Source organism: Panthera onca, chromosome B3, assembly GCF_046562875.1.
Source record: "Panthera onca isolate mPanOnc1 chromosome B3, mPanOnc1 haplotype 2, whole genome shotgun sequence".
NCBI classification, from domain to species: Eukaryota; Metazoa; Chordata; class Mammalia; order Carnivora; family Felidae; genus Panthera; species Panthera onca.
The window spans coordinates 108,189,274-108,261,362 of NC_138344.1; the positions used below are offsets into that span (position 1 = coordinate 108,189,274).

The window sequence follows — 72,089 nt, forward strand, 5'->3', positions numbered from 1 at the left end:
TATGCCGACGTTTGTTTTGGAGGACACGTGGAGTAACAAGACGCTGAATCTTGGGTGCTTTGGTTCTAGGTTTTTTACTTTCAATTGATGCAAAGTTACTTTCGGATTTTTCCATCTCTCCCTCCTCCACCTTCTCTATTTTTCTTTATGTTTTCTATTTTTTGTGTGTGAAAACTTGCATCTTCTATTCTGGCACATACTATAATTGTAGAGATGTGATTTAAAAAATATCAGCTACCTCCAGTCTACCTCCAGATTGTGCGTGGGGATGTTCTCCTGCCTGTGGACATAGGAGCATCTTTGTCCCAGACCTTCAGCCATCAGAGCCCTTTTATTCTGGAGGAGTTGTAAAGAACATAGACTTTGTTCAAAAAAGAATATGGACATTTATTTTTACCCTGGAAGCGCTGTGACTTGCGCTCAGGCATAGCTACTCCAGTCAGGAAGGACGGGCAACAGCTGGGTCGGTGCTGAGTGGCCTGCAGCATTTGCTTGTAGTCGAGATAAATTTGCCCCTCAATCCCAAATTTTTCCTGAATGGATTAACAGGAAAGCCAGTGATGGTGAAACTCAAGTGGGGAATGGAGTACAAAAGCTATCTGGTATCTGCAGATGGCTATATGAACATGCAGCTTGCAAACAGAGAAGAATATACAGATGGAGCATTGTCTGGTCATTTGGGTGAAGTTTTAATAAGGTGTAATGTTCTTTAATTCAGGGGTGTTGAAGAGGAAGAAGATGGGGAAATGAGAGAATAGCATCTTATGTGGTGAATTTATATGTATGTCCAGACAATAAACATGTTTTAAAAAAAAAGAATATGGACTTTGAAGTCACCTAGGCATTATTGAAACTGTTTCTGAAGTAAATCAGCCAAATATCCTTAGAAAGCCTCTCAATCTATTGAACTCACTTATTTTAAAAACTGGGTTAATAATATGACCTTATATGGTTTTGTGAGGAGCTAAAAGGGTAATTCTCATGAACAACCCAGCACTGCACCCAGGCATATTATAGACAACCATGATGGTTTCCTTCATATCTTCTATGAAAAATGCCTCACTGTATGAAGTACCTATGCCTTCTAAAGCAGCCCATGCCCTGCTTATTAATTTGCTTGGGCTGCCATAAAAAAGCAGTGCAGACTGGGTAGCTTACATGACAGAATTTTTTTTTTTCAAGTTAGTTAACATACAGTGTAGTTTTTGCTTCAGGAGTAGAACCCAGTGATTCATCTCTTACATAGGACACCCAGAGCTCATCCTGAAAAATGCTCTCCTTAATGCCTCTCACTTATTTAACGCAGCCCCCACCCCCCAAACCTTCCCCACCCCACTCCCCAGCAACCCTCAGTTTGATCTCTGTATTTGAAAGTCTCTTAGTGGTATTATAAACATTGGGAGGCAAACCATATCAACAATAGCCAAATTATGGAAAGAGCCCAAATGTCCATCGACTGATAAATGGATAAAGATGATATAGTGTGTGTATATATGTATGTATATGTGTATATAGTGTATATAATGGATAAATATGATATAGTGTGTGTGTGTATATATATATGTATGTATATGTGTATACACACACACACACACACACACACACACACGCACACACAATGGAATACCACTCAGTGATGAAAATTGAGATCTTGCCATTTGCAACAACATGGATGGAACTGGAACGTATTATGCTAAGCAAAATAAGTTAGAGAAAGATATCACATGAAATCACTCATATGTGGAATTTGAGAAACTCAACAGATGAACATTAGGGGAAGGGAAGGAAAACAAATTTATTTACAATTTTGAAAGCCAGAAGTCCAAGGTGTCAGTTTGGTTCCTTCTGAGGCTTTTCTCCTTGGCTTGTATATGGCTGTCTTCACACAGTCTTAACTCTGCCTGTTATGTGTATCCAAATGTCCTCTTGTAAAGACAGTAGTCATATGGGATTAGGGCTTACTCTAATCACCTCATTTTAACTTAATTGCCTCTTTAAAGACCCTACCTCCAGATACAATTACATTCTAAAATACTGGAGGTTTGGATGAAGATATTAATTTTTGTTGGGACACAATTCAGTCCATGCCCTGCCCTCTTCACTTTGGATTTTTAAGGTTTATTTATTTTGAGAGAGAGAGCACATGTAAGAGAGTGCTAGTTGGGGAGGGGCAGAGGAGAGACAATATCCCAAGCTGTCACCATAGAGCTCATCGCGGGATCAATCTCACCAAATGTGAGATCATGACCTGAGCCGAAATTAAGAGTTGGATGCTTAACTGACTGAGTCACCCAGGTGCCCTCACTTTAGATTTTAGAGACGTGTTGCAAGGAGAAGCTCTGTTGAGATCCCAGCCAAGTTTACATGGACAATACTTCACCTTTACTATTATCTACATTGTTTCACCCTGTATGTTTGAAATGTATTGGCAGTAGTTGCAAATGCATACACATAGAAAAAAGGTAAAAGGGAGTTGACATGTTTGGTGAGTATGCTCTTGAATATGCTATTAATTCTTTCACTCACACATTGAATGGGTTTGTCCACACACATCAATTGAGCGTTCACCATATCCCAGGCATTGCTATAGGCCTTGGGAGGTGAGAAGAACACATTGTGTTTGCCTTTGGGAGCTTAAGAGAGGAAGGGAGGGAGTCAGAGAAACAGGAATTCTGAAAATTTCAAGACAATACAGTAGTGCCAAAGGTAGATAAGCATAGGATATTACATTAAATAACAACGGTATGATTCTAATATTAGAAATGCGATTGGAAATTTCCTATGTAGAGTGAGGCTGAGAGATAAGGGTTAGGGTTTTAGAACTACAGTTTAGCTACCTCTTACCTACATCCTAAAGTAGATCTGACCTAGAGTACTAGCTTGATTATTGGGAGAATAAAAGTCTGAAGTTTATCCACTCTGGAAATTGAACTAATCTTTCTGCTTAGGTATATAATTGACCCTATTTATAATGGCATGGTTCTCTTAGAACTTTAGATGCAGGATATTAAATTCATGAATTCGTGTATCAAATACTAAAGTATGAAAATACCCCAAAACACTAAATACAAATACTGAAAAAGTGGTAAGGATTTCAGGAGATAAGGAATAGCAAGAGTGCTGGAACCTGGGAATAATAAAGGCAGTATTGAATGTTGCATTCCAAATCATAGTTTTGATTTCATGAGTTTTAGGTGGGAGGAATAGTGAAAGGATCTGGTCGAGGGGTATCAGGTAGTAAAGCAATCATGGGTTGTCTTTGGGGGAGCACTAGGAAAGAGCAGCTCATATGAATGACCCAAAAGAGTGAACTACAGTGCTTTTATATCATAAGGGGGAGTATTGCAGAAACCAGGAACAAGGATGTGTGTGGATATTTGTAGGGGAAGGAGTAGGTGCTTTCCTATGGCCAGTGTCCTCAGTAGCTTCTATGAAGATGGTGGGTTAAGGATTAATTTTATTTATCTATGTATTTATTTATGTATTTATTTTAGTGAGCATTAGAGTTACATTTTATTTCTTATATGTAATTTATTGTCAAATTGGTTTCCATACAATACCCAGTGCTCATCCCAACAGGTGCCCTCCTCAATGCCCATCACCCACTTTCCCCTCTTCCCCACCCCCCATCAACCCTCAGTTTGTTCTCAGTATTTAAGAGTCTCTTATGGTTTGCCTCCTACCCTCTCTGTAACTTCCCCTTCCAATGCCCTCCCCCTTGGTCTTCTGGTGAGTTTCTCAGGATCCACATATGAATGAAAACATATGGTATCTGTCTTTCTCTGCCTGACTTATTTCACTTAGCATAACAGTCTCCAGTTTCATCCACATTGCTGCAAGTGGCCAGATTTCATTCTTTCTCATTGCCAAATAGTATTCCATTGTATATATAAGCCACATCTTCTTTATCCATTGGTCGGTTGATGGACATTTAGGCTCTTTCCATAATTTGGCTATTGTTGAAAGTGCTGCTATAAACATTGGGGTACAGGGGCGCCTGGGTGGTTCAATCGATTGAACTTCTGACTTCAGCTCAGGTCATGATCTCACGGTTAGTGGGTTTGAGCCCCGCATTGGGCCCTGTTCTGACAGCGCAGAGCCTGGAGTCTTCTTCCAATTCTGTGTCTCCCTCTCTCTCTGCCCCTCCCCCGCTCATGCTCTGTCTCTGTCTCTCAACAATTAAAAAAAAACCCAAAACATTGGGGTACAAAGGGCACCTGTCATCAGCACTCTTGTATCCCTTGGGTAAATTCCTAGCAGTGCTATTGCTGGGTCATAGGGTAGATCTATTTTTAACTTTTTGAGGAACCTCCACACTGTTTTCTAGAGTGGCTGCACCGGTTTGCATTCCCACCAACAGCGCAAGAGTGTTCCATTTTCTCCATATCCTCTCCAGCATCTATAGTCTCCTGATTTGTTCATTTTAGCCACTCTGACTGGTGTGAGGTGGTATCTCAGTGTGGTTTTGATTTGTATTTCCCTGAAGAGGAGTGACGTTGAGCATCTTGTCATGTGCCTGTTGGCCATCTGGATGTCTTCTTTAGAAAAGTGTCTATTCATGTCTTCTGTCCATTTCTTCACTGGATTATTTGTTTTTCAGGTGTGGAGTTTGGTAAGTTCTTTATAGATTTTGGATACTAGCCCTTTGTCCAATATGTCGTTTGCAAATATCTTTTCCCATTCCATGGGTTGCCTTTTAGTTTTGTTGATTGTTTCCTTTGCTGTGCAGAAGCTATGAAGCCAGCATTACTTTGATTCCCAAACCAGACAGAGATCCAGCAAAAAAGGGAACTACAGGCCAATATCCCTGATGAATATGGATGCAAAAATTCTCAACAAGATGCTAGCAAATCGAATTCAATAGCATATAAAAAGAATTATTCACCATGATCAAGTGGGATTCATTCCTGGGCTGCAGGGCTGGTTCGATATTCACAAATCAGTCTATGATACATCACATTAAGAAAAGAAAAGATAAGAACCATATGATCCTGTCAATTGATGCAGAAAAAGCATTTGATAAAATTCAGCATCCTTTCTTAATAAAAACCCTCAAGAAAGTCGGGATAGAAGGAACATACTTAAAGATCATAAAAGCCATTTATGAAAAGCCCACAGCTAACATCATCCTCAAGAGGGAAAAACTGAGAGCTTTCCCCCTGAGATCAGGAACACGACAGGGATGTCCACTCTCACCGCTGTTGTTTAACATAGTGTTGGAAGTTCTAGCATCAGCAATCAGACAACAAAAGTAAATCAAAGGCATCAAAATTGGCAAAGATAAAGTCAAGCTTTCACTTTTTGTAGATCACATGATATTATACATGGAAAACCGGATAGACTCCACCAAAAGTCTGCTAGAACTGATACATGAATTCAGCAGAGTCGCAGGGTACAAAATTAATGTACAGAAATCAGTTGCATTCTTATACACTAAGGAAAATTGGGAAGGTAAAGAAATTTCCTATACACTTCTTAGCCCCCAATATACATAGCCTCCCCCCATTATCAGCATCATTCACCGGAGTGTTATATTTGTCAACTGACAAAACCTACGTTGATGCATCATTATCACCCAGAATCCATACTTTATATTGGGGTTCGTTCCTGGTGGTGTATATTCTTTGTGTTTGGACAAATGTGTAATTATATGTATCCACCATTATAGTACCATACAGAGTAGTTTCAGTGCCCTAAAAATCCTCTGTGTTCCACCTATTCATCCTTTTCTCACTAACCCTTGCCAACCCTTGATCTTCTTACTGTCGTCATAGTTTTGCCTTTTCGAGGATGTCAGATAGTTGGAATCTTATGGTGTGTAACTTTTAAAGACTGTGTTCTATCAGTAATGTGCGTTTAAGATTTCTCTACCTTTTCATAGCTTGATAGCTCATTTCTTTTTAGCTGAATAACATTCTGTTTCCTGAATGTACCACAGATTATTCATTCACCTACTGAAAGATGCCTTGGTTGCTTCCAAGTTTTGGAAGTTATGAATAAAACTACAAACATCCATGTGCAGGTTTTCATGCAAACATTAAGTCTTTAGCTCTGTTGGGTAAATAACAAGGAGCATGATTACTGGATTATATGATAAAAATATGTTTAGTTTTGGGGTTCCTGGATGGCTCAGTCATAAGAGCGTGTGACTCTTGATCTCAGGGTCCTGAGTTCGAGCCCCATTTTGAGTGTAGAGATTAAACAAATAAAGAGAAACTTTGATAAAAGTATGTTTAGTTTTTAAGATGCTGTCAAACTTTCTTCCAAAGTGGCTGGACCATTGTGCATCCCGCCAACCGTATAGAGCATTCCTCTTGCTCCACACCCTCACCAGCCTTTGGTGGTGTCAGTGCTCTGGATTTTGGATGATAGGAGTATAGTATCTCATGGTTTTAATTTGCATTTCTCTGACAACATGTGATGTGTAGCATCTTTTTAGTTGCTTATTTGCCATCAGAAATCAATTTTGATTGAGTTTGTGAAAGCTCCGATTTGTCATGTTGTAGAAAAGAGGCTGCCAGTCATTTCTTCTGAGCCCCGGAAAGCTATGAGGAATTGTGGACGTCCCTGGAAGCAGTAGTAATTTTCAAACACCACAATTATCAGTGAGTAATTGTTATCTGTAAAGCCAGCTGTAGTTTTCTCCAGCTGAAAATGTCCTTAATCACCTTTTGAATCGATCTATTCCTGAGTGACAGCCAGACATGCCTAGGTTTGCTCTTTACCTTTTACAGAAAGTCCCAGATAGGAAAATCAGTTTCTATTTTAGTGCAGGATCTGGGAACAGGCAGACCTATAGGAGAATAGATGGGGGTGGTCAGGGGTGAGAAGGGATCTGACTGACTTTCTACATAATTCAGTTACTATGAGCATTGAGTTTTATTCCTGTGCAAAGGCATGAACACTGCTTTTGGTTTAATCATGATACTCTGAAGCTGACTGGTTGTTTGCAAAATATTTTGAGCACCTTGGAAAAGTGGCATCATTTGTATATAAAATATTACTAAATGTGCTTTTTGCCAAATAATTCAGAGAAAGGTTCAGCTGACTTTCTTTGCTTTTCTGATTTAGAAGCTTTTTCTTCAAAGTAGAAGTAATGATTCTTTTGCTTAAATGTAGCTCTGGGCACAGTTACAAATTTTCAGCATGTTTTTGGCTTCTAATAATTTACATCAACTATTCAGTAATTTGGCATTTTTGTTGATTCTTTTTCTAAGGCAAAATGTTACTTGTTAAATGTTGCTCCTGCTGGTAGTAAAATGTGGTTACTTTGAATAATGTTTCTGCTACTGTAGGTAAAAGGAAAATAATTTTGCTGATATCTAAGTAGATGGGGGAGGGGAGAAAGATGACATATATTTTAATAAATATCGAATATACACAGGAAACAAAGAGTTAGAATTATATTTCTTAACAGTGGAAATGTTGTGTATCCTGTTTGTACCTGTACCTGATAACAGTGCTTAATAGCATTAATATTCAGTTTATATTCTGCACCATAAGCTACAGGCCATAGCATCCTCTCCTTCCTCTTTCCCTCCCTCCACTTTCCCTCCCTCCTTTCCTTCCAGTGAGTGCCAGTTATGTGCCAGACTAATATTGGTATCCTTCAGGAAAATTCTTGCTGTTATTAAAAGCTACATATGATTTTCTGTTTTAAAAATAGGGCAACTCAGATTTCATAGTTTAATCATTTGACTGGGGTTAATAGTTATTGAACAGTTACTGTGCATCACTCTGAATATTCTAAAGAAATAAGATATTTCAGGGGCGCCTGGGTGGCTCAGTCGGTTGAGCGGCCGACTTCGGCTCAGGTCACGATCTCACGGTCCGTGAGTTCGAGCCCCGCGTCGGGCTCTGTGCTGACAGCCTGGAGCCTGTTTCGGATTCTGTGTCTCCCTCTCTCTGACCCTCCCCCGTTCATGCTCTGTCTCTCTCTGTCTCAAAAATAAATAAACGTTAAAAAAAAAAAATTTAAAAAAAAAAAAGAAATAAGATATTTCATAGACTGATATTAAGGAGATTTATAACCTTAATGGGGAGACATAAAAATGTCATAAATCTATAAAGAAATCCAGTGTTGGGTGGATAAGTACAGAAAAAGCAACAGAATATAGAAGACTTAACTCCTCTATTCCTATGATTCTGCAAAGGATAAAAATATTTGATTTCTTATTTCAGGATTCAGGTGGTAGTTCTTGCTTATTTCAAGATAATATATTTTTAAAAACATTTTTATTTCTGCACTCACACAAGCTTTCTGTGGTCTAATTTAGGAGAACCAGGATCTGTGCATTTTAGAAGGCAAGGCGTTCAGAATAAACACAACAACAAACAACTGTCCAGCTTTGAGACAAGAAGTGTCACAGGCAGGATGATTTGTTTGTCAAAAGAGTCATCCAGAGAGTGGAGATACTGTAAGAGCTCAGAGCGGAGCTGGACACAGCACTGCGACCTGTCAGTGGGAGATGAGAATTTTCGTGATCCTCAGAGAATAGCTATTGTAGGAACCAGTGCAAAGGAGTGGGGAAAACTTTCATGTACGATAAATGTTATCAGCAGAGTTGACCAAGGTTAGTACCTTAGCCATATGGGGGAAAATGATTTCTGGTAAAGGTGAGGTGGGAGAAGATGAAGTAGCAGGTGAGGGCCACATTGAGACGGGCCTTCAACTGAAGCAGGGAGTTTAGCAGTTTCTTAGCAAACAGTGGGAGTCTAGGGAGAGTCATCTTTCACTAGCTTGAGATCCCACCCAAACTTTTTCTCTTTTCGTTCTTGGATGAGATGCAAAGATGGAGGGATTGGGAGACACTGTGAACAGATCTGGAGATCAAGTCTAGGGTGCTTCTTCACTTGGTGATGGATGGATTGATTTATTTGATCAGTACCAGACAATCTGAATGATGATGATGAGAGGTGAGTGACCAGCCACAAAGTGCAGGGACTTCATAATAAGGATTTTGTTGTCATTGTTCATAGCAGGGTTAAAATAACAGCTACCTTTTCAATCTTACGTCTTCGTGGTTCAAAAGATGCCAGTACAGTGTATTTCTCAGACTGTGGCTATTTGTAGGCAACACACAGTTTTCATTGTTTTAGGATACTTCATGTTTTACTATGTCCTTTGACAGAGTAGCACAATGAGGCTAGGGAGAAGAGCCAAAGATTCTGTCTTTCTCTAAATCTGTGCACGAGGTTCATTGGCTCTAAGAAGATGGAATTCTCCACCAACCTCTCCCAGTTTATGGACAAGCCCACAATTCACCACTCTCTGACACTGAAGCCAAGAGGAGCCAACAAAGATAGGAGGAGCCATGTGTCTAGGAATTGATCTACCTCAAGATGATTCGTGACTATGTCAGTTTATTCACTCTACTTATTCATGTGTGGGCCATTGGTTTATGGCTAGGTTTCATATAAGTATGTCATGGCTAGGCTTTTTCCTAAATATTAATGGGGGACTTGTGATTCAGTACTTCAAAACAGTTATTTAAGATACAACTACTAAGTATAGACTCTATCGTTGGAAATTTTAATGTGCATTAAAATTCCCTCCCTAATGAAGTGGAGAAGAGACAGAAGATGAGAATGACTTATGAGAAATCTTGAAAAAGCACTGCAGAGAGAGAGACTTTTACAGTGTAGTTCCAGGGATGAGTGTTGGCTGGCTGTAAGCATTCCATGGTCTTATGGCATTCATCTTTGAATCCCTAGAATACAGCCCGGATATTTGGTAGAGTCACACTGGATGTCTGTTGAACTAAAGTAATATGACAGCTATGGGAGTTAGGCTAGCAAGGCTGAAAATTGTTGCTCAGGAGGCTCTCTGCACAGGGTAAGCACTGACGAATGCACAAAATATCCTAAATCAGGGTTCTAACTGAGAGGTAGAAATGTTGCCATAGTAATTGAATACTGGTGAGTGTTTGCTTCCCTTTAGCCTAAAAGCTAAAACATGGAGTGCACGTGATTTCTAAACGGATGAAATTTGTGCCCAACTAAGTATACTACCAAATAAAAGGCTATTTAATTCACTGCGTCTTTCATGCTTCCTGAATTATTCCTTCACCCTACTTTCCATATCTCCGCTTCTCCCTCAGAAGTAACAGCTGTGGAGACCAGCAGTTGTGATGCCAACCTCTGTAGTCCTGGCAGTTGGCTAGTGCATCATTGGGCTGGTGGGAGGTGGAAACCATGACCATGAACAACTCTGCGTTTGCGGGAGAGAATGCATCTGGAACCAGTCACTTCTCGTGACCATCAGTGTCCTCATTTACTTTAGGTTTGGAGGGCATTTTGAGTCTAAAGCACATCATTGCCTGAATATCTTTTTGACTTGACTTTGGAGTAAAACAGGAGAGTGGTAATTTAGAAAATTTCTGAATTAATACTTCAGAAGTATTGAGCTGATGAGAATTATGGAGAGACAATCATATGTGATCCAGTGAAAAGGTGGCTTATTGACAATATCTCTGTATAACCTAGGACTAAAATGCCCCAGATGGGAGGAGTGGTCCCTCTACACAAACTGGCAGAAATTAGAGATGATGGAGGTAGTTTCTAGGGTTTTTATGTTCACAAGTTCTCTCCATCTAGATTTTCAGTAGAGAAATAATGTGCTTGTATTCCCTTTACAATTTCCTCCATCTCCTTTACTGTTTCCTTTGTATTCCTGTCCTTTTTTTGTTAAACATTCTGTGACCTTTTCAGTTAAAGTCTCCATATAAGTATGATGTGCATCCTATCCATTCACTTTCTCTAGAATAACTGTAAAATGATGAACAACACAGCAACTCATGGGCTATTACCCTAAGTAGAGTATCTAAACAGCAACGTCTCTTGGCCCCACCTCCCCTTTTCTGCAAACCTTAGGGGCTTTACCAACTTTAGAATAACATCACACATTGAACTTTTTTATAAAGTGATTCCCAAGGTCAAAGTCGTTTAGGCTGCTCCTTTACCATAGCAATTGTCTAGACTCCATCCAAGAGATGCCAGGAAGAAGGAATCAGAAGAGAGGCTCTTGATCTTTGTCCTTACCTTTGAAGATAGATAAATTCATTTGTCTCTAACTTGGTATAAATTGATGGGGAATAGTGCAGAGGAAAGCCTATAGATTCTGAGTTGAGATGCCTTAGACAGAAAATTCCCCCAAATAAAATGATCTGAATTGATTTTAATTTCTCAGAATTGGTATATTGGTTTGCTAGGGTTGCCATAATGAAATACCAGACATGGGGTGGCTTAAACAGTGGAAATTTGTTTTCTCCTGGTTCTGGAGGCTGGAAGTCCAAGATCAAGATGTCAGAACATTTGGTTTCTATTGAGGCCTCTGTCCTTGTCTTGTAGACAGCTACTTTCTTGCTGTGTCCCTAAAAGGATACCAATCAGAATAAAGCCCAATCCTTGTGACTTCATTTAACCTTAATTACTACTCTAAAGGTCTGTATTTCAAGTACAGTCACATTCTAAGGTACTGGGGGATTAGGGCTTCAATTTGTGAATTTGGGGAGACACAATTCTTTAACAGTTGGCTATACACAATTTGCCATGCTCACAACTTAGAGTAAACAGTGAGGGAAACCATCAAACCACATTGTTTCCAGATATTGATACTTATTTACTATTGTTGTGTTTCTCCAAATAAAAGAGCCCTTACTCATTGTAAATTCATCCTGAACTGTAAATATATAGTTCATTAAAAAAAACCTCATTATAATTTTATAAAGAACCAGGCAATGTTTTTTTCTTACGTGCCATCCCACTTAAATTCTAAGTGCTTCTTGCAAACTGACCTCCTTTCACACTGATGTAAAATTCTCAGCTATGAAATGGGGCAGCTAAAAGCCTTTAACTTGTCCTAAGTCCCACAATGCCTAACCTGTAAGGAGATTGTCAAACAAATGAGCGTAGACCTAGAGGAAATTGACCCAACCCTAACAAAAACAAAAAACAAACCCCATTAGATCTTTCAATGAAATGGATGTATACGTTGTTTTTCTAAGCTATTAAAAATTATTGACATTAGGCATGCCAGATATTGGTAACTTTAGTCAAAAATAATGTCAGTCAGTTACTATTGAAGCTTTTATAGGTTGATAGAGAACATAAAATATATTTCTAAGTCTGAAGTACGTTTTTCAGTAAAATTATTTTTCACAGATTTCTTCTAACAAGGGTGGCCTTAACTACCAGGTAGTAATAGTTAAACACGTTTATGCTTCAGTGTATTTATTTGTTATCCATTAATTGTTATTTCCCAAGTCTGTTTACTTGGAATTTGTTCCTATTTGTACTGTGTATTTTTTGCCATATTTGAATACTGTTTATCATTCAAATAATGTTTCAAAACACTGAGCTGTGATACCTGGTTATTGAACACCTGTTTTCTGGAATGCAGCTGGTGATAGGAAGTGACAGCTCATTGTCTTTGCAGATAGTAGAGTCTCTTCATCTTTCCCATTCAGATGACTCAGTGTTCATTGTGAAAACAATGAAGAGGATACTAGACTTATTTCAGCAACTCTAGGGATATGGTCCTTTGAATTCTAGATTGTCAAGTCCCTTACTTGAATATGTATAATGAGATAATTCAAGCAATATATTCTAATTTAATTTTAACTCAGCATTCAGGGTTTGCTATTCATGAAATACATAACCTGATTTTTAAAAAAAAATCAATGAATTTGATGATATCTTGAAACCTTATTTCATTCTCTCTGGAGTTGTCATGGCAACAGAGAAACCAGGGTGCTATGGGGGAGATGTGATTTCAGACTTCTGCTGTAGTTATTCCTGTGTCTAGTCCAGAGAGGATAATGTGATGGCTGCTTTATTCAAAAAATTACATTTATTATGCATTATGCTAGTATAGCAGTCATGGAGAACTCAGATTCTATAAGATCACTGGCCTTGCCACTTTACCTAGTAAGGTGGGTTCAGGTTTTCTTTGTCCTATTTACATTTCTGTTTTGTGACTGGTAGGATATTTTTGATATGTATAGTATCCAGTTAAGGGTATTGGATCTTAAAACAAACAGGATGGAGAATACAGAATTGAAACAATTGAATTTACTAAAGGGTTAAGTGAAACACCTGAATTACAAACTTTCTGCGTAAATATGAAGTTAGCTTTGATTACAGATCCTGCCCCACAGATGATCTAGGCAGCTCACTGTCTTATCCCATATTGTTGAGACCCCTGAGCCTGCCTGGTAGTGGCTTTCTGTCCACTTACATAATATGACAGGTTTCCCATTCGGCATGCAAATCCTCATGATACCTTTTTTTTTTTTTTTTTTTTTCTTGCTCTTTGATTTTCTTTGTCCTTTTCTCCCTTCTACTTCCCTTCCTCCATTTATTTCCCTCTCCTTTTCTGGCCCACTGACCCTCTGACCCCCTTCCTTACTTCCTTCTTTCTTCAGATGCTTTATCTTTTACATTCACTGCACTGAATTTACCTACCACCCTGTATTGCCTCCAACTCCAAGCTCATTCCACTTTGCTAAATAGACTCAATTAGCTTCTCTCTGTTCCCACCTCTCTCCCCTCCCCTCCCTTCCTTCCTCACTGAACTCAACCCTATAGGTTTATATGTCCAGCAGCTAATTACTTTGTAGTGCCAGGTCTGTGCTCAGAGTAGATGGAGTCCTTGTGGAATTTGGTGAAAAGCCTCAATATACGCTGCACAATTGTATGCAAAAGCTGAAGTCAGAGCACTAGAAAAAATGAAACCCCCAGGGGTTAGCAGAAATCATGAAGAAGGTTTTAGTTATTATGGAGAATTGGCAGCACTCTGAGCCAGTCATATCTAGATTTCCAAGGGTGAGGGAACTCTGACGTGTTTATTATATACATGTAAGACAGAAACAAGCAAGCATTTAAACACATTATAAACAGATATATACTAGGGAAGCAAAAGATGGGCTTATGAATGCATCTTTGCAATATGTATACCACATTAAAAATTTCTTTATTCAGCTCAAAACTGAAATAGTTACTACATTGATTTCTTAAGGGCATTTTCCCCCATTAAAGGTTAATTTGGAGTCCAGAACCATTGCAGATTGGGACAGGAAAAAAAAATGGAAACATTTTCTTGGTAGGTGATAATGCTTAGTGTTCACAGATCAAGGTCCAGATATAAGACATTAAAAGAAGTCATACTTTCAGATTACAAGAGTGACAGGCATGTCTGTATCACCATACTAGGCATTATTTGGAAGAATTTATCCTCTTGTTTCTCGATTTAAATAAACCATAGTCCATTGTTAACTCTCTTAACTACTGAAGAAGCCTTGTGTATTTAATGGCTGCCTGATATATACTTATAGTGGAGCACTTGGACATTATGCCACAGTAGATTTAGATATTATTTAGGTAATTCGTACTTAAAAATGCACTGAACAGTAAAGACATTTTCATTGAAAACAGACAATATGAAAAATTTAAGATGATTAAAAGGCTTTAATTAATGATAAATTCAACCCTCTGCTGGCATAATTAGGTCTGAGCTTTAGACACACTGAAAATGTCAGCTTTCCCAGTTGGCACTTCTATAATCATAATGGCTTTTCACGATTAAAAGAATTAAAGCCACTTCCAAAATAAAAGCACTTCATTCTTAATTCAACCTTGGTTTGCTGGAATGGAATAATGGACAGTGGCCTTAGTTCTACACTCAGTTTATATGAAAATGGGTGAGGAATCACTAGAAGCTTTACTAATGTTTGCCCAAAGAAGTCTGTTAATCAGTATAGAACCAAAAATAGAAGCAAGAGGATGAATGTTTGATGAAGGTGGTATTGAAATTGTGGGCCTCACTATGTTGGTTGGGAAGGCAAAGTCTCCCTTTTTTCCTTGTCTTCCCTGCTCTTCTACACACCAAAGCCTCAAGATATATGGAGTACTGAGCAGGTGCAAGCTATAGCAAGCATTAAGTGTGGTACGCACATTCCCATCCAAATATCTAATAAACATTTCACAATTAATTTGTCCCAAACTGAAATTAACCTCCAAATTTGTACCAATGTCTTCCCCATTTCAGTTGATGCCAACTCCATCTACTCAAGCCAAAAACACTGGAATTATCCTTGACTCCTCTCAATCTCTCTTACCCTACATCTAGTCTATCAGTAAATAGTACCAGTTCTATCTTCAAGATATATCCAGAATCAAATAATCTTTGCTGTGACTGTCCTAGTTGAAACACAACAAATTCTCCCTTCTGCGTATCTTTTCTTCTTATAGTCTATTTTTTTTTTAATTTTTTAACGTTTTATTTATTTTTGAGACAGGGAGAGACAGAGCATGAACAGGGTAGGGTCAGAGAGAGGGAGACACAGAATCTGAAACAGGCTCCAGGCTCTGAGCTGTCAGCACAGAGCCCGACGCGGGGCTCAAACTCACGGACCGCGAGATCATGACCTGAGCCGAAGTCGGACGCTTAACTGACTGAGCCACCCAGGCGCCCCTCCTATAGTCTATTTTCAAGAGCATCCAGAACAATGTTTTTTTTTTTCTAATTTTTAATTTCAACATAATGTCAGATTTATAGAAACTCTACAAGAATAGTACAAAGGTTTCCTTTAAATCCTTCATCTAGATCCCCCAAATATAAACTTTTTCTCATTTACTGTTTTTGGTTAAATGTTGCTACATTCTCTTCTGTAAAGGCACACTATTCTACATTTTTACCCCTGTGGGGCCCCAATCAGGGCCTGGTGCTTGTTTTACGTGCAGCAGTTTCTTGTTTGCTTTTTGTTCTTCTATGGAAATTTATTTAAGCTTTCTATTACTAATGGGGTCATTTTCATAAACTATATGTTCCTCAAAAAAATAAAAAAAAACCTATTTCATACAAGTTTTCAAATTTGTCTCTCCATAACCTTGCAAATAGTGTGTTGTTTTTTTGAATTTTTACCAATCTGTTTGGTGAGAAATGATATCTCAGAATTGTATTAATTTGAATTCTATTAATATAAGTAAGATTGAATGCCTTTCTATGTGTTTAAGGGCTTTAAAAAATGTTTGGATTGTTTTTTTGTGTTTTTCATTCATTTTACTATCAGGATTTTGGTCCGTTTTTTTTTTTCCCTCCAGAATTTTTTAAGAATTCCATATTAATGTTATTGGCTCTTTATTTGTGATATATAAATGTTTTTCTCTAGTATTCTGTCTTATGACTTTGTGGTGTGTTTTGTTTTGGCCTTGCTGAAGTTTTAAGTTTTTATGTAGTCAAATTTAACAGTTTTTGCATTTTCTCTGGATCTTGAGTTACAGCTAGAAAGACCTTTCCCCACCTCCAAGATTTTATAAAAATTCATTCATTTTTTTTCTTGTTCTTTTGTGGTTTCATTTTTTTTAATATTTATATTCCTGAACCACTTGGAGTTTATTTTTCTGTACGAAATGAGGTATAGATCTAATTTTGATGTTTACCCAAATATCAGTTATCTCAGCGCCAGTTATTAAAATATCAATTCTTGCCCCAGTGACTTGAGATGTTACCTCCATCATACATTAAAATATTCACTTTGGTGTGTATCTGGACTTGTAATCTTTTCCCACTGGACTGCCTATATGCCCATGTACCAGTACTGCTCTATTTTAACTATAAAGGTGTTATAGTATGTTGTAATGTCTGCCAGGGCTTGTTTCCTAGTAGCTCTCTTTTATAGTATTTCCTGGATATTCCACATAAAATTTGAATTAACATGTTTAAATCTATTAAAAAGCTTACTAATATTTTCTTGGGGGTTGCATTAAATTTATACCTTATGAAGAACTGATAATCTATAAGATGTTGAGCCACATTATTCAAGATGTAAGAATGTCTTTCCATTTGTTCAAGTCTAATATTATATCTCAGGAATGTTAAGTTTTCTGTGTATAAATTTAGTACATTTCCTATTTATTTCTAGGTGTCTTATTTCCTTTTTGCTATTATAAATGAGACTTTCTTTGTCATTATATGCTCTGATTACCTTTTGTGTTTCTGAAAGCATGTTTGGTGTCTGCATGTTAATTTTATGTTCTGAGTTTTTTGAGTTACCTTTGTCATTGACTATCTGGGTATATGATTATATAGTCTGCAAATAATAAATTTCTTTTTTTTCCCCCAACTCTTATGCCTCATAGTGTTTTCTCTCATCTGATTGCATTGGCCTCTGGAAAATTTTAAATAGTACTGTACTTTGTGGATATCCACTTATGTTCTCAATACTCATTTTAAGAACAGGGTGAGTTCTGTTTAGTTGAGTGATTTTTACCAAAAACACGTTTTAAAATTTGTTAAAGAATTTCTCCACTTATGGAAACAAAGTGGTTTGGAAGTATTAGTATGAAGTCTTATTTCCTGAAATTGAGCCAACTTTACATTTGGAATAAATCTTACTTGGTCATGGAGTATTGTTTTCATATTACCATGCTGGATTCTGTTGGCTAAAAGCTTTGTTCTTATTCCATAAAAAGAATTGGATCATTTTCCTTTATTTTCAGTGTTCTGGAACTTATTGTGGAATGTTGGTACTATCTGGTCATTAAATATTTTGCAGAACTCCCCTATGAAACCATCAGGGCCTGGTGTTTATTTTGTTTGTAGCTATTTCTTATTTGCTTTTTTTCTTCTATGGAAATTGGTCTGTTTACCTCTTCTATCACTAATGGAATCATTTTCATAGACTGTAAGTCCCTAAAAAAATGCATTTCATACAGATTTTCAAATTTATTTCTCTAAAGCGCTCTCCTATTATTTTAAAGCATTTCTTCTATTTTAATGGTTATTTCCCTTGCAATTTCATATTTTGTATTTATATTTTCTCCCTATATTTTTCTGAATTAAGTTAACTATTGACTCATGTGTTTTTTTCTTTGTTAGAGATTTTGCTTTATTAGTTACATCTTCTGATTTTCTATCCTGTACCTTATTAGTTTTTACTTTTATCTTTAGTATTTCCTTCTTTGTGTGTTCCTTTGGTTTACTTCATTTTTTTCTTTCTTGTTTTTTAGGATAAGAATTTAATTAGATTATTTTAATTCTTTTTATTGATAAGTGTTTCAGACTCTGAACTTTTCTCTTTTCTCTCTTAAATATATTCCACAGAATTTGCTAGGTGGTGTTTTTATTATTTTATTTTATTTTATTTTTTTACTCCAAGGACAATTTTAATGACAATGTAAAATACAAATATGTTATATTAATTTTTATTTGTAGTGACAAAACTCAAACTTTCTACAGAGCCCTTAGTGGATCCATATGTAGTTGATAAATATCCACATCCAAAACCTGATTCATTTTTTAAGTTTACTTTTATGTATTTATTTTTTTAAATTTTTTAATATGAAATTTATTGTCAAATTGGTTTCCATACAACACCCAGTGCTCATCCCAAAAAGTGCCCTCCTCAATACCCATCACCCACCCTCTCCTCCCTCCCACCCCCCATCTACCCTCAGTTTGTTCTCAGTTTTTAAAAGTCTGTTATGCTTTGGCTCTGTCCTCTCTAACCTCTTTTTTTTTTTTTTTTCTTCCCTTCCCCCATGGACTTCTGTTAAGTTTCTCAGGATCCACATAAGAGTGAAAACATATGCTAATGGATTGGAAGAATAAATATTGTTAAAATGTCAGTACTACCCAAAGCTATCTACACATTCAATGAAATCTCAAAATTGCACCAGCATTCTCAAAGCTAGAGCAAGCAATCCTAAAATTTGTATGGTACCACAGAAGGCCACGAATAGCCAAAGTAATTTTGAAGAAGACCACCAAAGCAGGAGGCATCACAATCCCAGATTTAGCCTCTACTACAAAGCTGTAATCATCAAGACAGCATGGTATTGGCACAAAAACAGACACATAGACCAATGGAATAGAATAGAAACCCCAGAACTAGACCCACAAAAGTATGGCCAACTAATGTTTTTATTATTTTAAAAGAAATTCTGTAATTTTGTTTTTAGTGTCCCTTTCATCTAAGAGTTGCTTAATATAAGATTTAAAGTTTTTTATTTCCAAAATAATAAACTTTTTCCCCCTCGTTCTATGTATAATTTCTAACTTTATAGTAGTATGATCACAGAGGGTTGCTGGTAATATTTCTCCTTTATGGAACTTACTGATGTCTGCTTTGTGATTGAATATATGATCAACTTTTGTGAATGTGCTTTGTGCCCCTGGGAAGGTGTATTCTCTATTATCAAATCATAAAATTTGATATAAGTAGTATTTATCTTGTTGATTATGTGGTTTAAGTTTTTATATCCTTACCTCCTTTTTGCCCACCTGATTGTCTGATACTGAGAGTGGTATCTTAATGTACCCTTTGGAAAGAAGTCACCATGTGCATATGTGTAGTGTGCCCATGAAGTAGAGTTATGCGTGTCTTCCTTTAGGGTGACATATTTACATCAATTATTTGGAATTCTGCACAGAAAGTATATTATCCCCCACTTATTTATTCATGCAGTCCTTTATTTACATTGTTGTAGATTCATGGATTCTTGTATTTTGGTTTATAATCCAAAACTAAATTTATTTTGTTGCTCATATTGTTTCAAGTTGAGACATTGGGAGTGTCCTAGTTGGTTCCTATGTCCTTTGACATACTCTTATTCTATATTTTATTTTTTAGCACTTTTTTGGCACTGCAATCCTCTCCAAGTTAACTTTGTATATTTATTGGAAAATGGAGAAGATACTGGAAATCAAGATGTAGGCACTGGGTGTACTCATTGCTACTGAGAGTCATTGCTTCTAGACCCTCTCAGCTGACAGAACAGGGAAATATGTGTGTGTACTAACCTGTGAGTATAACATATCTGTAATTATTTAATCATATATGTATAGTAAGTGGAACATGAGTTCATACTGAGATCTCCAATTCTAACTACTGCATAGATAAATCTAACATTCTTCCCTTGCTTATCTTGTTACTTTTCACTGTAACAGTGCGAAATCTGGCTTCTGTATCCATTTGTTTAATTGTTTAGGTCCAGTGTGTGTGACTAATGGGTTCAGAATTATTAACCTGTAGCTCCATGCGAAATAACTTTATTAACTAGAATATCATACTTATGTGCAGTTTTTTTTTTTTTTTAACTTCATTTTGACAGAGCCCATTTCTTTCTTAGTGGTAGTAAGGTCAGAACCTTTTATCCCCACCCCTTTCAGTGAAGTAGTTTCATACATTTGTAATGTAATTGGATTGATTGTTCACATCTAAGTTACATCCTGAGACTCCCTACTTCCTAAATTATTTTTTTAATATTTGTATTATGATTCACTCTCTTGTGCTGTGATTTCTTTGGACTTTGACTAGCACACAGTGTACCATTGCAGTGTCCTACAGAATAGTTTTACCAACCTAAAAAATTGCCTGCATTTCATCTAGCTGATGCACTCCCTCCTCCTCAACCACTGGAAACCACTGATGTGTTTATCAGGTTTTTTGTTTAGTTTTCTCATTATGTCCTATAATTGTAATCATAATGTACATAGCCTTTTCAGACTGGCTTCTTTCACTTGGCTATATGCATTTAAGACCCATCCATGTATTTGTATGATTTGGCAGCTCAGTATTTTTAATTGTCATAAAATATTCCATTGTATAGATATACCAAAATTCACTCACCCATTGAAGGACATCTTAGTTATTTCATCTTTTGGCACTTAGGAAAAAACTTCTGTAGACGTTTGTGTGCAGATTTTTGTGTAGACGTAAGTTTTCAGATCAGTTGGGTAAATATATAGGAATATGTGTGCTGGATCATATGATAAGGGTATGTTTGGCTTTGTAGGAAACTGCTAAACTTTCTTCCAAAATGGCTGCATACTTGGCATTATCTTATTGGTTAGATTCTGTATTAAGATGCTAATAAAAGTGATGATCAATGTATACCTTTGTTTTCTTAATTTTAAAGTTAATATTCTTGAATCTAATGTAGGCTGCTTTTGGTTACACCTTATGAGATTAAAAATATTCCTTATTATCCCTAGTTTCCTGATAGATTTTTTTCCAAAGCAAGTATTTTATTTGATACTTCTATTTAAATGGCCATGTGGAGTTTTCCTTTCATCTGTTAATCTGGTGAATTACATTTATACATTTTTTTTCTAATATTAAAGTGCCCTGTGTAATAGCTGCTTCTTATGGATGTACTGTTTCTGTTCTCCTCCACATCACCCAAATTCATATTGAAATCTTATGCCCCAGTGTAAAAATATTAGCAAATGGGGGTCTTTGGGAGGTAATTAGGATTAGATGAAGTCACTAGGGGAGGATATTCATCATGAATGGGATTAGTGCCCATGGGATTCAAATCATGAGAGAGCTTGCTTCTACTTTGCTCTTTTTTGCCATGTGAAGATACAATGAGAAGTTGGCAGTCTGCAACCTGGAACAGGGATTTCACCAGAAGCTGACTGTGCTGGCACCCTGATCTTTAAATTTTAGCTTCCATAACTGTGAGAAATAAATTTCTGTTGTTTATAAGCCATGCACTTAGAAATATGGATGGTAAGGTCCATTCTGATGAGTTCTCAGACAAAAATGAGTATGTTGTTGGAAACTAGAGGAAAGGCAGTATTTGTTATAAAGTAGCAAAGAACTTGGCTGCATTGTTTGTGTCCTAGTGCTTTGTGGAAGGTGGAACTTGGAAGCAATGAAATTGTGTATCTACCTGAGGAGATTTCTAAACAAAATGTTGAAGGAATGGTGTACCTCCTGATTGTTTGCAGTGAAATACAAGAGGACAGAAATGACTTGAAAAAACAATTTTAAGCAAAAAGGTACCAGACCGTGGGGCGCCTGGGTGGCTCAGTCGGTTGAGCGGCCGACTTCGGCTCAGGTCATGATCTCACGGTCCGTGAGTTCGAGCCCCGCGTCGGGCTCTGTGCTGACAGCTCAGGGCCTGGAGCCTGTTTCAGATTCTGTGTCTCCCTCTCTCTGACCCTCCCCCATTCATGCTCTGTCTCTCTCTGTCTCAAAAATAAATAAACGTTAAAAAAAAAAAAAAGTACCAGATCTTAAAAATTTGGACAATTCTTATCCATACTGCAAAAGGAGAAGGCATGTTTGAGAGAACACTAAGGTATGGTCAACCATCCATGACATTAGTATGGATGTGTGAACCATGGACTTAGCCATCCCAGCAAGACAATGGCCTTTTTTGAACTGAAGAGGAAGGAAATGGGAAGAAATGATGACAGGCTGTGAGATTGCTTATATTTTACAGGACAGAATCATAGAGTGATTTAGCTTCAAATGTTTGTTACTCTTCAAAATAGGGGAAGAATGACCTGAATATGAATTAAAGACTATCTGGGCTGCCTATTTGGTTTCAAATTGGGGAACCATTAGCTTGTTTTCAACAGACCATTTGACCTCTTCCCAAAGCTATAGGGGCAGAGCTGACCAAAGTGGTGGAGACAGGCCCTCCAGGCAGAGAGACCTGGGAGCACAGGTTCTCCTCAGTATTTCTGCAAGAGCAGGAAGCCCCAGAGGGTCCAGAAGCAGAACATCAAAGAGGATTATTCTTGAGTCTTTAGGTCTAATGTAGTTTGCCCTGCTAAGTTTTGGACTTGCTTGACATCTGTCACTTCTTCCTTATTTCTCCCTTTTAGAATGAGAATTTGTATCCTGTGCCTGTCTTGCCATTGTATTTTAAAATACATAACCTGTGGGGTGCCTGGGTGGCTCAGTCAGTTGAACATCTGACTTCGGCTCAGGTCATGATCTCGTGGTTTGTGGGTTCGAGCCCCGCGTTGGGCTCTGTGCTGACAGCTCAGAGCCTGGAGCCTGCTTCAGATTCTATGTCTCCTTCTCTCTCTGCCCCTCCCCCATTTGTTCTCTCTCTCTGTCTATAAAAAATAAATAAATGAAAAAAAAATATGTAACTTGTGTTGGTTTCATAGATTTTTCTCATGTTACCAATTCAGTCATTCATCACATTCTGTAGGTTCTTTATTCACCATGTCTTGAAGCTGTCCCTAACTTGATCCCACGGTTATTCTGATTCAGGCTTCCATTATCTCTGAGATGAAGTATTATAATACAGTGGTCTTATTATCACTTATTTTCTCCTGCTGTACTTGTTCTGATGTCCAGATATTCTGGATGAATTGATGGGGGCTCAGTGTGAACAATTCTGAGAGTTAAAACCTCCAAAAAGATCCAGTCATAGGGGGTACCTCACAGTGCTATGATATTTGTTTGCCTCCAGGGATTAAACCATTTCCCCATTTGCCTCCAGGAATTAAACCATTTTTTAAATATCAAAAAAAATCTTGTGATTTTTGGCAGGGGGAAGGGCAAAGAAAACAAGAAATATGGTAGGTGTTACTCCAAATCATATCCATAATCACTTTGAATGTTAATGGTCTAAATGAACCAAATAAAATACAGGAATTGTCAGAGTGGGTCAGAAAACAAGACCCAGCTCTATGTTGTCTACAAGAAACTCACTTTAAATATAAAGACACATTTAAGGATGCCTGGGTGGCTCAGTCAGTTAAGCATCCAACTTCAGCTCAGGTCATGATCTCACTGCTCGTAAGTTTGAGCCCCACATTGGGCTCTGTGTGGGACAGCTCAGAGCCTGGAGCCTGTTTAGGATTCTGTGTCTCCCTCTCTCTGTCCCACTATTGAGTTTCTTCAAAAATGAAATAATTACAAGTCTAACAAAATATGTAGAAGATTTATATGAGGAAACTACAAAACTCTGATGAAAGAAATAAAAGAACTAAGTAAATGGGGAGATGGTCCATGTTCATGAATAAGAAGTCTTAATATTGAGAAGATTTTGCTCTCACCTTGATGTGTAGCTTCAATGCAATCCCAGTTGAAATCCTAGCAGTTTACTTTGTGGATAACAACAAACTGATTCTGAAGTTTATGTGAATAGACAAAAGACTCGAAATAGCCAACATGATACTAAAGGAGAGGAACAAAGTTGGAGGACTGATACTATCCAACCTTAAGAATTATAAGGCCAGAAATAGGTCATAAATACCGTCAGCTGATATTGGCAAAAGAGCAAAGGCAATACAATAGAACAAAGATAGTCTTTTAAACAAATGGTGCTGAAATAACTGGACATCCATGTGCAAAAAAAAAAAAAACAAAAAACAAAAACTATAAACAGACCTTGCATCCTTCACAAAAACTAACTCAAAATGGATTACAAATTTAACTGTAAAATGCAAAAGAATAAAGCTCCTTGAAGACATTATGCAAAATATACAAAGGATTCTTAAAATTCAACTTAAAAAAAAAACACACCAAAATCCAGTGAGAGATGGTCCAAGATCTTAACAGATACCTAACCAAGGAAAATATACAAATGTTAAATGAGCGTATGAAAAGATGATCCACATCCTTTGTCATCAGAGAAATGCAAATTAAAACAATGAGATACTAATGCATATATTTTAGAATGGCCAAAATCTGAACTACAACATCAAATGCCAGCAAGAATGGGTAGCAACAGGAATTCTCATTCATGACTAGTGCGTATACAAAATGGTACAGACTTTAGAATTTAATTCAATGGTTGCTTACAAAACTAATCATACACTTTATGATTCACAATCAAGTTTCTTGGTATATATGCAAAGGAATTGAAAAGCTATGACCATACATAAATATGCACAAGGGTATTTATAGTAGCTTCATAATTGCCAAAACTTGGAAGCAATCACAGTGTTTAATAGGTGAGTGGACAAATAAACTGTCATACATCCAGACAATGGAATATAACTCCATATTAAAAGGAAATGAACTATCAAGCTATGAAGATATAGAGGAGACTTAAATGCATGTTACTAGGAAGCCAACCTGGAAAGGCTACATCCTGTATGATTCCATCCATGTGACATTGAGAGAGGTAAGGAGAAGGCAAGGAGAGTTATCGCTTCCTCTTTTTAAAGGCCACCAATCAGGTGGGATTAGGACCCTACCCTTATGACCTGATCTAATGTTAACTACCTTCTAAAAGTTCTCTAAGTATAGCCACATTGGGATTATGCAACATATGAATTTTTGGAAGGACACTGTTACATAGCAGCCTATAAAGGTCAACTTAATTGAGTCCCTGCCTGCTTCTCTGACCTCATCTTTTGCCACTTTCTCCTCTACTCACCACAGCCCACTACTGGGCTTTTGTTTCTGCTCCTTGAGCCAGGGTCATTGTTGCATCAGTCTTTCATTTGCCTGTCACTTGGCCTGGAATACTCCCCTCCCAGAGTTTATCATCTTTCATTGATCAGCCCAAGATGTATTCCTCATATAACATTGCCCTTACTACTCTAGTGACTATTTTTTGTTTTATTTGTTTCCCATTTTATTTTCTCTTTCCTACTTTTACGGAATTTTACACTTTCAGACATGATGATCTTCATATTCTATTTTTCCACCAATTTTGACAGCTAGGATTCAGGAGGCAGATCCAGGAGTTAGGAAGTGGGGCACAAAGAAACTAGTGCTATGAGGTATTTATACCAGAGAAGGTGGCGGCAGCTGCATACAATCTGAAGAGGTAACAATACCAGATGTTCTCGCAGCATTATCCAAAATAATATGAAAGTTATGAAAGTTGCACCTGGTGGAAGCAGTAGCTGTGAGGTCTCCATCAGACTGATTCCAGAGTGTGATTAGGGACATCGTTATTCACTTGCTAGCTTATTAGCCTGATGTAGCCCATGCTGAGATTCTGAGAGCTATTTAATATCTGTTAATAAATTCTCCCTCAGTTTAAAATCAACTCAATTTCTATAATTTGTAGTTAAGAAGTCTGATATGCCACCTTTCCAAAATACTTCCCTTCCATTTACTCTTTTAAATAATAGTTTTCAAAACTTACCTCATATTAGTCACAGTGCAAAGCATTTGACATGCACTATTTCAATTAATTCCTTTAAGACAAGTACCGAATTATTCTCTTAACCACTCACTGTATGATATTTTCAAGACCTATATATGATCAACATTCATGTGCTCATAGTATCTAATATGATTTGCACTGAATGGGTCCTCGACAGGTGTTGACGATGTACTAAAAAAATGGAGAGAAACTTTTTCTTAGTCTGCTTAGGCTGCCATAACCATACCACAGACTGGGTGCTTAACAACATAAATATATTTGATCACATTTCTAGAGGCTGAAAGTCTGAAATCAGGGTGCCAGCATGGTTGGATTCTGATGAGATCTCTTTTCCTGGCTTGTAGGTAACAGCTGCCTTCTGGCTGTGTCCTCACATGGTAGAAAGAGCAAGCAAGTACTCATTGGTGTCCATTCTTATAAGAGCACACTAATTCCATTACACCTGGACCCCACACTCAGGACTTAAGTTACTTCCAAAAGGCCTCGTCTCCACGTACCATCATCACACTTCAGGGAAGGACTTCAATGTATGAATTTTGAGGGGACGCAGACATTCAGTCCATAACAGATAAATACATGGACATCTTGCAACTGTTACCTTTGGGTAAAGGAAGGTAGCCTATGAGCTGGGACACAAGATGGAGTACAAGTGAGGGAGTCTTCTCTAAGGAGAGATAGTTTGGGAAAGTGTAAGAATAATAATATGGCTGCTTTGCTTCAACAGCTGTAAAAGCTTACATATTAATAGAACTACACAACAAAAAATGATCTCAGCCTTATTTCTGTTACTCAGATTAATGAGGTAAATTTGGTTGCCTAAGGATTACCTACAGAAATAATGCTCTTATCTTTCATATCTCTCATTGTGAGTTTCCATTTATTTTTGGTTTGTTCACCAGCTACTCCTTTGACGGATCTGCAGTTGTATTAATCGAGGGTTTTGAAACTCCCTTAGGGAGAATAAGAGGAAATGGAGGAAGAATTAAACATCCATCCCTGTGCAATTTTTACTATTCATCCTATTTGCCTCTCCTGTGGCTTTTGGCCCTCTCTTCTACTTGATGACTTGGATTAGATAATATCCTCTGACCTATTATTTGAATTCATTGTTTAGTCTTATTCCCACCCCTGGCTTCAGTCTAGGGAGCTAGAGAAGGACAATGAATAGAAACTGGGATTTGTTAACACCCGTGGTTCTGCATTAATGAGGCAAGATTCTGGAGCTTTGAACCATCACTGGCTCAGGAGGGAAGAACAGCAGTGTCTCCCCACTGAGTGCATTCTGGCGGCATCTCAGCTAAGTCACAGTGTACCAGCTTACAGACTGTGGAAGACCACAGTCTTCCAGCTACCCCATGACGGTGGATCACAGTGCAAGCTGGCAGAGGAATTGGCATTTCATAGACAAGTTAGAAAAAGTTTAAGTATTTGCTATTGTGTAGTGGCAAAGAGAATGGGGTTTGCAGCACAAATCCCAGAATGTCAGTGGTGACCACATGTGTTTTATATTTGAAATATATGGCAATGGGAAGACCAGGGATCTATCAGCAGAAGCTCCCAGCAACACAGGGGAGTTACAGCATTTGTCTTATTTTAAGAGCACGTGATTGAAAATGTAGTCTCTTAAGTCAGCTTTTATAGACATATAATACCAATGCTTGTGATTCATGAAATACTGCCTGTGTGCATCTGGAGTGTGTACATGTGTGTGTGTGGAGGGGACTATAACATTTCACTTTTAAGGTACACTGTGTTGCAATCTAGAAGGTTGTTTTGGACTTTAAAACTATCCTTACACTTACCTTATATATACTAGATTTACGTGGAGTACTCATGACTTTTCCAGCACCTAACTGATAGAATCCTTGCCAATAGGTGACTCTGGCTCTGGCTCCGGCTTTCCTATCAGCAGTTAAAGTTTTCCCTCCTTGTACCTTGTATCTATATTCCGCTTTGTTTCTTTCCACTGGCCTGGTCTCCCTGTATGCCCCTAGATTCTACTTTGCTTTGTCTCTTTGTAGCTGGTGTGCAGGTGTAGTCTAGATGATGTCTGTAGGGAACACTTGGGATCTAGTGAATTTTTGGAACATCAGAGGTCACAAAGAGTAAAAGGATTCCAAGGTCAGACACTCTCAAGAAGGCTATCATCCATTTCCTTTGTGGCTTGTGGTAAGCGAGAGGGTACCTGCTAATTAACGCTAATGGGGCTCAAAGAAAAAAGTAGGAGTTCCCAGAATGTCAGCTTGAAGTAGAGAAATTTGTCTACCATTTTTATAATGAGTCAGTATCCTGTTGGTGTTCCAGGGGATATTTTTATTTCAAGAACCAGATCCAACCAACCTTTCCTACCCGCTTCCCTTTTGACCATTTCTTGATAAAGGTGGGATTTAACATCAGGAGAATTGGGGACTTAGAAGTTATCACTCCATGATGATTTGGGGGGGGGCTGGTTTTATGGTCTGACCACTGAATTTCTCATTCAACAAATACTTGTTGAGCATCTCTTATGCTCCAGGCATGGTTTTGGGTACTTAGTATCTGTATCATATTAAAATATCAAGAAGTGGTGATCAGGGAAAGGAATACTGGGAGTACATGGGAAAGGAGGTGGGTTACAATTTAAAATTGGGTGGTCAGGGTAGGTCTCTTTTGAAGGCGACATTGAAACAAAGGCTTGAAGGAGGAGGGAAGGGAGTTGACAGGTACATTTTGGCGAAGAGCAGTTCTGGGCAGAGGAAATATTACTACAAATACTGTGAGGCAGGAGTGTGTCTGGTGTGTTAAAGACCAACAGTAAGGCTACTATAGCTGGAGTGAAGTGAGCAAGGTGGGGATAAAATTGAGGGAGTAGCAGGGAGGGCAGTGAACCAGATCATGTATGGCTGTTTGTGTAGACCATTGTAAGGACGGTAGCATTTTATATATGACAGTCATATACTGAACAAATTGACCTGTGTTTTCAAGCAACCTCCTCCGAATTCTTGCTCTCAATATGTGGTCCCTGAACCAGTGCATTGGAATTACCGAGACCTGTTTAGCAATGCAGAATCTCCACCTCCATCCAGGACCTACAAACCAGAACATGAATTTTAACTAGATAACTAGATTGTCTAGTTTTAACTAGATAATTGGGTTGTCCAGTAGTTGATGTATACATTTACATTTGATAAACTGCAGTATAAGTCCTATTTATCACTGTATTAACAATCATATCTATACTTTAAATTTTCCAAAAGATACTACTTTCAGAGGGTATGCTCCAGGGAGCTTTGTCTAGTTCTGCTCTGGCTGCCCCACAGAGTTTATAGAGTGCAGTTTCTACAGCCATACTGGAGATTTGTGCTCATTCCATGGAAAAGTGCAGTTGTGGCAGAAAGACATGTAACCAGCCAGGGAAAATATTTTCTTGTTCTCTTTGTATCTAGATCTGACCTCTTAACTACTTAACATCAATGAAATGTGTGATATGTGCTACTTTTGAGTCAGGGATTTTAAGATGAGAGTGGGACTTCTCTATTCTTTTTTTTACTATCCACCCAGAAATATGCAGAGAACCAAGGCCAGTATGAGATAGAGGAAGATGGAAAGTGGCTGGTTTCTTGGACCATTATATGGAGAAAAGTTGTCCACTGCCACAGGGAGCTATTATGTGACTGAGAAACAAGCATTTAAGTCACTGAATATTTGGGGTTTGTTTGTCAGAGTGTCTAGTGTTATCCCAACTCAAAGATCTTCTAACATTAGGGTCATCCAGAATCACTTGGAGGGCTTGACAAAGCACTTATTGCTTGACTCCACCTTCAGAGTTTCAGAATCTCTAAGTCTGGGGTGGGGCCTGGAAGTTTTCACTCCTTACAAACTTCCTGGTGATGCTGATGTTGCTGATGTGGGGGCCACACTTGGAATACCACTGCCTTAACTAATAAAATCTCTATTGGGAGATCTCATGACCTTGAAGGGAGTATCACCCAACTCAAAAATGTGAAATTCGTCTTATGCCAAGTTAGCCCTAATAGGTACCATTTAGTGCCACTGTATTGGCTGACTTACCTGATGTTTCTATGTTCAGTGCAAAAAGGATATAGTGGGAGAATTGAAATTCATTAAGCTTAATTGTGGAGGGATATATTAACTGATACTGGTATCTCAGCTTTTCTAATTATTCCACGCTTCATTCTGCTCTTCCAGTCCCCTAAGAGAGCAGTTGATTTATGACCCTCATAGAATTCTCAGCCTAGGTGGCCTTGTTTGGATCAGTGGGAGTACTGCTGAGCTTTGGATGATAGAGAGGTAAGGCCATTAGATAAGGCTGGGCTTCCTCTGCCTCTCAGAAGAGGTAGGGGACATGTAGGTCTTCTGGCCCCACCCATATCACAAACCAAAGTTTCACTGTCACACTTAATGCTGGAGTTTCAGTTCAAAGGATTTTTGCAGTCTCTGTTGGAGTATTCTAGGCTAGGCTGAAATGAATTAACTTCTCCGCTTAGAAAAACTTGCTTCAGTTTTGGAAGGAGTTACTGTACGTCTTTCCAAATTGTACTTCATCCTTTTAAGGTGCCTCATGTGAATTAAGGCTTGGAATTCTTAGGAGAAATTTGTGATTTTATAGCTTCTCTCATCCAAAGTGCTATTATTAAATTATCATTCTGAATTGTTTCACTGACAACTCTACTTCTTAAAATAGAGATCAGTTATATTCCTGGACACTGGCATCAAAAGCTGAATCTGAAATTCTAATTTCCAAATGGTTGCTTGTTTTTAACTAATCTTTTTCTACTTTCTAAGTTCTCTTGATTTGTTTTAGAAGACAAAACATATGTTTCTTCTCTAAGTATATTTTGTACTTACTGCCTACACATAATGGGTACCATTTTCATTTGCTTCTCTGTCGCTAATTGTTGCCAGGGTCCCCTTTTCTTACCTGAGTGTTGTACAGCGCTTAATTTCACTTCCAACCATATTGATGATGTCAGGGCAGGTTGGAATGGACTTGTACTGACACTGGCAATGTCCTCAGAAGGTCTAGGTGTAACCTGGCTGGCTCCTACCTTAGGGAATGCTAAAAAGTGTCCCTGTCTTCCTTTCCTCCCTCCCTCCGTCCCTCCCTCCCTCCTTCAAATATTTATTTGCCACTTAATCAGTGCCAGGCTCTGCTGATTCAGCAGTGGACAAATTATGGAGTTATATTCTAGTGGAGGACAGAAACAATGAAAAATTGAGCAGAGATACAGAGTCCAAATAGAATGACATATTCTGAAGAGAAAGCAGGGTACAATGAGAGACATGTACTGGAATGGGGTAGTCTAGTTGCTAGAGGGTGCTCAGGGAAGTCTTATTTGAAGAGGTGGTATCTGATCTGATCCGTAGATAATTGAGCCACATGAGGACCTGAGGCGAGTGTGTTCCAGAGAGAAGGAAGGGCAAGTGTGAAGGCTGTGAGATGGGATTGATGTACTTGGGGAACAACAAAGAAGGCCATGGTGGCTGGAGTCTAGTCAATAAACAGAGGAAATGGTGTTGTTTGATGAGGTCAGATCTGGAAGAGGCCTGTTCATATGGACCTTATAAACTAGTGAATTCTTTTGGGGACACCTAGGTGGCTCAGTCGGTTAAGTGTCCGACTTTGGCTCAGGTCACGAGGTCACGATCTCACAGTTTGTGGGTTTGAGCCCTACATCAGGCTCTGTGCTCACAATGTGGAGCCTGCTTGAGATTCTCTTTCTTGCTCCTCCCCCACTCATGCTTTCTCTCTCTCTCTTTCTGGAAAAAAAAAAAAGGTTAGTGAATTCTTTTATATCATAATTTCAGTCAAAATCTTGATAGCTGAAAGGAATGGATTCTTTTTCATTATTTTTATTTGTGCAGTCTCCTTAATTAGTTACTTCATTTCCTAAATGATGCTCTGTCTTTATTAATGGGTGCTTCAGAGACAAAGCCTGCTTTAAATTCTAGTACTAGCATTCTGAGTTTTCACGCTTCCCTCACCTTTCTGTTTTGGGTACCAAGGGGAGGTTAACCTAGTGGCAGCAGGTTGAATGGTGCTGCAGTGGAAAGCTATTCAAAGTTATCTTTGTTGAGGTGATAGATATTTCTGATTGAGGAAAGCTGATAGGGCCATTGCAGCTATAGCAAAATGAGTAAGGATTTCCCGAGGAGAAATATTTAGTTGTCAAGTGCAAAACATTTTTAATTTTTGTGGTTCTAGAAAATACCTCCATTGAAAATGAAATATTTAATTTCATAGTTTCATAACAGAATGTATTGAAAACATGGGATTTAGAATCAGAAGACTTTGCTGTGTCAGTTCGTGGCAAGATCGTTAGGTTTGTGATAATGGGCACCTTCATTTCTATGTGCAGTGGAGCCTGGGGGTTAACAGCCCATTCTAAAGGCTGACTGAGCTTGGTTCTTCTCTTTACTAGCTAGCTCTGTCATTTGGGTAAAGTAACAAAACCTTTCAGTGGCCCTGTTTTCTTACCTGTAAAATGTAAAAGGTTTCTTGAAAAGATTAAATTCTGTCATTCAGGTAATGCATATAGCATAGTATCTAACTCACAGTAAAAGTTATGATTGCCATTATCAATGCTTACTTTGTTCTATTACTATACCAAGCATTTTATTTTTATTTTTACTTCCCTAATTAAAAGTTTACTGGAGTAATTCACTTACATAGTTTAAAAAGTCAAAATACAACAGGGCACATAACAGTGTCAGTGAAGGTCCCTTGCCCCATCCCACTCCTTAATGGGAACCACTTTCAACTTAAAAAAAATTTTTTTTTAATTTTAATTTTTATTACTTATTTTTGAGAGAGTGAGAAAGAGCAAACTGGTGAGGCCAGAGAGAGAGAGACAGAGAGAGACAGAGAGGAAGAGAGGATCCCAAGCAAGCTCTGTGTTGTCAGCTCAGAGCCTGAGGCAGGGCTTGAACTTAGAAACTGTGAGATTATGACCTGAGCTGAAACCAAGAGTCAGACACTTAACCAACTCAGCCACCCAGGTTCCCTGACCACTTTCAACTTTTTAACTTTTTTCTTCTGACTTTTATTTCTATATATCTAAATATGATACTATTTTTTGATTTATATACTTTATATGTTATCTGTAGACTTTATCTTGGTAGGTCTGCGTTTCCTCCTCTTCTCCCAGCATTTTCTCCAAGCAAGATGGACATATCCCAACACAAGTTATATTATTATGACATACCTGCCTGTCAAATAGTGTACTATGAATACTCTTGCTTTTTTTTTTAAAACAACTTCTCTCCCCTGAAGCTGTAGAAAGCTCTTTTATGCATCTCTCTCTCTCTCTCTCTCTCTCTCTCTCTCTCTCTCTCTCTCTCTCATTGTGGTGTGCTTAGTTTTCTATTATGTAACTGTCATTAATTTTTCAAATTCCCTGACAGAATTGCAAAAACCCATGGAATCATGTTTCCTCTAAGATCAAACAAGCCAGCTAATCTATTAGGCTTTTTTTTCCCTTAAGAATAAACTTATGGAGTGTTCTGTTTTCTTAATCCTGGACTAATTGTCTTGGCCTGCTGCACGTGTATTTTCTCAGGACCTTGATTTATCTCTGTTTCCTGAATCCAGTGTCCTCTTTGTTTTATTAAGCATTTCCTGTTGTAACTTTCTGAGAAAGTGTACATGGGGTGCAGTGTTTGAGTTCTTGACCATCTGACATGTCTTTATTTTACCCTCACACAGGGTTGATGTCTTGGCCAGGTAGAGAATTCTCAGGTGAAATAATAATGATTATCAGAATATTATTAAAGCAATTACATTTTCCATAACACACAAACCCATATTCTTACACCCACACATGCATGCAGCTTCTTTTACCTCAGTGTATCATGGTGATGAGCCATGTATGCTTTTTTGTTGTGTGATTTTTTTCGTTCTCTTTTTTTCGCCTGGACTGACTCAGTTGATTTTGAGGTTTTTTTCCCTATTGTGTTATAACCTCGATGTTGCTCTTGTAGAGTCCTACTGACATTTTTTATCCCACTTCCTTTGTTATATTGTCTGTGATTTATACTCTGAGTGTTTTAGAATCTTCTTTTTATCCTTGGTGTTTAAAATTCAATGGTACTGTGGCTTGATGTGCTTTTGTTTTGTGTCAGTCCATGTGCTGAGCACGTGGTGAGCCCCTTGAATCTAAAAATGCATGCATGTTCAGCAGTTCTAGCAGTTTCCCCTGTACCTGCTTTTTGATCATTTCCTTCCAACTGTTTGCTGACTTTTTGTTTTGCTTTCTTCCTGGAACTCCTATAAATTAGTAGTGCAGCATTGTGAGATTTTTTTTTTTTTAACTTTCCCTGGTTTTCTGTTTTCTCTCCACCCACTGACCCCCAGCTTTTGGGAGAAATTCTTAAAATTTCTCTCAGTTCTTCTATTGAATTTTAGTAGTTTCTTATTCTCTATTCTATAAAAACCTTTTCCATATGGGATTAATAGCATTTTACCCCTCTGAAGCTACTAAAATATTAAATGTATTTTTACTTGTTTTCCCTATGCATTTTACAGTCTTCATTTTTATTTTTGTTTTTGTTTTCACATTGAAAGTTTCCCTCAAATAGCTGTTGATCTTGGTTTTACTTTCTTTGAGAGTAAATTTAAAAAGATTGTAAACTGTCCAGTGTTGGTGAGAATATGGAGAAATAGGAATTTTCTTAGTTTATTTTCAGGAAGGTAAATTGTTACAAAATAACTGGGGAAAATTAGTTTGTGTATAAATTTGGAATATGCATACTTTATGACCCAGTGCTTCTACTTTAGTTAAAAACCCAGCAGAGAGGCCTAGACATGTGCAAGAAGAGATACATGCAAGAATGTCTGAAGTATCATTCATAATAGGCAAAAAATGAAAACAAATGAGACATCCATTAATAGTAGAATTGATACAAATTTGTTCTTTAATGGAACATTATACAGCATTGAAAAATCTAGACTCTGGATACCTGCAACAACATGAATGATAGGCTATAGTTATCTTCAGCAATATGGATAAGTCTCACAAATATAATGTTGAAAAAAATCATAAATAGTAGATACCTATTGACAATAGAGTGGATACATTAAGTTGTGGTGTTGTCATCCAAGAATATTATACAGCAGTAAAAACAAACCCTCCAGATGCTTCTGAATTTGTAGGTCAAACTCTCAAGCATACTGTTGGGGAGAAGAAGCCAGATAAAAACAAGTATCTTCTAAACATTCGTCTGGTAGGATTCCAAAACAGGCAACACTAAACTGTGGTGTTAGAATACAGAATAGTAGTTATATTTGAGAAGAGGAGGGAGGAGTTGCCTTTGGGAAAGCCATGAGGGGAATGGCTTCTGTGTTGCTAGAAGTTTTTCTTGATTTGTTTGGTGGCCATGTAGGTGTTCACTATGTGATATTTCACAGAGTATATTTCATTTATATTTTAGGCACTGTTTTGTTTATATGTTACATATTTTTTTTTTAATTTTTTTTTTAACGTTTATTTTTGAGACAGAGAGAGACAGAGCATGAACGGGGGAGGGTCAGAGAGAGGGAGACACAGAATCTGAAACAGGCTCCAGGCTCTGAGCCGTCAGCACAGAGCCCGACGCGGGGCTCAAACCCACGGACAGTGAGATCGTGACCTGAGCCGAAGTCGGACGCTTAGCTGACTGAGCCACCCAGGCGCCCCTATATGTTGCATCTTAAAATAGTTTTTAAAATAGAATGAGGAACTAAAAAGCATGGTTGGAAATTTTGTGTGCATGGTCAAAGCTGAACAACTAAAGATCTAATGGCCAGGGATCTAGAAGTTTCCTGAGGGGACCCTAAGTGTCAATGTTTATTAATTTTACCCCTACTGGAGTTTGTCAGTTATGCCAGACCAAAGAACAAGATACCAATTACTTGCCTGAGGCAGTATTTGCCTGACTGCCAACATTCCTAAAGCAGAGCGAAGAAAAGAGTTGGGGGTCTTGTCATTCAGTATGCCATTTTTAACTTAATTTGCTGAGCTGATTTTCAGTAGGGTGCTTCCTCTACCCTAATCCTCCCTGGGTTTATAATGTGCATGGTTCAATTTGTCCAGCAAATAAATCCTGTTTATGGAGTAGAGAATGCTTGGGGATATAACTATTCCTAATACATATTCTTAAATGTCTTGTTTCAGGCTTTTGCTTCTCTTGTCTCTTTGGAAGAATAAGTTAGTACCATTTCAGGACCTTTCTGGTGTTTTATATTACGAAATCCCTCATTTCTTGTTTGCATCCCATTCATTACCCTGGGTATTTGACATTCAGATTTCTTACATCTTCTCTCCTTCAGTCCATATTTCATCTTCCAACACTCTGTTGACTTTTGTTTACAGTTTTGTCTTTGTGGGTTGAATTTATGGTTGAATTGCATCTCCCCAAAATTCATACGTAGAAGTGCTAACCCAGTACTTCAAAATGTGATCTTATTTGGAAATATGGTGTTGAGGCTCCTGGATGGCTTAGTCAGTTAAACGTCTGACTCTTGGTTTTTTCCTTTCTCCTTTAAGCACTTACATGGGTTGGGGGTCTGGCTGGGTCGGAGCTCTCTGGGGACCCCGGGGGTCTACGTTGCTTCTCGGTTGGGGTTTGCTGCTGCCCTTCTCCCCTCCCCTCCCGGCCTCGGCTCAGCTCGAGGATTTCCCCACCACCACCCAGCCCCACCCCTCCCTCCAGGTTTCCCATCTTCCACCCCAAAAATGTCTTTGTCTCTCTCTTTTTGTTGTTTGTCGTTGGTTCCTTTTGGTTTTGGTTTTTTATCTTTTTGTTTTGTTTTTGTTTTTGTTTTTTTTTTTGTTTTTTTTTATTTTTATTTTTTTTTTTTTAAACAATTTTGAGGTCTTGGTTTTGGCTCAGGTCATGATCTCACAGTTTGTGAGTTCAAGCCCTGCGTCAGGCTCTGTGCTGATAGCATGCAGTCTGCTTGCAATTCTGTCTTTCCCCCCACCTCTCTGCCCTTCCCTTGCTTGTGCTCTCGGTCTCTTCCAAAATAAATAAATAAACTTTAGAGAAAAAAGAAGAGAGGGTATTTACAGAGGTAATCAATTTAAAATGAGGTCATAAAGGTAGATTCTAATTCAATAAAACTAGTCCTCCTCATAAAAAAGAGAAATTTGTACATAGACACAGGCTTAGAGGGAAGCCAATGTGAAGAGATATAGAGAAAAGACAGCCATCTACAAGCCAAGGAGAGAAGCCTGGGTCAGGTCCTTTCCTCACAGTCTTTAAAAGGAACTATCCTGTTGGTATTTTAATTTTGGACGTAGAGTCTCTAGAACTGTGGACAATAAATTTCTGCTGTTTAAGCCTCCAGTCTGCAGTACTTTGTTCTGGCAGTTCTAGCAAACTAATACAATGACTTAAATTCTTTTCATTTTCTTTAACAGGAAGTTCTAATAGGCATTTTACATGTATTTTACTCAATGTAAGTGCTACTCTACAAATGACAAAGTTTTTATGAGAGACAAATAGAGAATCTGAATTGAAGTGTATTAGAGTGACACCTTGGGCTCTTGATGACTACACCAAACCTCTATGAATTTTAATTTCTTCATCTTTAGTGGGTGATGACATGGATCTTGTTTATGGACTTCAGTGGACAAAAAAATGTGTCATTGAAAGTTCATTGTCCACTGCCAGCTCTTTTATTGATAGCTGTACTTGTTATTAATAGAGGAGAGAAGGAAGAAGGGCTGATATTTGCTGAGTTCTTACTATATGTTTTACTTACATAATCCAGATTTGACCTTCACAATAGCTTTGTTGAGGATTATATGATTATTACCATGTTAGAGAATTCTGACTCATAAAACTCATTAATTGGTCTTTGATTGTTAAGTCACAGAATGGGAGATAGGGAGTTCAAATGAAAATTTGGATACCACCTTCATCACACTCTTTCAGTTATATGCCCTTCGGAAGAGAAGCAAGTCACATGGACAGAAAGTAAACTAAATCCAGAGATAATTCAGAGACCAGGGTGCTTCATTATCTTGAAGTACCTGGAGGTACTACATCTATTAGTTTGTGATAATTTCACTGACATGATGAGATTCAGCCTTATAGGTACTCTGAAATTTAGTGCATGGTCCATGGATTAGTAGTGCCGCCATCATCTGAAAGTAACATCTCTGGCCTCTCCCAGAAGTTCCTTGCATTAGAATTTGCATTTTGACTAGATTCTCCAGGTGATTTGTATGCAGCAAATAAAAAAGCTTGGGAAACACTTAAGATAAAATTAGGTGATTAGAGGGGCTGAATTAATAGCAACTGAATCCTGTGCTGCCCGAGACTCACCTCTTTTCTCTTTGCTCACTGTCAGTTCTTCAAGGTTTCCTGTTTTCTGTAGATTAGTCCCTGGGATTTCTCATTCACTATCAGACTCTTTTACCTGATTTCCTCAGTGACTTACTAGTGTATCTGTGCATGGCTGTTCATATGAATACCCTCTGGACTTCAGGCCTTTCTAGCCACTGGGACTCTCTGTCATGCTGTCTTGCTGCATGTTCTACTTCTCTGGTGTTCTTTAGCTATCATGAATAATTTGGGATCTCCCTTTTCATTAGCCACTTACGATGTGTATGAAAGTTCCCATTTCCTCAAACTCAGCAGCCAACTCTTAATTAATGAAACATCTCCTAAGAGAGAAATGGTCCGAGATTCTCCACTATGAGGAATTTTTAAAACAGTTATTTGCAAACTGCAGCCAAACTTGAAATCACTGCTTAAATTGTCATTTCTTTTCTTCTAATTCAAGGTCTGGAATATGGTATGTCCACCCGCCAATGTTTCATAAATGGTTTATTCAAGTAGTTGAGCATTTATCTAGCTCTTTTACTGGACTGTGAGGTGGCATAATGTCTTGATTGATTTTTGATGTCCTGGCAAGAGTTTTCCTATTGCATGACTCTAAGTGAATGGTCTTCTGTCTTTATACGCACCTGTCTTCTCTGAGCATCCTGAAATGTCCTGTACGCAAGAACTATCAAGGGCCATATGGAATTGCTTCATCTTAGATTAGGATAGGCAGTTTGTGCAGAGTGCTGGAGGTAAATCTGAATGCATTTTATGAACCCAGTCTGTTTTATATCAAAGATAGTTCAATTCTGACAGGAGAAGCTGTATTTAGTGTAGGTTCTTATTCAGATCTGTTGCCTCAGAAGGTTATAAGTACTCAAAAATCTTTGAATCTTCTGATGTTAAAGCCTTTCACATTATTTCCTCTGTCTGAAGGATAAGAGACAGTGTTGGCGGGGGTTAGGAGGAAAATGAGTGAATACACAAAAGATCTTCAGGGATGGTGGAAGACCCATATTATTTAATAAAAAAAATTGTTTTTAGTGCCTTATGGTCTCCAGCCCATCTCCAATAATAGTACGTAATTAATGGGATTAAAACCATATATTTAAATTTCCCCATTGTACAGTCCTTTCCAGTCCAGTTTATGTGCTTTATACATGATGTAAATTGAAAATTCTGCAGGCAAGGAGCTGGAGCCCACAGAACAAAGCTGAAGATTTATGAGGCTTTGCAATCCTTTGAAAAAAAAAAAGGGTCAGATGTTTGTGAAACATCTTAAAGTTGTACTTTTATGCTCTTCTCCAAAGCTTGTTTTAGGAAATTACATCTTGAAAATTCAGTCCAAATACAGAAACAAAATCCTTTCCCTTTGAAATTGTATAATAAAACCTGGCACTGTTTTCATCAAAGGAAAATACCAGAGGCAGGAACAGAGAGAAAAGGTTGGATTTGGCAGAAATAGAGGGCATGAATAGACATTCTGGTCTCAGGGTCTTGGTTGGGGATTTACTACTGAACCTGGTCTTTAAACAATCTTCTAAGCTCTTAAATTCTGTAAGGTCACAGCATATCCATCATATCATTTCCTTTTAATCTTTCTCAGGATTTCTTCTGCCAAGTATTTTTGTTCACTTACGCCCCCTCTCTCTTCTGATTCTAGACCTTATCTTCCTCTCCTCCCTACTTGTTACTTTCCCCACCTTGGGGTGGTTTGTCCTTATCCAGAATCAAAATAAGAGAATCAGTTTTAACTTTTTGCAAAACATACCCAGATTTTTTTCTGAGCTAAAATTTCACATTTCCAACTGGGAATGTAGCTCCTGTGGGGAAAACTCTGACACTTTGCCTCTGGTGGAATTATGAAATTTTGTGAATTTGCCACAGGCAAAGCTTGCTCTTTCTGCAGAGCTTAAACATCTCTATTTTTTTTTTGTAGTTAAAAACTAATGTCATGATACTTTTCTAGCAAAAAAAAAATCACTACAGTTTTGTTTCACTGAGGTGTTGCAAAATTTTTAAGCAGCAGAACTTTTGGAAGACCCTTTTCAAAAGTCCTCATCCTTTCTCCCTGACATATAAGTCTGTGGGCAGAATGGACTCCTTTCTGTATTTACTGAGCATCTACTCTGTACAAATCAATGGTCTCCGTAGATACTATTTCTTAGACTAGATACCTATTATGCTTGAAATTGGTCCATGTAGTTTCCTGAATTTTCTTCTTAGCTAGCTGATGGTATTTTGAAATTTAATTATTTTAAAAGAATTGTGAAAAAATGTATTATATTGATCTAACAGCTTCAGACCCAGCTAAAGTATGGTCAGGCCTCTTGTGGTGTTAGCTTTTTAACTCTGGTTTTGTGGGGGTTTTAGGGCACCTGGAACACCCAGCCAGATGTCAACCCATGGACTGTTTCTGGGTCCTACAAGGTGCATCTTGCCTTTACATAATCTCCCTTCCCAATCACACTCATCACAAACTCCAAAACAGTTCTGTAGGCTAGGTTTTATTTTGAAGTTTTGGTTTAGCTTTATATTTGAGCAGCATAGCCTATTCTTCTACCCCCACCGAATATTTCTCTGCCTAATCTTCCCTTCATGCCAGTTTGAAATTAGGTTTGTAGTGAAAATGCCATGAGAGGAGATACTGTAATGTTGATTAGCTATTATTTGTTGGGATTACTCTGTGAAAGTCTATTTTAGTCATTCCTTCAGTCCTCATAACAAATCTCAGCAGTGGGTATGATTATCCATCATCCCCATTTCAGAGAAGTAAACTGAGGCCTAGAGAGATTAACTAACTTCCTCCAGACCACACATGGAGGCATGGCAGAGCTGGGATTCAAATGTAGGCCTTCTTGGGCTAGCACTGCAATGCCAGTGCATCTGAATGGAAAGGACGTGTACTATGGATATATCTGAAGTTGAGATTTTGAAGGAATTCTAGATAGTGAGGAAGACAAAATAATGAAGCAACTACATTAGCAAAAGGAGGGGATCCAAAAAATAGAAATGGAAGGAAAGTTTCCAGACTCATTCTATGAAGCCAGCCTCACCTTGATTCCAAAACCAGACAAAGACCCCACTAAAAAGGAGAATTACAGGCCAATATCCCTGATGAGCCTGGATGCAAACATTTTCAACAAGATACTAGCAAATTGTATCCAACAGTACATTAAAAGAATCACTCACCAAGATCAAATGAGACTTGTTCCTTGGTTGCAGAGGTGGTTCAGTATTAGCCAATCAATCAATGTGATATAGCCTACTAATAAAAGAAAGAATAAAAACCGTAAGATTATCTCAATAGATGCAGAAAAAGCATTTGACAAAATACAGCATCCTTTCTTGATAAAAACTCTCAAGAAAGTAGGGACCGAAGGAATATACCTCAATATCATAAAGGCCATATACAGAAGACCCACAGCTAATATCCTCAATGGGGAGAAACTGAGAGCTTTTCCCCTGAGGTCAGGAACATGACAGGGATGGCCACTCTTACCACTGTTGTTCAACATAGTACTAGAAGTCCTAGTCTCAGCAGTCAGACAACAAAAAGAAATGAAAGTCATTCAAATTGGCAAGGAAGAAGTGAAACTTTCATTCTTCACAGATGACATGATACTCTATGTAGAAAACCCAAAGGACTCCACCAAAAAACTTTTAGAACTGACATCAATTCAGCAAAGTCACAGGATATAAAATCAACATACAGAAATTAGTTGCATTTCTATACACCAATAATGAAACAACAAAAAGAGAAACCAAGGAATCAATCCCATTTACAGTTGCACCAAAAACCATAAGATACCTAGGAATGAACATAACCAAAGAGGTGAGAGATCTGTATGCTGACAACTATAGAAAGCTTATGAAAGAAATTGAAGAAGACACACAAAAAAAATGGAAAAACAGTTCATGCCTCATGGACTGGAAAAACAAATATTGTTAACATTGTGGATACTACCCAAAGCAATCTACACATTCAACAAAATCCCTATCAAAACAACATCAGCATTCTTTACAGAGCTAGAACAAACAAACCTAAAATTTAGGAACCAGAAAAGACACCAAATAGCCAAAGTAATGTTGAAAAAGAAAACCAAAGCTAGAGTCATCACAATTCCAGACTTTAAGCTGTATCACAAAACTGTAATCATCAAGAGATTATGGTACTGGCACAAAAACAGACACATGGATCAATGGAACAGAATAGAGAACCCAGAAATGGACCCACAGCTGTATGGCCAGCTAATCTTCGACAAAGTAGGAAAGAGTATCCAATGGAAAAAACACAGTCTGTTCAGCAAATGGTGTTAGGAAAACTGGATGACTTTCTTACACTATACATGAAAATAAATTAAAAATGGATAAAATACCTAAATGTGAGATAGGAAACCATCAAAATCCTAGAGGAGAAAACAGGCAACAGCCTCTTTGACCTCGGCCACAGCAACTTCTTACTAGACATGTCTCCAGAAGCAAGGGAAATAAAAGCAAATGAACTATTGAGAATTTATCAAGATAAAAAACTTCTGCAGAGTGAAAGAAACAATTATCAAGACTAAATGGCAACTGATGGAATGGGAGAAGATATTTGCAAATGGCATATTGGACAAACGGTCAGTATCCATAATCTATGAAGAACTTATCAAACTCAACACCCAACAAACAAATAATCCAGTGAGGAAATGGGAAGAAAACATGAGTAGACACTTCACCAAGGAAGACATCCAGATGGCTAATAGACATGTGAAAAGATGCTCAAAATCACTCATCATCAGGGAAATACAAATCAAAACCACAATGAAATACAACTTCATACCTGTCAGAATGGCTAAAATGAATAACTCAAGAAACAACAGATGTTGGCAAGGATGCAGAGGAAAGGGAATCCTTTTGCACTGTTGGTGGGAATGCAAACTGGTGCAGCACTCTGGAGAACAGTGTGGAGGTTCCTCATAAGAATAGAGCTACCTTATGACCCAGCAATTGAGCAACTACCTTTTTATCCAAAGGATACAGAAGTGCTGATTAAAAGGAGCACATGCACTCCAATGTTTATAGCAGTGCTATCAACAATAGGCAAATTATGGAAAGATCCCAAATGTACTTTGACTGATGAATGGATAAAGAAGATGTGGTACATATGTATACAGTGGAATACTACTTGGTGATCAAAAAGAATGAAATCTTACCATTTGTAACAATGTGGAAGGAGTTAGAATGTATTATACTAAGTTAAATAAATTAGAGAAAGACAAATATATGATTTCACTCACACATGGAATTTAAGAAACACAACAGGTGAACATAGGGGAAGGGAAGGAAAAAAAAAGGCAAACCATAAAAGACTCTTAAATACAGAGAACAAACTGAGGGTTGCTGGGGTGGGAGGGGGGATAGGCTAAATGGATAATGGGCATTTCAGAGGGCACGTTTTTGGGTGAGCACTGGGTGTTATATGTAAGTGATGAATCACTGGGTCCTACTTCTGAAACCAATACTACACTGTAGTTAACTAACTTAAGTTTAATTTAAAAAAGGGGAGAGGCATAATGAAAAATGAAAAATAAAAAATCTAGGAAAGAAAAGTTTTCTGGTCACCATTGTTCACTGAGCTGATCCTGGCCATAAGACCAAGTTTTGTTTCTTACTTGTTAAGAATAGCTGCTAACTATCCATATGAATGGGCAAATAGCAAATTCAACAAAAATGATTAGGTACCCTCATTATGCTGTTTTCAGCATCCTTCACTCATTCTGTCTTCTAGAAGAATCAGACATACCAAAAATACATTTCCGTTAGGAAGTTGTCTCTCATCACTGTGCAGTGCCCAAATGGCATGACAAGGGAACAAATGCAAAACACATAGAACTGTAGCTGATTTGAAAACTCACTTTTCATGCCAATTAAGAGACACGCGTGAGTCTAATGTTAAAAAATTATTTTTGGTTGATTTATATTTCATTAGTAGAAAAATTTTCCAAGAGTATCTATGTATTTTGTATTTATGCACTGGGGGAGATCCAGAGGTTATTCTTTTTGTTTTCTATCCCCAGGGTGAAATGGGTGTATCTCCACCCTAGTCTTGATTCTTCAGCATTTGCTTAAAAAAAAATAAAAATTTAATGTTCATTTTTGAGAGAGAGAGAAGGAGACAGAGAGAGATGGAGAGGGAGAGAGAATGAGCAGGGGAGGGGCAGAGAGACAGGGAGACATAGAAACCAAAGCAGGCTCCATGCTCTTATCTGTATTTTGCATATGCTTCCTTATGTTTATATTTATTTTTGTATATATCTATGACTATAAACATTTTTTATAAAAATAAATTTAAGTATAGCAAATTTTAAATGTGGCAAGTTGAAATGTCAGTTCTTTAGTTATTCTTCCTAATACAGATAATGAAAAGAAAATGTGTAGGGAAGTGGGAGGTATATATAACTCTGTGATTCAGTTAGGTACCTATTCTCAGATAATAGAAGTAGGTATTATCAAAAGAATGAAAAGAGGTTTAAATGTATGCCTATAATTATGAGCATACATGAATACAGAGCTGACTCTGAACCTACATTTTGTAAACTTGGTAATCCTTTTATGGCCAGTCCTTAAGGCACATTTAACCTCACGTCACCCATTAGCCCATCACAATGCTGCTAATCAGGAGGAAAAAGGAAGATGTAGCTGGTAATAAACAATTCTTACAAATTTGAGGAACCAGCTTACAATTTGAAATCTTATCCTAGTTAGGCACATAAATACCGCCGGACTATCTGGGTTTAATTTCTGGTGTTGACACATCACAGCAATTTGATACCTCTGTGCTTTAGTTTTCTCATCTTTAAATAAGTAGAAAACTACAACCTCATGTCATCATAGTGAGGGACAATGTGTGGATATTTGCAAAAGAGTTAGAGCAGTGTCTGTCATAGAGTAAGTCTTTATGTTGTCTGTTAGCATTGTGTGAATGGGTCTACCTTGCCTTTGACTTTTTTCTTGCAGAAACCGCTATTCTACTTTTTCAGCCTAAGCTTCCCATCCACACTAATTAGTCAAACACAAGATTTAAGGCTTGTATTGTATCCTCCTAAAAGATATGCTTAAGCCCTAACTCTTGGTGGCTGTGAATATGAAATTATTTGAAAATAGAATCTTTGCAGCTATAATTAAGATACAAGTTAAGATGGGGCCATATAGGAGTATGGTGGACCTTAAATCCATTATGGCTAGTTTCCTTGTAAGAAGAGGAGAAGAGGCACGGAGACAGACACACACAGGGAGAAGATGACCATGTGATGATGGAGGCAGAGATGGAAGCACTGCACCTGCAAGCAAAGGAATGTTAGGGTTACTGGCAAGCCAGCAGAAGCTAGGAAAAGGCCAAGGAAGGATTGTCAGGTTTCAAAGGGAATATGGCCCTGCCAATTTCTTGATTTTGGAATTCTAGCCTACAAAACTATAAGACAATAAATTTCTGTTGTTTTAAGCAACTCAGTTTGTGGTTCTTTGTTATAGCAACCCTAGGAAATGAATGCACTTGGCATTATATTATCTAAATAACCTTGTAAAGAACATCACTTTTGTCTGCCTTGGAATCTGCATGCCCTCTCCGTCTTAAGACATGGTGGGGCAGGAGCCATGAGTTTTTTTTTTTTTTTTTTTAATTTTTTAATGTTTTTATTTATTTTTGAGACAGAGAGAGACGGAGCATGAGCAGGGGAGGGGGAAAGAAAGAGGGAGACACAGAATCCGAAGCAGGCTCCAGGCTCTGAGCTGTCAGCACAGAGCCCGACGCGGGGCTCGAACTCACAGACCGTGAGATCATGACCTGAGCCGAAGTCGGACACTCAACCGACTGAGCCACCCAGGCGCCCCGAGCCATGAGTTTTTAACAGATCAGTGCAGGGTGCCTGGACCACTTCTAGGAGATGTTAATTTCTCTCATTTTGATTCTTATTTGTTTTTCTTTTTAATGTTTTTTTTTTTTTTGAGAGAGAGAGAGAGAGAGAGAGAGAGAGAGTGTGTGCACACATAAGTGGGGGAGGGGCAGAGAGAGAGGGAGAGATAGAGAATACCCCATGCAGGGTTCAAACTCATGAACCATGAGATCCTGATCTGAGCCTAACCAAGAGTCAGAGGTTTAACTGACTGAGCCACTCAGGCACCCCTGATTCTTATTTGTTTTTTTTTTTTTTATCAGTGGCCACGCTCTGTTTCTTGTGCATAACTTATAGTCAGATTTCTGGACTCCTCTTTTTTTAAATATTTCAGAATATCTAACTTTTTAAAATGTTTATTTACTTATTTTTGAGAGGGGGGAAGAGAGAGAGAGGAGAGGAGAGAGAGAATGAGCAGGGGAGGGGCAGAGAGACAGGGAGACATAGAAACTAAGCCTCCACACTCTGATCTGTCAGCACAGAGCCTGACGCAGGGCTCGAACCCACAAACCACTAGATCATGACCTGAGCCGAAGTCAGACATTTAACTGACCAAGCCACCCAGGCATCCCTTCAGCATTTACTTCTGTGTAATTCTTCTGCATTTTCTACCTCACACCCAACATTTGCAAATTTTCTGTCTCTGAGCAGCAATGCTCTCATTAACACTACCATTTGATATCACCATTCTCTTCTGATGTTCTTGGAAGCTGTTTGAGCAATGTTTGTACAGCTGTACCCTATGTTTTCCAATCAAGAGAGACTAGGGAATATACTAATGAGCTTTCCACACAAATGCAGAGAACATGCCCAGGTAAGGATCATGTGGCTTGAATTTCTGTTTTCACTTCTTTCTGACCTAATTCTTTAACCAAGCAAATGTGTCATTTTGGGTACCATCAATGTCAGCAGTGTACTTCACATGTTTTTGGATTTTATATTCAAATATTTCGCCAGAGGCAATTAAGGCAGAGCTTTATTTTGGAAACAGTGGAGAGTTCTGGCCAATATTCTACAGGATAGAAGTGCCAGGCACAGAGTTCCCAACTAAATTTATTTCTAATGAAAAGTAACCCCATGAGAGGAGTTTCTGCCATATAACCATCAGGCAGAGCATAGCAGAGCTCAGCCACTAGCCTGGAGGTGTTTCAGCTCTCCCTGCACCCATGTGCTGAGACTGGGAAGAACAAAGAAACCATGTGGCCAAGGATGAATGGAAGGGTAAGGGGACAAAATAGTATGACGAGAGACACTGGGGAACAGGATAAGAAGTCACCAACTGTTGAGGTGGACCAACTTCAGAACCAACTGTGAGAGGCATCAGATGGAAGAAAACCAATATATCAATATTACTATTGGTAAAGCTGCATTGGAGAAGTTGGTTTGAATGTAAGGCTACAATGAGCTTCCTAACCATATACTTCAGAAGTAGATTTACTGAACTGGTCATGGGCAGTAATGACAATTGCAGATGTCCTTCATAGAGGCAGACATTGCCCTGTTAGATTATAATGTAGGAGGAGCAGGGCTAGCTCAAAAATGAGAGAGACGGAGAAGGAATGTTATCCTACCAGAGGCTCCTCCACAGGATGACATGAGGTGAGCTTGTCATGCCAACAATAAGACTTACCATAATACAATGGCATCTTCTCAGCTTCACCTTAAAGCCAGAACTACTTAGTGTGGCACAGCCCACAAGGCTCTTTAAAATTTCACATGCCTATGTGTCATTAGGCTTTTCACGAAACTCCATTTGCGTCCTGTCCCCTTCCCAATGTGAAGCCTGCGCTCCAGTCATACTGAACTGCTTGAAGTGCTAGGAACACCTCTGTGTTCTGTGCTTCAAATGCCCTTTCTATTTTTGCTCCAATACTTCCTCTCCATGTGCACACCTCACTTGTTCTTGGTAGAAATTCCATATTAAACCTAATTGTCTTTTCGTCTGGAAAAACTTCCCTGATATATGTTAGCTCGTCTTTTGAAGTTTCCATAGTTCTGTGGCAGACACTGCTAGTTGTCTACCAAGTTGTACTTCTCTGTTTCTTCTTCATGGAACGTCTAAAATATCTTCCCATACTACTTTGCTGATGGTTGACTCATTTCTGGCCACTGAAAAGTAGATGTTTCTAGATAGAGTTTCTGGGAAAATTTTTTTTTCTTAAATTTTAATTCCAGTGTACTTAACATTTGGAAAATGTTTTATCCCTTTCTTCTTTTTTCTGGAATCTGAATGTAATGTATGGTGCTAGTTACACCATTTTGACACCATGAGGATGAAATTCAGTATCCACAGGGTGATGGAGCGACATGTTTAAAACAAGACAAAAAAAACAGCTTGGGTCCCTGATGCCATGATTAAGCTGTAGAATCAGCCCTGGGCTGCCTTATCTGTAGGTTTCTTGTTAAATGAAGCAAGTTCCTTCCTCTTAAAGCTATTGTGAATTGAGTTTTGGATTACTTGCTGCCAAATACCATTTCTGACCAATAATGCATCTATCATTGTGTGTGAATGTATGTATGTATGTATGTATGTATGTATGTATCTATGTATTTAATGTTGATTGATTTTTGAAAGAGAAAGAGTGTGGGTGAGGGAGGGGCAGAGAGAGGGAGACACAGGATCTGAAGCAGGCTCCAGGCTCTTGGCTGTCAGCATAGAGCCCAACGTGGGGCTCGAACTCAAGAACTGTGAGATCATGACCTAAGCCAGAGTCGGACACTTAACTGACTGAGCCATCCAGGAGCTCCTACCATTGTGTTTTTAATTGCTACTTATTCTTTGATTGCATAACTAGTCTGAGAAGTTTGAGATTAGAGGCTATGCTTTATTTACTTGTTTTCTCAGCACTGAGCATGTTCTCTACCACAGGGCAGAAACTCAGAACATCTTTTTAAAATCTGGGATTTGTGGCATTACTACAAAAACCAATTTTCTCTCTGCTGATCATAATTACAACTGTTATTGATATTACCCTTCCATCCATAAAGCCCATAGCTTTGAAGTAACTGAGAATAATTCACTGTAATAAGATATGAATTTAAAATCATGAGATTGGTTTTTGTGTGTGGTGCATGTTATCACCCTCAAGTTTTATATAAAACTTGTCACTATTGAATCTAAGAGGGTGAATATTGGCAGAGATCACACTAAATGAAAGAAAAACTTGATTAGGCTTTCATCTTAGAAAAATACATTTTTTGAATTCAATTAATTTGGATTTGGGAGGGAACTTTGAATAAACTTTATTTTTAACTTTATATAGTGTGATCATAGCCTCCTTTCTCCCCACTCCCCCAATAAAAATCCCTCAGTAAATAAATGCCTTTTCTGTTTGTTGATAATACACACATCAGGTACAATCTTGAGCCATACTTTGGGTTTGCTTTCTTTGATCATAACCAGCAAACTTGAGTCATAATTTCTCCAATACCCAAACTTCTCTGTTTCACTAGTAGTAAAAATCACCTCATGATTCTTACTTGTGAGTCTTTATCACACTGGACACTATTTATCCCCATAACATGGTCATGAAGGACATGCTTGCTGGGTTAGTGAGATGATCTGTTTTCAGTGTGGCCTCTAAAGCAGATCATTTCTTCCTTCTAGCTTCCCAGGCAGCTCATGTGGAGCAGTGCCAGCCACCAGAGCCATAGGATGCTGACCTCTGTGTCCAGTGCCAAGCAGGGGACTTCAGATGGAGGCAGAGCTACAATACTACACAGGTATTTCAGTATTAACTACTCAATTCAAGGACTGTACATTGAGTAAGTGCATAAGCAAAGATTTGGATAGAGTAATAGAGGCCCCAACTAAGAAACTGGCATCTCAACAAAGATCAGGGCTCACTTGGGACAAGAATAATGGGAAGCACGTAGATAGGATCAATATAGAGACAATTACCCTGGCCATGGTCCCTGAGGGACAGCGAGCTGCAATCTGATGTTTAAATCTATTTTGAAGTGTTTTAGGTCACTGTATATATATATAATGTATATGATTAGCCTTACGTTTCTTACTACAGAATGAGAGATTGCCATTGTCAACAAAGGCTTTAGTTATACATATATATTTTAAATCCCTGTTGAAAATAATTCTAGGTGCTTTGTCTAGGTACCTGGACTAGGTAGCTCCTAATGATGTGATTAGCAGCAAGGTACTAGATTGGGTCAGATCAGGTGAAGAGGCTATCTTGCATAAATGTCTTAATGAAGCCTATCTTTTCTACATGTGTTACTCATTAACTAAAACATTGATATTTTTCATTTATTTTTCTTCTAATCATTAATCTTGGTGATCTGACCTCAACACATATTGTAGTGCATAATGGTTCTGAAAATTTGGTTGATCTTAAAAAAATTGCTAGCTGACTTTCTGTTTGCAGACATACTTAAAACATGATTTGTTGCTTTATTTAGGACTAGAAATTTTTCCCCTAATGGGGTGAAAAGGGTAAGGGACAGTGATGGATGGCAGTCTTTTCTGGGGGTCTTTTACTTTGGACTTTCCCTTAGCTATGTGTGATCACATTTTAAGGGTTCTGGTACTGAGAGCAATAAAACCGAGTTACCTGTGTTTGTGTGTACAAATACACAAACACCGTTTCTTACACACAGTGTTGCTAGATACCTTTTATTGTAGATCTGATTACAGGTTGATTTTATCTTCCTGCTGGGAAATAACCATCATCCTTGAAGGTGGAAGGGATATTGGATGATTACAAGTTTACAATTGAAAAACCAGATGCTTGTTATTTTACAGTGAATTAGACAACTATTTTTACACAAAGACTTATGCAAATAATGAAATGGGTTGTCCTGGTTAGTCCCACTGATTTTCAGAGGAAATAATAGGGCATTTAGACTCATCCATGTCAGTGTGCCATTCATTCATTCTTCCAAGAGATATGGCAGACCTAGCAGGCCCATCACCTGTCCACAATGCCTGCCTGTGCTGCTTTCCAGCTCACATCTTTGTGGCTGAGGTCCTGGGGGCTGCAGTGCCTAGGAGCTCTCTCAGCACTTTGGCACTTTGTTCTCAAGAATCTCTGTCTTTATTCCTCTTTAGCGAACTCTTTCGAAACCCCCACGTTTGCAAATTCCTCCTTTATTTTTATTCTCGCTCCTTCAGGGTGGCTTATGATGTCTTAATTAACGTTTTTATCTAGTCACTATTGTGACTGCTTTCCAAGGCAATGGTAGGAGGGGACCTTTATAAATAAAGTTATTATCCTTCCAAAATCAAACCAGGCAGGATTTAGCCTACCTTGTGTGGGTCTGCTGCTCCCTTAGAGGCATCCCCCAGCTGAAATCTGCATAGGCGAGCATTTCCTTGCACGTGTGTAGGAGGGGTCGAAGCACACAACCTGTTTACTTGAGCTGCTTGACATTGTTGGGATGCTGGTGGGTGGCATCACAGCTGCTGTTTGGAAGCTGCCACAGCAGGGAAGAAACCACATTAAACAGTAAGGAACAAACTGTACAAAAGTGGGGAAAAATGGTACAGTTGACAAAACTATTCAGCAGAAATAGCCATGGAACCTGGACCATATCACTGACAAACTGTCTCATTTGGAGAGTGTCTGGGTAGTATGGCCGTAGATATTCTTTAATTTTTGCCATAGCAAATTTTCAAAAGGTATCTGGTAAAAGGGGCATAGATAGAGCAGATGCCTGGCTTCTCTGTTCCCCCCAAAAGGCATACAGTGTCCTGTATACGTGCCATGCACAGCAGTAAATGTTTGCGGCCTGACAAGGTTCTGAGGCTGCAAACATTGAATGTGGAAACTACGTTTCGATAGATCACCGTATTTCCTTTGGCTTTACTTTAGAGCTGTGAAAACAATTGCAGCATCAGCAATCATCATGTAAAGGAGGGAGGAGAAGACTTATGTCATTGAATGCTGCATAATTGTGTTTGGTTTCTAATTACAAAGAAGGGTCATGTGTCAGGGAAGTAACTGTGACTGTAGTGCCCCTTCTCCACTGAGTTCTACCATTTTTGGCAAACACTACATCCAGTACAAAAGCTCTGGCTGAGTTATTAATCATGTTTGTCGGGCAAGCTACAATAATCTGCTGCCTGGATACAAAGCCAAGTACAGAGTTGCCGGCAGAATCTGATAAAACACTTGATACCTCTCACTTTCAGATTACACTCATGCTAAGGATTAATTTTTTCATCTTTGCTTAATTAAAGGGGGTAAATGAAAGGAAGTGATTTCAGTGTTGTATCATGCTCTCAGCTGTCATGTTCTTGATTACACAGAGATGGACAACATGGAAGCTGGCAGAGCTGTTTGGATGTAGAGCACATGGGCTGTGGGCTGCTAGAGAAAGAAGGGCCCAGGGTTCCTAAACAAAAAGGAATGAAAATTAGGACTTCCGTATCCAGCCAAAGCCCCAGCATTTGTCTTATAATTTCTATCTGCTTTTCAAGGGTGCTTCTTATTTCTGTCAAACTGTGCTAATTGTGGGGGAAGAGTCACCACTTACCTATTGACCATTAGAGATGGCCTCCAAGATGGAATCAAAGTTTTTACCTTCCCTTATCTTTGGAAAATCTCTGTAATCTGATTTAGAGAAAGCAGCTATACCTTTCATGTTATCAAAATTGAATTATGATCATCAATAAAGTTATTTCAAGGATTGAAGACTTGAGAGGTCCTTTTTCCCTAATCAGAATAATCTTAACTCTTGTGAAATGGCCTCAAATGGTTCATAACATTACTTTTTCATCAGAAACAGCATTTCTCAAGGTGTGCTTTTGGAAAGCTGATTCTGTGGGTGTCAAGGGTTCAGTGCTAAAAAAAGTTTGGAAAATGCTGAATGAGATAAGCTTTTAATGTATTCGCTAATTAGCATTTTGAGTCTCCAAAATGGACAGCCTCTTGAGAGAGGATGTATTTTATGGAACATAGTTTGGATAAAAGTGTTCTACAGAATGAATGCACTGAAGTCCTAAAGTATCTTTCCTCTTGTTCTCTATGGACCAAGAATTTTCACTCTTTCCTCGATTGGACTGTCTTTCTTTCTTTCTTTCTTTCTTTCTTTCTTTCTTTCTTTCTTTCTTTCATCTATAGTTTAAATGGCTAATGATGTAATCTTTGACTCCTAATATTTGGAAAATCTGACACTTGCCATTTTTCTGGCTGCCTAGCATCTGAATGTTCTTATTGACAGTGGGGAATCTCTCATTGTATGGCTCTGAGTGAGAGGCCGGAAAACCTCTCCTTGTTCCAGGACAGCCAGGTATGGGAATATGACCAAAGCTTAGCCACTTGGATGTTTCTACTATGGAAGGGTGAATCTTGAATGTATAGCACAAGGAGAAAAGAGGGGCAGCGCCCAGCATTGGTAATACTGTAAACATCCCAAGTAGTGACCAGTCTCCAGTGCCTTCTTGTTTTTAAGTTGTGTAATCCTGAATCTTATATCCTTCAATAAATACCCTCCTTTTTTTATTCAGACAGTAAAGTTGTTTCTTCTGTGTACAAGTGAAAACTGACCAGTCAAGAACTCAAACCTTCCTGTAGGTATCTGAAGTCTCTGCTCCAGGCAAATGCAGTAGAAAATGGTACCATTTGCTTCAATGCCCTGTCTTGTTTAAAGAGAATGAGTCTATGTGAACTCTCTTAGTAGGAGTGTGTGTGTGGAATGTGTCATTGGGTGTTTACTTCTTATTCATTATTTTTCCCTCTGAGTCTTGAAGCTCAACTAGAAGGACCAATAAGTCTATCATGGAATCCTTTAATTCTTGATTTAGTAAAGAATTTAAAAATTAGGAAAAAAAATACACTTTGTACAATTTATAGATGAATTTGCATACCTGTGGTTGGTTTATGTTCTGGAAAGAGGCAACAAAGCAGAGTGGCCTGAGCCAGGATATCTGGATTCCATGCTTGTCTCTTTCATTATTTTAGTCAAGTTACTTCTCCAGGTAAGGAAGAAAGACTTGACAATTAGCTCATTATTTCAGGAATCCTGGAATTTTTACAGTCAAAAGTTTACTGGTACAGTTGATTTTTAGGCGAACTAAAGCTTAATTTCTTGAAAATGAAATTACTTACATAAGTAAAGGTTGTGCACAGCTTCATTCTTAAAAGGAGAGGTAAACCATAGGATTGTTTTTTGAATTCCATTTTGCTGAACCCTACAGGTTCTGATAACGTCTCAAGGATAGTTTGGACATGAGAAAGGGAGGTTGGATTTTGGGGAAAATTTCAAGTCCATCCCATAACTTCATCCAGGGCAGATTTTCTTATTGGATTTGGATATTGGGATTCTTATTAAAGCTTTATGTGGATAAAAGTTAGGAAACCAGTGAATGGAGTGAACCCTAAGGGCTATTCTGTGTTGTAGTATTATAAGTCTGTTTTAGCAAAGCATCCTTGATGACACTCCTTAAACTACTAATTCCTTCCATCTTTCCATTGTACTCTTGGTTCTCTTTGCTCACACATGGAAAAACTACTCTCTGAAGCTCCTAAGACCCATTTCCACTGTTCCATCTCTCCTGCGGAGCATGGGGTTTTAGGTTCTGCCCTTTCTAAATGTGCCCCAAACAATGAAAAGTTACATTCAGAAGTCCCATTAATTATTATTTTATTTTCAAAAGTCCCATTAATTATTAAGTAATGTTTATTAAGCACCCTCAAGTGCTTGGTAATAAACTGATGCTTCCTCAAATCTGGAACAGGAGGAACCACACCTGTAGGGAAATGACTGGATTACCACCCAATCTCTCCCACCTGCTGTGATTGTCAAATTCCAACTTTCCTGCCTGTTCTCCACCCTCCCCTACCTCTTGTAGAGGGAAAAGGGGAAAGGAGAGAAGTCAGAATAATAACTAAGATGCCTAGACTTTTAAAAAGTAGATTTTGTTTCTGCCTAAACATACACATTTTCTTATTCTGTATGGTTTGTTGACTGTGCTTATTATAAATTCTCTATCAGTACAGCCTCACAAGTCATTTTTCAGAGATCAGTTATGCCCATAAAAACTTCATTTTATTGAATGTCAGTGCACCTTTGACCACACATAATCCAGGCTTAACTTCACTGTCACCTCCTCCCAAAAGCCCACCTTGATTTCCCAGGATATGTACTTTACCTCTGTGTCCCATAACATTGATGCAAATCCCTCTGCTGATCTATATCCTTCAGGCTAGTATGTTCAGGTCTTCTCGTCTAGACTAAGTTTTCTAAGGGCTGAGACTACGCTTATCGGATTCATTATCTGTAGGCTTCAGCCAGGAAGTAGGGAGAAGAAAGTAGACTTCCATAGCAATTAGCACAGGGGACCTAGTGCCTGTACTATTACAGAGTGCTTCTTAGGTACATGTTGCATATTTGCGCTCCCCACCCTGAAGTCCCAGAAACTCACACTGGAAATGAAAAACAAGGTTTGGACTAGGCCTGCTTAATATTATATAACCTCTGAAGTTTGCTGACTGTTGATTTTTTTTATTGTATCCAGGACCAGAGGGGCATTGGCAGGAGGCTTTATTGGAGACAGTAGAAAGTGTTGCAAAATCACCTCCAGGCAGATTTCTCTCTGTTAGTGACTGCATCATGGTGGTACATGCTCTTTCCTTAAATGTGCCAGTCATGAGGATTCTTTGCCTCATCTCTCCAAAAACCGTAGACTCACACAACTCTGGGGCTGGACCTCCTGTCCAGTTCTCCCACATTGTGAGGAACCACTTGAGTTCTGGAGAACTTAAATTGTAGCAGCACAGAGACTTTAATCCAGATTTAATGATTCCAGTATACTTCCCTGTGCTGAAGCCTACAGATCAATTTACAGCCTAGGGTTTCTTTAAAAGTATTTCACAAGGAATAGTCAGACTGAGGGTAGCCTGGGTGGTTGAGTATCATTAGCTAAATCTTGTTGCAGAAGGCTGACTTTGCCAGTATCTTAACATATTATGCTAGTTCCAGTTTAGACATTAATTTTTACACATTTCATTGCAAATAAAAAAATGATTATAGAACATTTAATATTAACCTACAATATAATGTAAACTTTCATTAAAAAAAGTTATACTAGATTTCCTCAGTAAATTAACACATAATTATTCAGGTGCAGTACAAGTTGGGGTAGTACATCCTTTGTGAATGGATTTGTTGTTCTGTTCCCCATAGGTTCTAAAAACTCCCAGTTGTAAAGTACAGCTCCTTGTTAAAGCACCAGATAATACTCCCCGGATTTTGTATTCTGGGGGTTATCCCTTTTTCCCATAGTCATTTTCTGATACATTTTCCTTGGCCTTCGTACCATTAGCAATTTTCATAATGACTTCTCAGTTTGAAGATCATAGGTTCTTTTTATTTTTTTTATTTTTTAAAAGTTTATTTATTTTTTAAAGTTTATTTATTTTGAGAGAGAGAGAGAGAGAGAGAGAGAGAGAGAATCCTGTGCTGATAGCATAGAGCCCTACACTGGGCTTGATCCCAGGAACTGTGAGATCATGACCTGAGCTGAAATCAAGAGTCAGACACTTAATCAACTAAAGCGCCCCCAAGATCTTAGGTTCTTTTTAGTTTTAATTAAAGATAAACATTTCCTGCTGGCTATATTTTATCTAAATTATCAGAGTGGAGGCAAGCAAGGAGAAAGAAATATTTTCTGCAGGAATTTCTGAAGTGGAGGAAGAAACCAGAAGGGTCCAGTGAGGCTTCAAAATTCAGCTGATTCCAACTGGGTGCCTTTGCTTGGTCATGTCCCATGATTATTCAGCTGAACCTACATCCAGTCTTGGGAACTCAAGCCTTTGGTAGCAAAAGAGAAGAACCTCCTCGCTCCCCTCCAGTGGGATATGATAATGAACAGCAATCAGAGTTTAGGTTGAAGGAAATAGTGGAAATGTGTCCCTGAAGACATATTACAGCATTTGGCCCATGACCTACATGTGGTTCTCTTAAGCTCTTAAGTGGGTCAGGGCTATTAGACATTTTCTTAATTTTAAAAATCTGAAACACTTTTATATTTTTATTGAATTTTAAAAATTTCATTGTTAATGCTCTGCTACTCCTATAATTGTGGGAAAGTGTGTGTGTGTGTGTGTGTGTGTGTGTGTGTGTGTGTATGTGTTTAAAAATGACATTTTAAAAAAGTATTGTCTGAGAAATTTAATGTAGAACTGAAAAACTGAAGAACAGCGTTAGATTTCAGTATTATTTCTCTTCAAATCTGTCACAGTCCATTAGATAATCCTTTTTGATTTCTAAGAAAAAAACCAACAAGATTCCAAGCTCATCAGTTGGATCATCACTTACTGTATCCTGAAGGTTTGAACTGAGTCCAGGATCAATAGGGCAGATACTTTGAGATTTGTAGCCTCTATATAAGTTTCACCTGGAGCCAACCAAAGCTATTAAATTTTATTGAACTGCTAGCTTTGTCCCCTTCCCCCCAGTTACCAACTAACCTAGTGATGATGTGATTATCATCCGTTCAGGGGAAGGGGTTATTTTCTACATCAGTTCCTAGTGATCTACGCTACTTGAGTGTATGGGGGATTTTGAGTAGGGAGCACACTTTCCAGGAATCTACGTACAAATTGTAAACCACAAAGTATCCCAGGGCAAAACTAACCCTTGGCAGAGAGAAGTAACTTACTTTTTCTCTCTCTCCTTCTTTTATCTAATTTCAGAGCAACTCCATGTTGTTCCTTTCATTTTTTTTTAATAAACCTCCTTATCTCTTGTAACCCATGAAATCCTTAAACATAAACTTGTTTTATTTTATAATTAAAGATGGGATTCTATATGCAGATATTCTGGGAGTGCTAAGGCAAAGTTAAGGCATACATAGAGGTCCATTTCCAAACAAGCAGTATGGCATAGGGGGCAAAGCACAGAACCAGCTGACTGTGGTTCTGAGTTCTGACTCCATTCCTTAGAGTATGACACTGAATGTTATTTCAGTATGTTATTTCACTATCTACTCCTCAAACCCACAATTAAACAGATGGCCTCAGGAGGTTCAGAACTGTCTTCACCATCTCTCCCTTATGTTTTCCACTCTTCCATGGAGCTGCTATATGAGAGTATGAAATGCCCAAATTGAGATGAGAGGAAACAAACCAGTCCTGTGCTCACAAATCTGTGATTGCTCTTTATTGTCCATATAGGATAGGGTTCAAGTGTAGCAGTTTGGTTGTCAAAGCTGGAATATTCCCTAGGGTTTAAGTGAACCTGGACAGTCATTCGAGGCATCAGTAGGGTGGGTGTGGGTGTACTTCTCAAGGCTGGATAGTGATTAAAGGTGGAGGGAGGGGATGGTGAGGGGCAAACATGCACACTGTCCCCCTTCCTCTGCTGGGTGCTCATTACATCCATTGTCTTACTTAATGCTCATAACAACTGTATCTTTATGTCAGTTTACAGTAGAGGGACTGAGACTTAGTGATCACAGTGTGTTAACACAGCTAGTGAGAACAGGAATTCAAATGTGGATGAAGCAGAAGGACAGATGGGGAGGGAAGAAAAGTACTGTTGGTGGAGGTTAAAAGATAATTAGACCAGATTTGAGAAATGAGCACAAACTCTGTCCCTCCCTGCCCCAAATTCCAGTGCTCTTTTATAATTTCTTTCTAATTTCTTACTGTTCTTGTTCATTTTCATTTGGCTTCATCTGTGTGACATGTTTGGGGGATCAGGATGCTAGCAGGATTGTCAGATACTGAGACTTGCCTGATCCTAGGACCCTTGGGAACAGACTTGTTCCAGACCTTCTACCATCTCAACCCAACACACCCATTTATTTTTGTTCCCTATTCTGTCCCTACAGGACCTTTCTATTTCTGCTTGCTTATCTGGTTACTCTCTCCATTGCTTGCCTTAGCCATGTTTTAGGGGACCAGACGGCTAATTTTACCAGGGCAGGGATTATACCTGTTCTAGGTACCCTTGCGGCCTATGACCTAGGAAAGGGTGTGGCGCAGTGCATAGTATACACTTAATTGGAATTAGAATATAAGCCTCTTCATATGGAAAAGAATTTCTTTCTTCTCTACCTGGACAAAGTTTAGTCACCGTTCAGATCCAGCCTTTAATTTTCCTTCTATGAAGTTTTCCATACTTTATGTAGATGTTTGCCCCAATAAATTCATCATTTTCTGAACTCAATTGTGGTAATTCCTCAAGTAATATTTTAGGTAGCTCTTATAATGTTGGTTAATTTACCACTCAATGTGTATTTACATTAAACTTTTTGGGCTATATGACTTCTCTCACCACCAGATCACACTTTCTTTGTGGATAGATGCTATTTTATCCCCCAAGACATAATTTCTTGGCAAATGGAAACTCGATAACTATTTGGTAGTAATGTTTTCCACTGTATTTAAAATGAGCATGGGATTAGTTTTTATATTTTTTTAGTTTTTTTTTTAAGCTTTGTGTTTTGAAAAACTTCCATGAAAATCACCAAATGGTGATGGTTCATTAAGTATTTAAGTTAAACATTTGAGTTAAAATATTGTAGTTTCAGAATTGCCTTTACTAGCATCTCTCTTACCTAATGTAGATTCAGCCTGGAGAGGAACTATAGTTTGTGCACAAGGCTGCAGTGAGGTACATCTCCCATTAGCAACAACAGTAAGAAAACAAGAAAGTGAATCATCCTTGCCAAGTATGAGGAAGTTACAGATTCCCATTTATACAAGGTAAATACTAAATATAGATGTACCCCTATTGAGGTGATGCATCAGAAAGAATAAAGAAAATGCATGAGAGAGAAGGAAAGGGATGGGTGCAAGATTAGACAAATCAAGGAACTTCTAGAGAACATCTTGTTCTTCATGGTCACAAACTTCCCTGACTGATTTCTTTCGTCTTTCTCAAACATTTCCGAAGCAGCATACTGTGGCTATTTTGGGGAAATATTTTCACAAAATATCTGAACCTTATGTTTGCTGACAGCCTATGAAGTCTAGGTTTTTAGTAAGAAAATTTCATCTTACACTAGAACTTTCCAGTCCAACTGGCACCCCAGCTTTCCATGAATCCTGAAGAACAGATGGAAGAGGGAATCTGATTTTGACTGAGATTTAACTCAGCCTTAGGAATAATTTTTAAAATCTATCAATTTTTCACTAGCTTCTGGTGTTTTTTAGTGGACTGGTTTCTCTCAGGAAAAATTGAAAGAGCGATCACAAAGGTGAGAGTCTGCTTTTAATGTATACCAATACATATTAAGTAAACAAATCCATTTGACCAAGTGAGTTTCATCTCATTAAAAATGAAAATAAGAGTATGTTAGGATACTGTAAAATACTACACAGAAGATAGTAATATTGCTACCATTAGTATGTTTCTTGAGAATATGAATTCAAATGCATGTTCATCATCTCAGTCTATAAACATGCTGCCATTTGCTCTGTGTTCAAGCCCAGGCCCAGTGGCTTCCTCTTTCCTGATGAAGAAATCTTTGTACTAACCAAAGAAGAGGCACTCAGCTATCTGCTGGGCACAGATGATACTGTGGAAGTCAGACCCGGGAATGTTTGGGTTAGTCAGATCCCAGAAGTCAAGTCCAACAGGGTTTCTCCATTGCATTCAAGCACACCTTGGTTGGAATAGACGAGATGCACTTTGTGGCCCTTACCACATGCAGGGTACCAAGGCCTGGGTTATGACTCTCTACTATCCATTTACATTGACAAATCAGAACAAAAAAATTTTTATGGACACATTTTCCTCCTAAATGTCAAAACTCAAGTGGGGTTTTCCCCAGGTCCCGTGAGGAATCTGACATTCATTTGCAGTTTTGTCCCTTACAAAAAATACCGATCACTTGACCATTTCTATCTAGATCTCAGGCTAGCCTACTCAGGGAAGTCAACCGGTGAATCTTGGGAGGCTGATACATATATGTTGTTTTTTCCAAATATACATGCTATCTTGGAGACATGAGCAAGATTTATGGTAAAATCATGGATTTTTCAGAGCTGAAAACAACCTGAAAGGACATTCAGTACAGTTATTCAGTTTTATAGAACATTAACAGCTTATATTTACACAGCCAATTTCAGTTCACGTTTTTATGTACAGAACTGAATTTAAGGTAGGCTGAGAAGAGATAATTCTTATTTTATATAGGAAAGCATATTTAGGTTTTAAATGACCAAGAGACAGCAGAGTAATATCAGAATCAACCAAGGTGTCCTGCCTTCCAGGCTAGTTCTCTTCCTATAACTGTGTTATCCATACTAGGCCTAGAAGAGTGCATCTCTGGCCTTCCACTCAAAGACCAGATTTCAACCAATCCGCATGGTTATCTTTGGTCTTTGTGTCAGAACTCTCCAACTTAACTTGTGAGAGTTTAATATCTGAAGCTCCAAAGAAAAGTATCATAAATTCCAAGCTAAAGTATGGGCTTTTCTATAAGCCCTTTCTTGATCCCTGGAAAAGGACCAGCATTTCTCTGTCATGTATTTTAGACTAGAAGAAAATCTATCTCCTCTGAAACCTTCCTTGTAGCAGTTTGTATGGATTTCTGTATTCATTCGTCAAATATTTGTTAATGGAATAATATGTGTCAATTTTGTGCTTTTGATTTATTTCAGACCATTGTATTTAGAAGACTCGCTAACAAAATATTGTAATAGATATTCCCTTAGATGTTCAGTAAATACATCATTCAACTTCCCAACGGGTATTAAATAAAAACATTTAGAATTGAAATAAAAGTCAGTTACTTCAGAGGTTTTTTATCTATTGAAGTTTTTGATGGAAGGAGCCATATTTCAGGTTTGTTTTTTAAATCCCTTGAAGTATTAGAAAAGTGTCTTAAACATAGTAGATGCTCAACAGACCTCTGTTGATATGAAATACATTAACTGTCACCTAAGAAGATAATATGGATTTGACATAATTCTGCAGCTATTTGAATGAGCTATCACTGCAACTACTTATTCCAGTGGTTCTCAGCCAGAAACAATTGTGCCTCCCAGAAGATATTTGGCAACAGCTGGAGATACATGTGGGGGTTTCCACAATGCAGAGGCGTGGTGGAAAGGACAGGGTTGCTGCTGGCATCTAGTGGTTAGAGGGCAGGGATATTGAAAATATCCTGCAACGCATAGGACAGTCCCCAACAACAGTGTAATCTGGTAATTACAAAGCAGTATAATTATCTGACCCCAAATGTCAGTAGTGCCCAGATCGAGAAACCATGACTTAGGTGAATCCCTCACTAAAACTCTTACAGGCTCTTAGTTAACCTAATGTGATATTTCAAGGGCATTTTCAATGTTTGTTTTGCATTGGTGGTTTATTTCATGGGAAATCCTGAAGTCAACCCCATCACCAAAGCCATATGTATATATATATATATATATATATATATATATATATATATATATATATATATATATATAGTCTTGGATTATTACTACCCTTTAATTATGATTTCATGACTGTTACTATGATATATGAAATGGTGAAGTGTACCTATGAGAAAACCCCATGGGAACACCAATCGTTTAAGTATCACTGTTAGAATATGTCTTGTTTACTTACATGATCATACTATGAAAACTTGAATGAGACAGGTCAATTATACTGGGTAGTTGAGTATTCATATTGCTATTTTTAGATAATGCGAATTATTTGGATTGAACATATATAAACCTGAATAAATGGAAAGAACTAACATTGAAATTTAAATAGATTATAATGTTTATGTAATACTAATGTAACTGGTATCCAGTTTTGTATCCCAAAGTATGTTTACAGAAGTTGAAGATACAATACAGAAATACATTAGCATGAGCCTATTTGAAGAGTTAAGAGGATAAGAGAATGGAGTATACAGCATTGAGTGGATAGGATGACTATATAATTAGTCAAACCAGGGCACCTGTGAGAATGAGACACTTTTAATATTTAAACCCAAGACAAGGACTGTTTGGGAGCAAACCAGTATATATCATCATCCTACCCATGACCAATGCCTCGGATTTGGAAAAACTAAAAAGGGATGATATTGAATTTAATATAGTACTTTCAGGGCTATAATACATAGAAAATATATTTTTTTTTAATTCTGGGACATGGAAAGACTCTTTCGACATGGGAAGATGCCACAGCTTTGGAACTAGAACCTTTGGCATTGACAAAAGTGCTTTATCTGCAATAGGAAGTAGCTTTGAAGTGTCCTTATCAGTACCTTGATATGAATAGTGGTTTTTGAGCAATAGAGTTTGCCATAGGGAGATGGAGCAAGAGAAGGGAAACAGCATGTACCCTATACTATTTGAGGGGACCACTTCAGAATAATGTGAGGTGCTCCCCGGAGAGCTGGGAAGCCATTGGGTGAGGAATAAGGAAAGGTGAATGGAGGTAAGGAATGGGGGACAAAGTACAATTACAGTTCTATGAGCAGAACTAGAGCAAATAAATGTGTTTACTACAAATACTCACAATTCTTTGATCTGTTTTGTTCTTTTATTCATTACAAATACTATTTTTTTTTATTTGAGTGTAGTTGACACAATGTTACATTAGTTTCAGGTGTACAGCATAGTGATTAACTTCTCTATACATTATGCTCACCGCAAGTGTAGCTACCCTTTAATTTTTATCCTGCTTGAGGACTTGTGGGGGAATCTTAGTTATATTAGACAGATAAGACCTAGAAAATGTGAATTCTGTGTCCCCCAGATGAGATGATCAACTTGGGGCTTTTGGAAAATCTCTGCAGATAGCCAGAGGACATTTTAGGACAGGAGTGGTCTAATGCAGGTGGCCTCAAGGCTCTGTACCCAGAAGAGATGGAGGCCAATTCAGAATTATGAATAAATCTAAAGAAGTAGCTACTTAGGGTTTAAATGCTGGGAGAGGGGCAGTTTGAGCATGAAACATGAACTTGTGAAGTCACCTGAAATGAAGAATGCATGCCTGTAAGCTGGGTTCCTAAACCCAATTTCCGTGTGTGTGCGCGCATGTCTGTATGTGTGCACACAAATCCCCACACATAAAACAAGCGATAATCAGGCGCCAGCTGGGTGTCCTATGATCCAGTTCAATTCTGACACTATCTACCTGGAGGTAGCATCAGATTCCATAGGTGAAGGACTCAGTGCTACAATACTGCCTACCACTACCCGCCTGACTCCCTTCCACCTACTTCAGATTGTAGTTGCACACTACATTATTATCTGTGCTTCTGACCAAGCTACTATAGATTGGAGTTTCCAGTGACCCCCTCCAACTCAGGATACCAATTGCAAGTCCAGGTTGTTACCTATATTTCCAAGTAATTGGCTATAAACCAGTTGTTCCCAAGACTCCTCCTTGGGCTTTATTAGTTTGCTAGAGTGGAGCTCACAGAACTCAGAGAACACTGTACTTACTAAATCACTCAGTGTATTATAGAAGGAGGTAACTCAGGAATACGCAGATGTTAGAGATGCCTGGGCAAGGTCATGGGAAAAGGGTGCAGAGCTTCCATGTACTCCTAGAGCACACCAGTCTCCCAGCAGCTCTATGAACCCTATCCTTTTGGGTTTTTATGGAGGCTTCATTACATAGGCATGCTTGATTAAATCATTGGCCACTGGGGGCCCAGAGGTCAGGTGTGGGGCTGAAGCTTGCAGTCCTCCTTTCACAAGGTTGGTTCCCCTGGCAACCAGCTTCCATTACCTTAGGTGCTTTCCAAAAGTCATCTTATTAACGTAACAGAAGATACTTCCGTGGTTCTCTTCACTTAGGAAATTCCAAGGGTTTTAAGAGCTCTGTGACATAAAAGGGACCTAGACCAAACATGTATTTTTTATGATCATCACACTGCTTAAGCTAGTTTTTTAAAAATTTATTTTTTTTGAGTATAATTGACACCAAGTTACATTAGTTTCAGGTATACAACAGTGATTCGACAAGTTTATGCGTTGTGCTGGGTTCATCACAAGTATAGCTACCGTCTGTCGCAATATCATTGATTATATTCCTTACTCTGCGCTCTTTATTCCTATGATTTATTCATCCCATAAAAACGGAAGCTAGATTTTAATTGTGCATAAGGGCCATCAAACTTTTCAATATCAAATGTTAATGTAATAATCTGGAACAGTTGATATAAGCTATATACCTGAATCAGTGGGTGACCCTTACGTACTTTTATTAATATTGCCTCAAGGCCTTCCTGTCGATTTACTTGTTCCTCTCTGGGTTGGTGGTTTATCTTTGAATACTGGCCCAAGATACACCTTTTTACTGGAGACTTTTCCTGGTATTTCAGAAGCATTGACCACACCTTTGAAGTCCTTTACCTCATATAGAGGTTCTTAATGTTTTCATGTTTAACTTTTGAGAAATTCACACTTTCACACATTAGTTACAAATAAACATGGCAATGTGTACTGCCAGTAGTTCGGTTTCTGAAATGGTGCTATTTTAGCCTGGACAGAGATGTTTGAGCCAAGGTTTGACTATTGTGTTTCATTTGCTCTTATAACCTTATGAGAAATGAAAGGAAAACGGAAGATAAAAAAGATAAGCATAGTTTTTATAAACTTTATTTAGTTGAGACCAAGTTGACATTTATTAAGTGTGTTTAGTATATAGACCTTTTAGTTAAAAGGTCACAGTGGTGAAAATTGAGTATGTAAGTTTGTTTTTTTCTTATAGGCTTTTGCATTCATTGGATATGCTGATATTCATGGTGATTCCCCAAGAGAGGACGGCTATTAAGCATTTCCTAAATATATTTGACCATAAGATACTTTTTTGGTGGAGAATATGTTAATATTACAACTTAAACAATTTTGGGAAATATTTCACCAGAACATATTCTCCAGGTGTTTCTTGGGAACTTCTTCTTTTCTTCCTTTCAAATTTGCAAGCACCCTTATAGCATATGTTTTTTTCTTGTAAAATAGAGTAATTTCCCCCATATGTAGTATATAATTTTCCCCACTAGGAAACGTATAACGAGTCTATATATTAGGAAGTTCCACTTTTCAGGTAACAAAACTTTTTATTTTGGCTGGAAATATCACCTTACTTGATTTTCCTGTAATTTTACTTCTGTCTCAGCATGATCAGTTGGTGTTTTGTTCATTTTTATGTTTATTTTGGGGGAGCTGGGGACATGTTTTCACTTAGAAATAAAGTCTCTATCACATTCTACCACAGGATTTAACAACTAAGTGGTGGTAAGATGAATAAAAGTCTCCTTGAGATGTGCATAGGTGCTTAACAGGTTGGCTCACTAGCTAAGTCTCTTGTTTCTGTTCACTCAATGCAAATTCACTCCCTAACAAAAACAATGATCTGTTACTATCTCATGTTACTGTCTCTTGAGTAACAGTTACTTACAATTACATTTACTTCCCATTCGTCGAAAGGACTTTTCTTTCCAAGAATGCCAAAGGTTTCCTGTAGCAAGTTTATGTTGTATTATCCATTTGTCTCTTGTGAGCTTAGTTTTTATTTTTTTATTTTTTATTTATTTTTATTTTTATTTTTTATTTGCCCCGGGACAGGATCCTATTCCCAGAGCATGGACCAAATTGTTTCTCGACCTGAAAAGCTCAAAACCTGACTCGATAATCTGTAGTGACTTCCTGGAAGACCTACCAACAACTGGTCCATTGATCTTTCACTTAGCACTTCCCTCTGACACATGCCCCTTCCATCCATTACTCACCATTTCCATTTACTGAGCATTCTACTCCCTATGGATGCTATTCTAAGCTTTTAACATCATTTCCTCCTTTGATACTCAACCCTCAAGGCCAGAGTGTAAGTTTTGGCTGTGCAGGCCACAGGGTCTCTGCCACAACTATTCATCTCTGCTGTTGTAGCATGAAGGCAGTCATAGATAATACACACGTATGGTTGTGCTCTAATAAAACTTTACTTATAAAAGTAGGCCATGGACCAGATTTGGCATACAGGCTATAGTTTTCTGACCATTGCTCAAAAGCACCCTACCAGATAAATATTCTCATCTTTGTCCTACTAATGAGGAAACTGAGGGGTGTGGAAATTAAGGTCCAAGATTGCTATGTTGGTTAGCAGAGGAGCTAGGATTAAAACCTAGGTCAGCCTGATAGAAAAGCTCATGCTTTTTCTACCCTGTAAGCTTGCTCTTATACCAGAGGGTAGGAGTTAGATATCTAGGGGGGAAAAAAAGGGAAGAGGGCTTATATTCACTATGAGGAGAAAAAAGAAAGGCATGGAGCTCATGGTCCATTTTAGTGACAGTAAGTAGATGAGCTTGACAGTAGAAGGGGGGAAACAGAGGGTGTGGTTCAGAGGAGTCACATGCAAGGCTTCAGGGAAAGCTAGGAATTGTGTGAGGCTAGCTGCTTAAAATAATCAAGATGCTTTTAGATACTTATTCATTATGCATTACTAACAGTGCCTGTCACAGTATAAATATCTGGGCCATGAAGTATTTTATATATATGTGCACACACACATGCACACACAATACTGAAGAGAAAGATACATCTGTTGAGTGAATGATGGGTTACGTGAAGATACACCACATGAGAAAATACAGGTATGAGACTATTACAGTTATTAAGCAGTTAAGGTAGGTGTTACCTTGGGGGCTAGAGCATGAATTTTTTTGAGAGTAGAGGCCATGTCTGCACCTTATCTAGAACATAACATGAAGCCCGAATGATAGCAGATGCTCCCAAGATGAATAAATGAAGAAGTACAAGGAAAGGGAAAATCAGATGCTCGTGTCTCAATAGATGTCTCAGAGGATGAATAGGAACATCATGAAGGCAAAAAGGGAAAGTATGAAGTTGCAGCTGTTTAAAGATAATCCTGATAAATTCATTTTATTTTATTTTATTTTTATTTTTTTTTTTAATTTTTTTTTTCAACGTTTTTTATTTATTTTTGGGACAGAGAGAGACAGAGCATGAATGGGGGAGGGGCAGAGAGAGAGGGAGACACAGAATCGGAAACAGGCTCCAGGCTCCGAGCCATCAGCCCAGAGCCTGACGCGGGGCTCGAACTCACGGACCGCGAGATCGTGACCTGGCTGAAGTCGGACGCTTAACCGACTGCGCCACCCAGGCGCCCTGATAAATTCATTTTAGACATGTTGAATTGTGTGGAGCCTGTGTTTGTTCTTTTCTCTCGTGTAACTTCCACTCTCCTTTTTTTGGATGCCTCATTCTCCTTTGACTTGCTTGGCCAGTATTGAATCCCTGAAACCCTTTTCTTGTAGAAGTTATCCCCTAAATAAGATATTAGGTAGTGATGGCTCCGTGTTCACACCCCGGACATTATCAGAGATAAAAAGAACCACTTACCAATTTCCACATATCTCCTTCCTCACTTAATCCATTCCCTCACTGTCTTCTCCAAATTTTCAATAAATAATCAGTAAAGAAAGGTCAGAGCTTCAGGAAGCTTTTAGTTTCTATAAAGATGATTCACAAGAAGAGGAAAAATATCCATAACCTTTAGAATTCTTTATACGTTTAACAAATGTTTAGAGAGCCTGTTGTATGCCAGATACTGTGCTAGACATGCGAGATTGTAAAGAGCAATGTGGGAGTCACTTGTATCAAACAGGGGCCTATGGGAAGCAATGATACAAGCAGCTAAGGGCATTGCAGCTAAGACCAGATTTTGCTGAGACCAGCATCAGCTGGTGATGCATTCAGAATGGATAACCAGTAGAAACAGAGGAGGTCTGCAAAGACCCAAGACTGATTAAATACCTTTAAAAAAGAGAGAATTTTTGCAGCAAACTGTCAGACTCCTCAGACACTGAACCCTCTATGTTTGACCACTTCAAAAAGGCAGCTGGTGCCAAGGGTTCTACCAGATTGATCTCCAAAAAGAACAGAGATCCTTGACTGCTAGAACACCATAAGTAGTAAGTGCTGAGAGCTGACCTGGACCAGACTGAGGCCTTATCTCAACTGCACTCACAGACTGACTTAGCATTTGGTTCATTAACTTCCTACCCTCTGTTCTATCTTGTTTATTATATGACTTGTCTTGTACTTTGTTTTGTGTGATGTGTAAGAAGGCGAGTTAAACACGTAGTAGAGTGTCATTGAGTTTGGAATCCTGAACCTGCTTTATAATAGTTAACCTTGATTTGTTTACTGAATAAAGCTGACATTGTAGAAAGACACAACCCCTGTGTGTGCCTTCAGAGTGTGCTTATGACAGAGATCCAACAGGGCACAGAAAGACATCCACTGAACTGAAAGCTCAGTTCAAGAACTGGGGTAAATCTGACCACCAAGGAAGCTTTTATGTTTTTATTTTATTTAGTTACTTGCACTGACCACCAGATGTCTTGTAAATGCTTCTGGTAAGGTTTTGAGATGGTCTATTCTCCCTTTCATAGGCCTTTCCTTTAAGGTCAAGTTTTATAATAATTAGCACTACTGGCCTGAAGGTGGTGCAGAAAATGGCAAACAATACAGTTTTTTGCCTAGTGGGCTGCCATGTATATATTAGCTATTACTGTCTTTGTTTCTACTTGAAAGTTTAATGTCCTGAGGCCAAGTATAACAAGGTAATTTTAAAATAAAAGTATTAATCAAGATATGTAGTTTTAAAATTACTTACTCTGTCTCAGGACATTAATCTTTTATATGTATTTATTGCTGTGGGCTAGCAAAACACTTGTGGAGGGTTTCTCTAAGGATATAAATTTCAGAGAAAATTTGCACACAAATTGAGTAATCTCCACACAAGTCATTTCTCCATTGTTTTCTGGAATCTGATTACTCTACAAAAGTGAAATTCTCCTTACCAGCAAAATCAGGTAGGCTAATGGGTGGTATTTGGGGTCTTCCTTTAATCTTTTAAGGCCAAAACTTTTCAAAGAGTGAGGACAAACTTTTGCAAAGGTACTTTCTGTGAGAGCTTGAAAAAACAATACTCTTCCTCAACAGGGGTGCCTATGTGGCATCCAACTCTTGATTTTGGCTCAGGTCATGATCTCATGAACAATGAGACTGAGCCCCTGCCTAGGGCTCTGCACTGTGCTGACAGGGTGGAGCCTGCTTGGGATTCTCTTGCCCTCACTCTCTGCCCACCACCACCCTCTGCCACGCACATGTGTGCACACTCGCTCGCTCTCTCTCAAAATAAATAAACATTAAAAAAATACTCTTACTCAAGAGTGAGAGGGGGAACAAAAGGTTGGTTGATTTCTGCAAGAGTTAAATCATGCTATCTATTTATTTCCTTCCTAAGATGGCATCTTGACCCTCTCCTATACATCATCAACCTGCTTGTAGGGATTGGCAGCTTCTTTAGCCTCTTTGGGGGCATTTTCTTTTTGACACATTTAGCTGTCGGAAGAATCCATGTCTCCATCTACAAGTAATGGGTTGGAAGAAGTCATGTGATATTACTTTCCATTTCTTTGGGTGACATTTCATGACTCTTTTACTTCAGTTCCCTGTGTCTCTAGCATTTGTACAGTGTTTTGTAGATTTTGAAAGCATGTTAACATTCATTATTCCATTTATCCTTCCTGATGATCCCGCTGGGTAGATAGGACAGCTTATATTATCCCCATTCAAAAAATGAGAAACCTGACACACACAGTTTATGACTTGCTAAAAGTTACACATTAAAAAATAGAGCTGGAACAGAAGCCTAGGCCTTGTGTCATGTCAAGGAAATACTAATGATACTCCTGATTCTTTTTTTTATTACAAAAATTAAGCATGGTTTCTGACTTAAAAAAAAAAAAAGATTCATGTACTTCCCTAAAAGTACATTCCCTAATCCTGTACTTCACAGGGAAAAACTACTTACGGTTTGGTATATAGTCTTGTAGATTTTTATATAAAGATACTTTTAAATAACACAAACATTTAACTTAAAACATTTTGAATGGTACCATATTAAATATACTGCTTTGTTGCATGTTTTTTACCTTTTTAATAATAAATTCCTGATAATTTTCTATCAGATCAGAGAGCAGTCATTATTTCGGCCACTTGGAATATTTTGTACATGAATATATCATAATTTCTTTAATCAGACTCCTATTAATGGGCATTAAATACCTTTCCCAAATGTTGTTATTAAAAACAATGCTGGAATGAGCAGCCTTTCATTATATGTGTGGGGACAGGGGGTGACTATTGGATGGTTTCCAAAAAGCACAAATATATACATATTAGAAATTTTAATAGATTTTTCTCCATTGGCCTCTCAAAAGGCTTCAATAATCTGACACCTGAAAGTACAGTCTTAACTTACACCCTGATCAACACAAGCTATAATCAGTTTTTGCTTTTATCTTTGCTATTTCTTTCTACTTAGAGGTTATTTAATTGTTCATATTACAGGTTCTTAAGATGAATACTTTTAATCTTCTAATAAGTACAGTTAGGTGTATATAATCTCCACTGAATATCAATTAATGTCTACCCTATATTTTAGCCTATAAGATGACATATTATCATGCATTTTTCCATAGTTTCTAATTTCTGCATAGATTTTACCTTTAAAATACCTTAGATAAGTTTTAGTTTCTAACTGGATAGATTATTTTTTAAGTTTATTTATTTTGAGATAGAGCACAAGTGGGTGAGGGGCAAAGAGGAAAGACAGAACCCCAAGAAGGCTCTGTGCCATCAGCACAGAGCCCAGTGTGGGGCTCGAAGCCACAAACTGCAAGGTCATATCTGAGCCAAGCTGAGATAGAGAGTTGGATGTTCAACCGACTGAGCCACCCAGGCGCCCCTCTAATTGATAGATTTTTTGTTCAATTTGTTTATTTAAAATATTCTTGCTTTGCAGTGAGAAAATATGGTTTCTTGTTTTTGGAATTTATTCTTGACAAATGCATGTTCATTTTCAGTAAATGTTAAAAGCTTTTTAGAAAATAATGTGTAATCTGTATTTTTTGGACAAGAAAAATCAAAATTTATAGTGGTATTAAGGTTCATTTAAGTCTTGTACTATGCTGGTGGATTTGTCATTTATTTGTTACTAACAGATTTT

General features: G+C 38.2%; 1 long non-coding RNA gene and 1 pseudogene across 1 annotated transcript; both read left to right on the forward strand.

The window, feature by feature from the left end:
- Nucleotides 1-268: 268 nt before the first annotated feature.
- On the forward strand, nt 269-758 carry LOC132669766 (small nuclear ribonucleoprotein F pseudogene; annotated as a pseudogene).
- Nucleotides 759-17,571: 16,813 nt separating this feature from the next.
- LOC144616528 (uncharacterized) lies at nt 17,572-52,766 on the forward strand. The gene is made up of 4 exons (XR_013555891.2): nt 17,572-17,684; nt 19,632-19,803; nt 49,732-49,847; nt 52,390-52,766. It is a non-coding gene; the product is annotated as an uncharacterized LOC144616528 (long non-coding RNA).
- The last annotated feature ends 19,323 nt before the right edge of the window (nt 52,767-72,089 follow it).